Source organism: Homo sapiens, chromosome 9 (assembly GCF_000001405.40).
Source record: "Homo sapiens chromosome 9, GRCh38.p14 Primary Assembly".
NCBI lineage: Eukaryota > Metazoa > Chordata > Mammalia > Primates > Hominidae > Homo > Homo sapiens.
The window spans coordinates 30924596-30996684 of NC_000009.12; the positions used below are offsets into that span (position 1 = coordinate 30924596).

The 72089-nt window shown below is 35.2% G+C and overlaps 2 pseudogenes, besides 3 other annotated features; both read left to right on the plus strand.

Moving 5' to 3' along the window:
- Positions 9992-11410, plus strand: FTLP4 (ferritin light chain pseudogene 4; annotated as a pseudogene).
- Positions 18773-19313: an enhancer, noted in NCBI's record as "H3K4me1 hESC enhancer chr9:30943366-30943906 (GRCh37/hg19 assembly coordinates)". NCBI's record gives its function as "activates a minimal SCP1, AML or CMV promoter by ChIP-STARR-seq in naive H9 embryonic stem cells {active_cell/tissue: H9 hESC(naive)}" and the evidence as "EXISTENCE:reporter gene assay evidence [ECO:0000049][PMID:30033119]".
- Positions 19936-20230: a silencer, noted in NCBI's record as "tiled region #1939; K562 Repressive non-DNase unmatched - State 24:Quies". NCBI's record gives its function as "represses a minimal TATA promoter and a strong SV40 promoter by Sharpr-MPRA in K562 cells {active_cell/tissue: K562}" and the evidence as "EXISTENCE:reporter gene assay evidence [ECO:0000049][PMID:27701403]".
- Positions 37055-38254: an enhancer, noted in NCBI's record as "MED14-independent group 3 enhancer chr9:30961648-30962847 (GRCh37/hg19 assembly coordinates)". NCBI's record gives its function as "activates an origin of replication core promoter dependent on BRD2, BRD4, P300/CBP and CDK7 cofactors, and independent of MED14, by STARR-seq in HCT116 cells {active_cell/tissue: HCT116}" and the evidence as "EXISTENCE:reporter gene assay evidence [ECO:0000049][PMID:35650434]".
- Positions 63333-65637, plus strand: HSPA8P17 (heat shock protein family A (Hsp70) member 8 pseudogene 17; annotated as a pseudogene).

Below are 72089 nucleotides of genomic sequence, written 5' to 3' on the forward strand. Positions count from 1 at the left end.
CAACGTTCATTAGCTTATCTTCTCCTTCTGTTCTTTATTGTACCATATTTGCAATTTACTCTGTGAGATAAAGCATTTAAGAAACTGCCTTAGCGTTTCACTTTCATTCTCCAAGTTTTCAGACAGTAGTTAGCACTCCAATATTAAATAAGTAAGCATATAGAGAACAATTGATAGGCACCATATTGGCATATTTCTAACAAAGCTTTATGCTACTGGACTCTTTCTAACCAAGCCTTTTCAAAAGAGCTTCTGGTATCCACAGTAAATTCTTCAAAAATAAAACCAAAAACTTCCTAAAGTCCTGGGCATGTATTTTATGTAAATGATTCCTTCTCCATACATGTCACTAAACATTTCCCCGTTATAATTTTCCACTCTCCAATTAAAAGAAAAAATCTTCCTTTCTAATTACCTCTATTCATTATCTTTTCAGGAATTCAGTTATCTAATTTAGTATTTTTTAGTGATTTCCCTTCAGTGATAGGTGTTGTGTTAGTCCATTCTCGCACTGCTATAAAGAATACCTGAGACTGAGTAATTTATAAAGAAAAGAGGTTTAATTGACTCACAGTTCCACAGGCTGTATAGGAGGCACGGCTGGGGAGGTCTCAGGAAACTTACAGTCATGGTGGAGGTGAAGGAGAAGCAAGCACATCTTCATGGCGGGAGCAGGAGGAAGGGAGAGTGAAGGGGGAGGTGCTATACACTTTCAAACGAGCAGATCTCCTGAGAAGTTCATCATGAGACAGCACTAGTGGAATAGTGCTAACCCATTAGAAACCACCCACAGGATCCAATCACTTCCCACCAGGCCACACCGCCAACACTGGGAGTTAAAATTCAACATGAGATTTGGATGGGGACACAGCCAAACTGTATCAGGTGTCTTTTAACTTCTTATGACAGTCGAATAGTCTGAGTGATTTGCAATTTTTATATAACTCCTTTCCAAGCTGCTTTTAAGGATTGTGCTTCATATTTGTTCATAAAAATATGTGCATTTTGATGCTGTGGTACTCAGGTATATTTGTCCATTTTTGTATTGCTCTAAAGGAATATCTGAGACTGGGTCATTGATAAAGAAAAGAGGTTTAATTGGAAGGCTGTACAAGAAGCATGTGCTGGCATGTCTTTGGCTTCTGGTGATGCCTTAGGGCATTTTTACTCATGGCAGAAGGTGAAGCAGGAGCAGGCAAGTCACATGGCTAATGAGAAAGCGAAAGAAATGGAGGCGCTACACTCTTTTAAACATCAAGATCTTACAAAAACTGAAAGCAAAAACTCACTCTCAGTGCAAGGACAGCACCAAGCTATTCATGAGGAATCTGCCCCCATGATCCAAACACCTCCCACCATGCCCTACCTCCAATATTAGGGATTACATTTCCACATGAGCTCTGGAGGGGTTGAAACATCTAAACTATATCACAAAGCCTGAAAGCAAACTCTTATGTGGGCTTTTCTAAAAAAAATCACTTATTTTCTACCTGTTTGTCTTTTCATCTCAGCTAATTAATGACATCTCAGAAATATTTAAATGAACTGAGTATTAGATATTAAAAATTATTATAAATTTTATGTGTCTGTGGTATCACAATTATGTTGGAGAATTTTTCTTATTATTCAGATGTGTTATGAATTTTTAGGGATGAATTGTCAGGACCTATACTTTAAAATGTCTTAGCACTATTATTAATAAATATTTGGATACATATATAGAGATTTTAATTAAACATAGCAAAATGCTAGCAATTAGCAAAAATAAATATTGAGTAAATAGGTGTTAATTGTATTATTTCTTTTTACTTTTTTATATTTAAAACTTTTCCAAAAATGTTGCACAAAAATAAAGAAACATAAGACAAAGTAATAAGAAGACTGTGTTTGAATCCTACTGCAAAAAACAAATGTATAACTATTTTGCGAACAATTAGTAACATTTGAAAATATATTGAGTCTTAACTGAAATTAAGGAGGCACTAATTTATTAGGCATGATAATTGTACAGTATTGGGGATGTCCTTAATTTAAAAGATACATACTAATGTGTTTGGGGGATGAAATGATGTGATTTTGTAGTTTAATTTTAAATACTGATGAGCAAAATAATTCAGTATATTAGTAATTAATAATCACTTGTATTCTTAATTGGTTACTTTTCTCAGTAATTAATATTAACATTTGTGAAAGGTATATAGTGGTTCATTGTTTTCTGAATTTTAAAAATTCACACATTCCTACTAAAAAAATAGAGTACCCTTTCTCCACCTAAATTTCAAAGATTAAGAACAGAGATTTCCAATTATTGTTTAATTGTCTCAAGATATTTGGCTGGTCCCTTCAGATGCATTTAGTTTTGTATAAAAAATGAAATTTCTGAAAATATGTCATTAATTATATCTCCAGATAAGAAAATTGATGTTTAAAGGGGTTAAGTAATGAGTTAAAGGTTACACAGCTGCTATGCAGGAGAACTAGCAAGTGGGTCAACTACACCTTTGTTTCCTGCTATCTATCTGGAATTTACAGTATTTTAGCATCACTTATCTAGGACATTTCGTTGGTCTTAGGGCAGTGGATAAAGAAACATGACACACCCCCAGCTACTCTGAAAACTTCTGCTCAGAAAAGACATGATTCCTATTATTCACGCACACACTTTATTGGAAAAGTTATATAGCCAAGAGTGTCGTTAAACAGGAGAAGATAATATAATGCTCGTACAGAAAATAACATGTCAGGTAGGGAATCAGGACTATTTGGTGAATTAGTACTGCTACATATCACAAGCTTATATGAAAATTATTGAGCATAATCATAACAAACATTATTGCTAACTTATACAAAACACATATGGTATTAGAGAATAACAAGAAATATTAAACGAGTCACATCTACAGTGCTGTGCACTCTACTGAAGTAGGAATTATTGTTTTATCATTTATTACATCAATTTTTGTACATTGGTTTCCTGCCAAAATTTGGCATTTAGGAGAAAAGGGATTACAGGTTTTACAAATTTAAAAAATCATTTTCTTTACATAAAATCCCTTGAATCCACCCTACTTTGTATAAAATATTATTAAAATTTGCATGTACTGTAAATGTCTTTTGCTGAGGTAAGGAATACATACTATTCCAAATAAATGCTAAGATGGAATATAATTATTACTTTTGTATAAATCTTATGGATTACAGAGTAAAAGATTGAATTCCAGAAAACCAATTGGTGGTTCATATTTTTTAAATGTTTTTCATATATTTATCAAGAAAATGAATATTTTGTGTATATAATAATACATTTAATAGATGAAAATAAAGTGTATTATAAATTGAAACACTTTTTGTATAATTTTGACTACAGATGAAATAAATTATGTTTGCAATTTAATTAAGTTAAAAATTTTTGGAAGAATTATTGTTTAAAACCATTCATATTCACATATGTGTTAGAAACAGAAAAAATAATATTAGAAATAAAAACGTATGCACACATTTATTTATTGAGCCCATGCCATAGGTCACACTGTGTTTAGATTCTGGAAATAAAATAGTACGTAAGACACAGGCTTGTTCTCTATTAGATGGTACTGTATAAGGAAGAACACAAGATTGTGGTTAGTTTCAATAGTGTGTGATAAATGGTATGTTATAGACTACTCTGAAAACGTGGATAAGCAGAAGCTGATGCAATCTTGGGTCATTTACTGAGAATGCTGAATTAGATTATATCCAATAAGAAATATAAAAAGTGAACAAAAATCATTTCTGTGAAAATTAGGGAAAGATTGGGTAATGCTGTTTAAGTCACGGTAAATAGATTTTGCAAAGTTATCAAGTTAAAATAGGTACTTTCTGAGACTTCAAATCATTCCCTATGGCTAGATGTTTAATTCAGAAACTAGGCTAAGGAAAAAGGGGGGAAACTGAGTTAAAGAACCAACGACTAGCAATGTCAAAATTGGGAATACAAGGAGCTATTAAAAGACTTTAAACTAGCGTGATGGATTATCATATTTGAATAAATATTAGAATGCTTCCTTTCTATATTCAGTTTACTTAGAGAAATCTCAGATGTGATAAAGTAGTCAGAACTACTAGAACTAGGTGTAAAATGGCATTTCTGACCACAATGAGGATTGCAAAAAAAAATGCTTGCATGTAGTCATTAAAATGATTTTTTACCTTTTCATAATCTTGATAACTGAATAGAAAAATTAGCTGTTTTTTAAAAATAATTGTTTCATATTTCATAAGAATGCATCTGTTTAAGACACTTCAGAACAGTGTATGATATTTTGCTCAGGGCTATCATTTACAATGTTACTCTGAGAAACTTTCCAAAGACTTGCATGCATTCTAATTATTTGCTTCTTTATACATTTTTATATTTTCACTTTATTCTCATCATTGTGTGTTAACTTTTGCTTTCTTTAAAGTTAGATGAGAAGAAATATTTCATATTGTTTCAAGAAAACAAATTTCAAAATTGAAATGGGATCATAATAATGCTACATTAAATTCATTTAGCACTACAGGGAAATAATATGCTTTTCAATAACCTATTTTCCTGATAGAGTAAATGACATAAAGACCATTTACATATAAAAGGTTTTTAGTATTTTTCCAAGTATGTAAAATTGTATATAAAATTTACTATCTCTTTAATAGCCTGTAATCTATAATATATTAAAAATAAAATATTAATAATTGGGCCAGGTGCGGTGGCTCACACCTGTAATCCCAGCACTTTGGGAGGCCATGGTGGGTGGATCACTTGAGGTCAGGAGTTCAAGAACAGCCTTGCCAACATGATGAAACCCCGTCTCCACTAAAGATACAAAAATTAGCCTGGTGTGGTGGTGCATGCCTGTAATCACAGCTACTCAGGAGGCTGAGGCAGGAAAATTGTTTGAACCTGGGAGGCGAAGGTTTCAGTGAGCTGAGAAAATGCCATTGCACTCCAGCCTGGGCAACAGTGAGAAGCCATCTCAAAAAAAAAAAAATTGTTATTTTAAAATAATCATTTTATTACTGATTTCATTATTGATAGCTAGGAGTCATCATGGATACTGAATATTAATTCTATCATGATATCAAGTATTTCATTATGTATAATTGAGATTTATAAGGTATTTCTTCCTTTTGTTTATGCTGAGAGTTTTGTTCTTCTTTCCTACTCTAGTTTTTTCTTCTTTCTTTCTTACCTTATTTTTAATATTTGGAATGAGGCTTCATTGATCTCAGGCCCTAGTATTGTTGTCAGGTTCTTAGCATATCCTTTTTTGTTGACATCATTGCATGCCCTTCTGTGGGTTCCTGTTATCAATTTAATTGTGTCACTCAAAAATAAATAAATAAATAAATAAATAAATACGTTGAAGTCCTAAGCCCAGTACCCTAAAATGTGACTTTATTTGGAAATAGGATCTTCACATAGTGTCTTACACTATGTGGGCAGCTATAATAAAATACCAAAAACTGAGTAGCTAATAAACAGCAACGATTTATTTTTCACAGTTATGCAGGCTGGGAAGCCCAAGATCAAGGCACCAGTGGCATCTAGTGAAAACCAGTTTCCTCAAAGATAGAACTTCTAGCTGTGTCCCCACTTAGGGGAGGGGGCTAGCTAGTTCTCTGGGGTCTCTTCTATAAAGGTATTAACCCCAATAATGAGGGTGGTACCTCATGATCTAATCATATTCCCAGGGCCCCACCTCCTAATACCATCACATTCAAGATTAGGATTTAATACATGAATGTGAGGAGGACACAAACATTTAGATTTTAGCACAGAGGAAATGTAGTTAAAATGATGTGATTAAGGTGGGACTTAATATTATATGACTGGTGTCCTCATGAAAGAGGTAAATTTGAACACAAAGCAGACATGCACAAAGGGAAGATGATGTGAAGATGGCCATGTAATGATGGAGCGGACATTGGACTGATGCAGCTGCAAGCCAAGTAATGCCAATCATTGATAGCCACCACCAGAGCTAGGAAAAGGCCAGGAAGAATTCTATCTGGAGTCTCACAGAGAGCCTGGTCGTGCTGATACCTTGATTGTGGCCTTTAAGACTCCAGAATTGTAAGACAATACATTTCTGTTGTTTTAGGCCATAACATTTGTGGGATTTTGTTATGGTGGTCCTAGCAAACTAAGATTTTCTTTTGTATGTTTACATGAAGTTGCATACTGAAAACTAGACTTTTTTTTTTAAAGGGCTTTTTAGGATTCTTTGTAAAACATTGGTAAATGGGTTTCAAGTAAATTTAAAGAGTGTTCTTACAATTTATTTTTTATAATACAATTTATGTAGTCATATTTATTAAATTTACGTAATGCTAGTTTCAGAAAGGATAAAATTCAGACAAATAGAATTTAATGAGTTCATATAGAGGTCATTTTTGTGATCATACACCAAGGAGGGTTAATTATGAAAAGAGAAAAATTTGTGCAAACGTCAGTTATGCTTTTTGAAATAACCTGTTTAATGTAAAACAAAAGTCAACGATATGGAATGTGAGAGTTTTCACAACAATTACTTAAAACATGCTGTTTGACCAGTACTTTAATAAGAGAGAATTATGTTAAGTTATGTTATATAATTAAATATGTTAAATAAAAATTTAATATAACATTTTAGAGGTTAAAAAAATTTTGTAGTGATATCTTAATGAAATAGAATTCTAAGGTTTGATTTAACATAGATTATCATATACAAGATTAAATAATATTGAACATATTGTCTTTATTCCTGGAAGAAAATAAAAGAAAAAGTAATTATACAGAGTATCAGTAACTTAAAAAGAGAATTCAAAATAATAATTTAGATTGAACAAACTCATTGAAAAACATTGTCTAGTTACTAGTTTCCCTCTGGCACTCTTACACATGTGCTCTACATTTGTAAATATTCAAGTTCATCTATTCTTTTATATGTGCAATTATATATAAAACTTATCTAATTGAATGCAATTTCATTAGATAATATTTTCCATTTCTGCTATAAAGTAATGACTCCTAGGTAATTCATATTGCATTATTAAAATAAATTAAATTAAAATAACATGTTAAAATACCATAATAGAAATACAAATATTTTTCAATTAAATATGTTTTAAAATTCATCAACAATTGAAAATGATTTTATATTTCAACATGGTATTATAACTTTAATAGTATAAACATTTCCTGACTATAAAGATCATTGCTATGAAATTTTTTTGAGTTCCTGCTGTGGCAGAAGTTCATAAGCTTGACTTAGTGGTCATTTTAAAAGTCTTCCCTTCTTTAGCTGCTGTGATCTCTGAATTTCAGAAGCATATAATGTCACAAAGAACGAATGATTTGCTAATGCTCAGTTCAAAGGGACAGCATTTGAGGAAAACTGACATGGATAGAAAAGAAACACATTAGATGTTCATAAAGTTTTGCCCCTAATGGGATAGTCTCAATTCCATTTCTTAAGTATATAAAATATTAATATTTATATGATGAAAAACCCTATAAAATGAAATTGTTATTGCATTTGAAAAACAAACAATGTATTTTCGATAGTTGGTGGATCTATGACAAATCTGTATGGAAAATTAAGCAAAATCTCTTCCATAAGAAAATATGGGCCAGGCACAGTGGCTCACACTGGTAATCCCAGTACTTTGTGGGAGGTAAAAGAATCCTTTGAGTCCAGGAGTTGAGACCATCCTAAGCAATACAGTGAGATCTCATCTCTACAAAACATTAAAAAATTTGCTAAGCATTGTGGCATGCACCTGCAATCTCAGTTTCCTAGGAGGCTGATGTGGGAGGATGACTTGAGCCTGGAAGGCACTGGCTGCAGTGAGTCAGGATAGCGTCACTGCCCTCCAGCCTGGGTGACAGAGCAAGACTCCAAAAAAAAAAAAAAAAAAAAAAAAAGGCAGGAAGGATGGAAGGAAAGAAGGAAGGAAGGAAGATGAACCCTGACACATGTCAATCTACATTAAAGTTTTGATCCCCATTAAGAGCGATATTATAATGAAAGTTGGATCATTCTGATGATAGTTTCTCAAAGAAAGAAATGTCACAGGATTTCCCTCTGTGAAGGACATCTGTTAATTTTTATTACCCATCATCTATTCTGCTTTAAGATAACAAACTGTGATATTTCAATAGGAAACATCTCTCCCTGAATCATAGCACATTTGGTGTGGGTATATTTAACTTCTTTCACACATTCAACATTCAACATTGAAAATATTATCTTACTAATCAGAGCATTGTATCTCCCTGGTCACAGTGGTTGCTCAAAGATGACATATAATCTAATCTATGATGATATGCCTCCAAATAGGACTTTTATGAAATTATTGTAGTGAGTCTTTCTTCTAAGATTATTCATGATAAAAGTGGTGAAATCTTGATCGTGCTGTGACTCCCATGTATGGCTTGAGATAATGAAAATAAAAATGAAACAATTGCCAGAGATGAAACTAGATCCTGTGGATGAACATCGTTACTGCCTTTGGATCCATCTGGAAAATTTCACCTATTCTATTGTCATAGATATCCAATATCACATTTACTAATACGCACTGGTATCCTAATGTCTTTATGAATAGCCAGGTTTGAAAGTAGGTGGCTGGAAGGGATGAGAGACCTGGGAAATTGACCTTAGATTCCTCCATGCAGGAAGCACTAGGAATGTGCTACAGCCCTTTTCTATTTGTTTTCCCTATTTTGATTATTCTGTGCTTTGGAAGAATCCAGGACCTGTTTTTGAGGTTTCCTATAACTCCAGCCAGCCCACTTTCAGGCATGGCCGAAAACCATTCCTGAAAGTATTAGGAACACTACTACACATAATTAAAGGCAAATAGGGTCTCCATAATAGTTGACAGAGGTCGGTAGGGTCTAATGACACCCATAAAATAGTAAGGAGAGCTTTTCAAACTGGGTCTTCAAGCCATCAGGTAGCATTAATTGGAGTTTTCTTTTTGTTGACTTTCAAGGGCAGGGTTTCCTGGCCTTTATCTCAGAGATGCTAATGATACATATCGTTTACTATATGAGTATGTTTACTACATTGTCAACCAAATCATCTTGGAGAGAATCATGAAATAATGTAACCAGATTTTCTTACAAGAAAACTCCAGTAAAAGTAGAAATCTAATTAAGCATAATTTATGTTTGTTAATAATGTTTCACTAATTTAGAAATGCATTTCATTCTTTTTTCCTATATTGTCTTTAGTGCGTATTAGTTAATTGGGCTCTGAGAAATCTACAGTAAAAGGCAAAATTGTATAAATATGTTCAAAGGTTAGACAACTTAATGTATTTGACCAGGAAACATTTTTTTTCTACAAACACTATCTTTAAGAAGGGTATTCCTTTATCTAAAAATTGGGAATTAACTCACCTGAAGATCCAACAAATACCATTATAACTGTCTTTTCACATGTGCATTTCCTGACCTGTTTTGCCCAACTGAAATGTACCAGACCATTAACTTGTTTTTACCAATTTCACAACATGTATTTCTCCACCCCTCACTTTTAGGATTACAGAAAAAAATGTCACCTTAAATTTCCATTGTGCCATATGAAGTAAGATAATATTTTTACTGCTATATTTGATCCCTAAAACAAACTAATTTCATGCACCCCAGGAGATAGGTACAAAAATTTATCAGACTATAAGAAGAAAAACATTAGAATTTATATTTTTATGTATTTTTATCTTTATTTTGCTTAAATTGTCTAATGTTCTTAATAGATTAGCACAGTAGTACATGGACATAAAATACATACACTTACGGTGAGGTTGTGTACACAGCTTTTTTACCAACAGGATAGATGGCGTACAGTTTGGATAATATTTCCATAAAAAAGCAAAATCATTTTCCTTTAATCAGAATAATATTTCCCTTTTCATTTCATTACACAATTATTCAATAAATATTTAAAACCCACTATGTACCAATAATACACTATATGATTGTATGTATACCATATATGATAAAACAGAACAAAACGAAACTAAAACATCACAAATCTCTAGCTTCAGCAGCATTCTGAGAGGTTCCACAGATGTGTTTCTTGCTTTAACAGTATTTTGACAGAGCATACCTGGGGACTCCCTCTCTTCCAGCCTTTGACCAACCTCCAATCTCCTCTCCACTTGCAAACTCCAAGACTATCTTCTCAGCCATCTCCTGCTTCTGAGACCAGCCAACACTGCTTTGCGGCCTTCTTGATGACCAACCATGAGACAATGAGCTCCCAGATTCATGAGAATTATTCAACCCAGGGAGTGTAAATTAGTTCAGCTGCTATGGAAAGCATATTGGCGATTTCTCAAAGAACTTAAAACAGAACTACGATTTAACCCGGAAATCCCATTACTGGATTTGTACCCAAAGGAAAATAGATATGTACCCAAAGGAAAAAGACACATGTCCTTGTATGTACATCTCTGTGCTATTCACAATATCAAAGACATAGAATCAACCCAGGGCCCCATCAACGATAGATTGGGTATAGAAAATGTGATATGTATATATCATGAGATACTACACAGCCATAAAAAGAATCAAGTCATGTCCTTTGCAGCAACATGGATGCAGCTGGAGGCCATTATCCTAAGCAAATTAATGAAGGAACAGAAAACCAAATATAGCATGTTTTCACTTATAAGTGGGAGCTAAACATTGAGCACACATGCACATAATCATGGGAACAACAGAGACTGCACACTACTAGGGGGCATAGAGAGGGCAGAGGGTGTGAGTTGAAAAACCACCTATTGGATACTATGCTCAGTACTTGGGTGCAACATACTCGTGAAAGGAACGTGCACATGTAATCCTTGTCTAAAACATAAATTGAAATAAAAGAAAATATTCCACCAAGGTGGAAGCAGCCATCAACCACCTGATCAATTTGCATCTGCAGCCCTCCAGCACGTACCTTTCTCAGAACTTCTTTTCAACCATAACAATGTGCCTCTGGAAGGCATGGGCCACTTTATCTGTGAATTGACCAAGGAGAGGTGTGAGGGTTCAGAACAACTCTTGAAGGTGCAAAACCAGCTTGGGGGCCATGCTCTCTTTCAGGATGTTCAGAAGCAATCTCAAAATGAGTGGGGTAAAACCATGCATGTCTTGGAAGGTGCCATAGCCCTGGAGAAGGACATGAACCAGGACCTTTTGGATCTTCATGCACTGGGTTTGGCCACACAGATTTTCATCTCTGTGACTCCCTGGAGAGGCACTTTCTAGCTGAGGAAGTGAAACTCATCAAGAAGATGAGTGGCCAACCTCCACAGGCTAGTCAGGCCCCAGGCCTGGCTGGGAAGGCATCTCTTGCAAAGGCTCACCTTTAGCATGACTAGGAGCCTACTGAACCTAGGTAGGTCCTAGGTCTCAAGGTCCTCTCTTAGAGTATCAGGGCTTCTGCTTAAGACTGCCTCCAGCAACTAGGCACCTTTTTAAGCACCTTGGAGCCCTTTCCCAAGCTTTGAAGCAAATGGAAATAAAGCATTTAGCAGAAAAAAAAAAAAAAAGACTATAGCTTTATGGGGCTTATAGGTCTGGGATTTTACTTGGCAAACTCCTAAAATGAGTTGAGATTGGAAATATCTGCCTACTTGCCTTTCTTCCTCACTGAAATATTAGCTTCTACAGGGCAGGGATTATAAATGTCTTATGATTATTTCATGCTCAGTGCTTAGTGTAGTATTTGCCATTTGATAAATATTTAATAAATGTTTTTTGACTTATATTGAATAAAACCTTTTGCCTCATTGCCATTGAAAATCTTGATTTTCTAGTCAGTTATCGTTAAATGTTTAGATGATTTTTGGGAGGGTGTTTCCCCCTGTGACTTATTAGGCTTGGTGATATTCCTTTATGAACATTCCCTCAGCTATTAATAATTTCTCCAATTTCATCTGATCCTAGTAGATGCTTTTTTTTCTTGCCAAAGACTATTTTTTCATTTTACTACTTATGGGAATGCACACTTTTACATCGACTATAATTGCTATCTGGACCCTATTTGCTTCTCATCTTGTTAACCTGTTTAGAGACTTTAAAATGTGACTATGTTTACATTTTACTTCACAAACAATAGGCTTCATTTTGGTTATCCTCTCTGCAAAATTACTTTGGATGATTGGAATTCTATCACATTGTTCTCCCCTAATTACTTATAGTGAATTTTGTACCTATAATTGCGTAGTTACTTAATTTAACAGACAAATGTTAGTGAACTGTTCTGGACTCCTTAAGAATAATTTGTTCCTAATTAAAAAGAATGGATCTTGAGCAAAAAAAGGAAAGAGAGAAAACTGCCTTTTATTTAGCCCTCTACTATATTTCAGATTGTGTGTATTTTTTTCTCAATTTAACCTAGTCTAAAAATAATACTTGTAATTCCTGCGTCTTCAATGAAGAAGCTTTTCTCAGATCTCTTATTTCTGTAATGACTCTGAAGTCCCCATTTATAACTCTATCCCGCAGCATCATACCAATCAAATTTACAGTTAAGAGACTGAATTTCACACAAGTGGCCATGACTTTTAGTCGATTGATTTCACTTTAACACATCCTCTCTTTATTCATCTTGAATTGCACCACACAACAGACTTCCGCTCATCTCCTTAATTGAAAAGTTGGGTCGGAATGATTGCTTAATTTCTGTGTCCTGTGAGAACAAAGTGCTCACTGGTGATTGCAGGACTGTGGTTTCATTAAATTTATGCCTTATGAATTTAACAACATTTGGCTATTTTTGTAATCTCACTAGCAATGTCAGGGACTGATCGGCCTGGCTGCCTAATGTCAGGAGCCTGAATCAAAATTTGGGCATTCTGAATTGCCATTGACATCAATTCTGCCTTCTTTCCTTAGGAGTTATACATCAGTAGTCACAGCCCTTACTCTGTGTAAATAGAAAAAGGTATCAGGCAGTGCTGTTACTGAATACATCTGACTAGAATCATAAGTAATACAGGACTTGCTGCAATGATTTCATTTTTACAAAGTATATATTTAGTTTCTTTCTCTCCTGATTTATTCATACAAGTATATCACACGCAAATAACTAATTTATGTGTTTTTAGCAGAGGGAAGGAAAAATTAACCAATAATAAAATATACACAATTGGACAAGCTATGTTAGAACAGAGATTGTAAATATAAAAATCAGATATTCTTACATTGCTATACAAATAAATACAAATATTTAAACTAAGCTGTGAAGGAGAAATAATATATTACATGCTATTTTCATAGTTATTTTTATTAAAAAATGAGAGTTATTTGATGATGTGTATGTAATGTAGAAATTATACATTAATTGCAAATTAAAATTTAGTGCAAAATGAGGTATCTGGATTAAGAGGTATGGCTGTTACCATTGAACCATATGGCAATTAGGCTTTGGAAAATTAAGTAATTCAACTAATAAACCTATTTCTAAATTAAGTGTTATTTATTGGGGAAAATATAAAACACCAAAATAATACATATCAATAGTATTAAGATTTTTATTACCATAGCATTTGCTACACATGAAAATGAAATTATTTCAAACTTTTGTTTGTCTTACACAGCACGGCCTCCATGGAGACTCATTTAATTCCCAAAGGAAAAGCAATTATTAATCCTTTCTTCAATCCAATGCATTATAACCTGAGTGACTGAATACCGATTACATGTTGTCTTTCTTTGTTCAAGCGTCTCCTTTCCTACCCTGGAACAAGAGCTTTCTAAGGGCAAGAACTGGGTTCCATCCAGCAAGAAAATCCCAGGATGTGGCATTGTAAACATGGAAAAACACCATGGTTTCTACAGTGAGATAAAGGAAGACACATCAACATACATTACAACTGCAGAGCATTCTTGGTAACATGGAATTGAAGAAGCTTTGTAACTCTCTGATAACATGTGAACTTCCATACTAACATCTGTAGCTAATAGCTTCAAGGTCTTATAATTTTCTCATATTTGTTTAATCCCTTTTTTCTACCTCCCATGTCCTTTTGTCACAGTTCTGTCAGTCAGAACACAAGGGAGACCACAACTTTCTTACTTGATTCGTTATTCCAGATGCTGGAATGCAGCTTGAGCCAATAAAACATTATGACAGACATCCCTGTTCGAAACCAGCCTATTTGACACACTTAAATATACACTTTCCTCCATCAAGTACTGTTTTGCTCATTTTGCACTGTTCGAAAATCTCAGTACCTTTCTAGAGGCAAAAGGGAAAAAGATTTTGCAAAAACAAAGCATCTACATAAAGTCATGGATAAAAGATTGTGTTCTCCATGTTCCCAGTTGCTTACAGAGAGGTGTCTTGTTCCCACAATAGATCGTGGTGTGTATTACAGTGGGGAGTTTTTGACTTTTCCTTCATATAAATCCTTTCTGCAATGTCGGCATACAAGCCATGTATTTTCCTAACCTGCATGAATTTATTTCACTGACTTTATAATAAACTATGTCTGATTCATTTTCACACACTGAGAGCTTAATGCCATTCAGGTCAATTGGTGCAGCAATATTTTCTCTCTTTTTTTAACCTTCCATTTTTTGGGGGAGATATTTCAAAAGGGAATAAAAATAGATAAGTCTTGCACGCAATATGTTAGCTCTTCAAAAACATTAATGGAGTGGTTTTGATGGTGTATTGTATTGTAGCTGAAATATTTTTCACTTCAGATAATCCAGATTTAATTCTAAGGCATTATTATTTGGCTGACCAACTTGTATCATTTTTTTCATCTTGTCTTCATACTTCCTGGACACTTGTTATATAAAATAACTTACAGGTTTTTACTTTAAGTGAAATGAGAAGCTATTGCAAAATTTAGAGTAGGGGAGTGGCATGATCTCTTTTAAAAACATCACTTTAGCTGCTAATTAGAAATGGATTTGGGGAAGCGGAAGTACACATAGAAAATAAAACCTGCATGGAGATTACTCAGGTAGATCAGGTGAACTAGGGTTGAGGGATCGGGAGGAAAGAGAAGCAGATCAACTAAAGAGATATTTTGAGTATAGAAGCAAGCCGTTTTAGATAGACAAATATTCTTTGAGGACAGAATGTTCTTTCATCTCTTTTTCCGGCTAAATAACACTTTTTTCCCCCAAGTCTACATCTCCAGGAAGCCTTCCTTGTCCTGCCCTTGCTGTATAATGGTCTTCTGAATGATTCCTTAGTACTGTCTTTATCTAACAAGAGCAAATCTCTAAGCATTACTTTCTTCGTCATTCTCATCAAACATTGAAGTGTTTAGAATCAAGGCCAACATCTTTCCCTTCTATAACTCTTACACCGAACAAAAATTTTGACCCACACTATATTTATTACGAAGAATGTATTTGATTGCATAAAATAGAACGATTTAATTTTGATGGCTTAAATACATACGTTTATATAAAGAGATATAGACATAAGTGTGCATATAAGTTCATTTAGTTGTCCAAAAATGTTAGGATTGGCATATCAGTGATTATTGTTCCTTTCCTTCACTATTGCAAGATAGCGTCTCATCACCAAGTATCATATGTGTGTGTGTGTATATATATGTATATATGTGTGTATATATAATATGCATATATGTATGTATATATGTATATATGTGTATATGTGTGTGTGTGTATATATATACATATATATATATATACACACACACACACACACACATATATATCCATCCACAGCAATAAGAACCTGGAAAAAACTACATCTTGTTCTTATATCTGGAAAAGGAAAACACCTTCAGGAAGCTTTCAACAGACTGACATTTATGTTGGATTGGCCACAATTGTATGGTCATGAGCTACTTAATGACTGGGGAAATATTCGGAAAGATATATTATTAGGCGATTTCAACATTGTGGGAACATTATAGAGTACTTCCACAAACTTAAATGGTATAGCCTAGTACGCAGCTACGCTATGTGGTATAGCCTATTGCTCCTAGGCTATAAACCTGTACAGCATGTTACGGTATTGAATATTATAGGCAGAGTGGTAAATATTTTTGTGTCTAAATATAGAAAAGGTACAGTAAAAATGTGGTGTAAAAGATTACAAAGAGTATGCTTGCATAGAACACTTATCATTAGTGGAGCTTGCAGGACTAGAAGTTGCTTTGGGTGAGTCAATGAGTGGTGAGTGAATATGAATCATTAGGAAATTATTGTATACCACTGTAGATTTTATAAACACTGTACACTTAGGCTACACCAAATTTATAAAAATAATTTTTCTTTCTTCAATAATTAACAATGTAAATTTTTTACTTTATAAATTTTATTTTTTTTAACTTTTTGACTCTTGTAGTACCTCTCAGCATAAAATACAAACATATTGGACAGTTACACAATTTTTTTCTTCATATTATTATTCTATAAGCTTTGTTCTGTTTTTTTTTTATTTTTAAAACTTTTTTTGTTAAAAACCAAGACATAAACACACACATTAGCCTAGGCCTACACAGGCTTAGGATCATCAATATCACTATCTTCCATCTTTACATCTTGTCACTGGAAAGTCTTAAAGGGCAATAATACACATGGAACTTCATCTCCTATGATAACAATATCTTCTTCTGGAATACCTCTTGAAGGCACCTGAGGCTGTTTTACAGATAACTTTTTTAATAAATAGAAGGATTACACTGTAAAGTAACAATGAAAAGTAAAGTATAGTAAATATTTAAAGCAATAACAGTCATTTATTATCATTGTAAGTATCATAAACTGTACATAATTGTGTGTACTATACTGTATTCGACTGTCAGTGCAGTGGGTTTTTTACACCAGTCTCACCACAAACATGTGAATAATGTGTTATATTATGAAGTTATAAAGTTTGACAGCGATGGCTTCACTAAGGGATACAAATTTTTCATCTCCATTTTAATCTTATGGGACCAACATCTTATATGCGATCCTTTGTTGAGTGAAATGTCATTGTGTAGTAATGACTGTATAACATTTCTATCTTCTTCATATTCTCTTATGGAGAGGATAAGAGAATAAAGCATTCAAAAATTTTAATAGCTAAGTGAGACTATCACAATTGCTTCATCATATACTCAAAAACATATTTTAATAAATTATATATATATACAAATCACTGCTCAAAGAAATCTGAGATGACACAAACAAAAAATACCATGCTCATGGATAAGAAGAATCAATATTGTGAAAATGGCTATATTGTCCAAAGCAATTTATAGATTCAATGCTATTCCCATTAAACTATCATTGACATTATTCACAGAATTAAAAACAAACTACTTTAACATTCATATGGAACCAAAAATGAGCCTGAATAGCCAAGGCAATCCTAAGCAAAAAGAACAAAGCTGGAGGCATCACACTACCCAGCTTCAAACTATACCATCAGGCTACAGTAACCAACACAGCATGGTACTGGTACAAAAACAGACATATAGACCAATGGAACAGAAAAGAGAACCAGAAACAGGGCCACACACCTACAACCATCTAATCTTCAACAAACCCGACAAAAACAAGCTATGGGGAAAGGATTCCCTATTTAATAAATTGTGCTGGGAGAACTGTCTAGACATATGCAGAAAACTGAAACTGGAACCCCTTCCTTATACCATATACAAAAATCAACTCAAGATGGATTAAATACTTAAATGTAAAACCCCAAACTATAAAAACCCTAGAAGAAAACCTAGGCAATACCATTCAGGACATAGGCACAGGCAAAGATTCATGACAAAGATGCCAAAAGCAATTGCAACAAAAGCAAAAATTTACAAATTAGATCTAATTAAACTGAAGAGCTTCTGCACAGCAAAGGAAAGCATCAACAAAGTAAACAGACAGCTTACAGAATGGGAAAAATTGTTGTGGTATATCCATCTGACAAAGGTCTAATATCCAGCATCTATAAGGAACCTAAATTTATAAGAGAAAACTAACGACTCCATTTAAAAGTAAGCAAAGGACATGAACGGACAATTCTCAAAAGAAGACATATATGTGGCCATAAAACATGAGAAAAAGCTCAATATCACTGATCATTAGAGAAATGCAAATCAAAACCACAATAAGCTGCCATCTCACACCAGTCAGAACGTTTAGAAAGTCAAAAAACAGGAGATGCTGGTAAGGTTGTGGAGAAAAAGGCACACTTTTACACTGTGGGTGAGAATGAAAATTAGTTCAACCATAGTGAAAGACAGTGTGGCAATTTCTTAAAGAACTAGAGGCAGAAATATCACTTGACCCAGCAATCCCATTACTGGGTATATATCCAAAGAATACAAATTATTCTATTATAAAGACACATGTATGCGTATGGTCACTGCAGCACTATTCACAATAGCAAAGACATGGCATCAACCTAAATGCCCACCAAAGATACACTGGATAAAGAAAATGTGGTACATATACATCATGGAATACTATGCAACCATATAAAAGGAACAAAATATTGTCCTTTGCAGGAACATGGATGTAGGTGGAAGCCATTATCCTTAGCAAACTAACCCAGAAACAGAAAACAAAATACAGCATGTTCTCACTTATAAGTGGGAGCTAAATATTGAGAACACATGGACACACGGTGGGAGCAATACACACTGGGGCCTGTCAGAGGGCAGAGTGTGGGAAGAGGGAGAGGATCAAGGACAGATTGCGGATGCTGGGATTAATACCTTGGTGATGAGATAATCTGTGCAGCAAACGTTTACCTATGTAACAAACCTGCACATCCTCCACATGTACCCCTGTACTTAAAATAAATGTTGGAAATTGAAACAAAAATAGTAATTTTGCTAAATCCATTTTTCAGGTTTTGATGAAACATGCTTATGATAGCGAATAAAAAAATCATTCATTGCCTTACAAATATCACAAAGATATTCTTCTATATTATCGATGGTAGCAGTGGCCCATCTGGAGCAGCCCCTGTGAAGACCTTGGCTGCAGCGGTGGGGGTGCGGCTGGGGCTGTGCACTCCATAAAGCAGATGGGAGCTGGGAACAGGCAGGAGCCCCGCCCCTTTCTGAGTTGGTGCGGCAGGAGCCCTGCATTCCCAGATGCAGCTGTAGCTGCCCAGCCGTGGCTCTGGACCCTGGCATCCCTGCACTCTCAGAGGCCTAGGAAACTGCCCCTGCCCCTGCTAGCTCAGAAGTACCTGCTTCCGCTTTCTGGCCTCTCCCATTCTCGGCACCCACTCCGATTTCAGAGCAAAGCTGAAGCCAAGCCTGGGCGCTGTCACAACTCGGTTGGGTGTGCACACTCTCAGGGTGAAGCTGACGTGCCAGCCCCCAGCAACCTCAGGCTGCTCTGAAACTTTGGGCACAGACGAGGTCAGGAAGGGAGTGTAGGGTGGGCGGGCTGAGGGCAGCTTGACACAGGCCTGCACGTGCCCATCAGCATGAACAGCCTGGGGCCACGGATGACATGTTTTTGGCAGCAGGAGGCAGATGGGCTCCTGGGCAGAAAAGGGCGGGTCCTCAGGGAAATCCCACCTTCAAGTCCGAGAAGGCCTGAAGCCTGGGGACCAGGCTGCCAGTTCCCTGGGGAGTCCGCATCCCAGAGTGAGAACCTATGGTGCTTTTTCCAGGCCGATCTTTGTCTGCCCATGGACCAGTCAGGATGGCACTTTCTCTCTTCTGAGCTCTTATAAACCCCAGACTAAGCCAGACTCAGACAGACGTTGGGACTACCAGCTGCGGGCAGGAGCTACCCACTTTGGGTCTTTTCTACTTTTCAGGACAACTCGCCTGCAGAAAGGAGCTACCCACGACAGGTCTCCACTCCACTGATAGCTGGACACTCACTGGGACAACCTGCCTGCAGAAGGAGCTACGCACCACGAGTCTCCTCTCCACTGAGAGCTGGACACTCACTGGGGCAACCTGCCTGGGGAAAGGAGCCCCAGGCTCTTTTCCACTTTTCATCATGGGTCTCTTCTCCACTAAGAACTGGACACTTGTTGGGATGAACTGCCTGCAGAAAGGAGCTACCAACTTCGTGTCTCCTGAGAGCCATTCTGTCACTCAATGAAACTCCTCTCTGCTTTGCTCACCATCCAGTTGTCCTCATACCTTATTCCCCCGCGACGTGGGACAAGAACTTGGGACCTGCCAAATGGCGGGACTGAAAGAGCTGCAACACAAACAGGGCTGAAACACGCCCCTCGTTCATCAAGTTGTAGGCAAGGAGAAGGAAAGAAGAGCTAGAGCCCTTCGGGGATCCCAGACTTAGGGGATCCCCGAGCCAGGGCTGTGACACTCTCTTTGGGGCTCTGTGGTTCCTGGTGTCTCCAAGCTTCCACGTGACACTGCGGTCCCTAGTGTCTGCAGTAGAAGCTGCTTGTGGTATGCCTGTTCCAGCCATAGCCTCTCATGGAGCCGGAGCCTGTATGGGCACCTAGAGCTACCCACCCTGCCACAGGCTGGCAGTGTGCAGTGGCCGGACCCAGTGCTTGCTCACACACCCCTGGCTGCTCCGCCTCTAGCCCACCCTTGACAGCCATGGAATCCAGTCTGGTAGGGGGCTGAAGCAAAATTCCGGCAAAGGCACCACCAGCTGCAAAGTTTTCCGGATGGAAAAGTGACACCCTGTGACATCTTCTAGAAGCTTTTCAGATGTAGAATTTGTATTTAGGCCTATGTGCTATATTAACTGAATTTTTGCTTGTCATGTAGAGTATGGATCATATATATATATATGTATACAGATATATAATTTGTGAAAAAGTTTATATATTGTTGATATTAGATTAATACTGACTTTCTAAAAAATGGGAAGTATTTCTTTTCAATATTCTGGAATAGTTTTCTAGAACTGATATGAATTCTTCTTTAAAATGTCATAGAAGTCATCAGTTACCTACCTGGGCCTGTTTTTTCAACCATAATCTAATTTATTTTATAAGTATTATACAAGTATATATTTATAAGTATTATACACTTGTATACTTATAATTTATACAAATATAATACTTATATTCATATTTATAAGTATATTTTATATGCTTATATATTATATATACTTATATTAAATATAATACTTATATAAGTAAATATAAATAACTTATAAATTTAATGAGTATATATGCTTATTATATATTATACATATATACATAATTAGCTATTCTGTTTCCTCTTGAATAGGCTTTGCATTTGTCATTTTTTAAAAAATTGTCCATTTTATATAATTATGAAATGTATTGACATGAATTTGTTGATAATATTCCATTTTTATCCATTTGATATCAGTAGGATCTCCACTAAAGTTACCTCTTTCATTCCTCATATTAGAATTGTGTTTCCTCTATCTTAATTTTCCTACTCTGGCTATATAGAATTATCAATTTTTTTTTTCTTGAAAGATAAGACTTATTGTTTCTATGATTAACACTATATTTTTCTGTTTTTTATTTTATTGATTTTATATGAACCTTTATTATCTACTTTCTGTTGCTTACATAAAGTTTCATTGACTCTTTTTTAAAAACAAACAACTCAAATGTTAAATTGGAAGGTCACAAATTTGAGGCCATTCTCTTTTATAATAAAAACATTCAATGCTATACATCTCCTTCAAAGTAATGCTTTACCAGTATTCCACAAATTTAGAGAGGTTGCATTTTTATTTTTCTTCAGTTATATATACTTTCTAATAACAATTTTGATTGTCTTTTGGGGTCTAAAAGAATACTATTTAGTTTCTAAATATTTGCAGATTTTTCCAATTCATTCATTTATAACTATTTCCTTGTTCTAAATTCATTTATAACTATTCCCCTGTTCTAAAGAACATTTTTTCTATAATTTAATTTCACACAAATTTATTCACATTTGCCTTATGGCCCAGAAAAATTTTCATTACATTTTCTATTATACACTTGAAAACTATCTGTATTCTGTCATTAGGTAGCGTTTTATAAATATCAATGAGAAAAGACTCATTAAATATCGAAAGTTTAGTATTATTCTGTCCTTATTATGAATTAACACTTCCATTACTATTCATCACTGTCTTTATACCTGGAAATATTTTTTGCTATAAAATCTCTTTTTCTGATATTAATATTATCACTTAAAACTTATTTAATTAATATTAGCATAGTACATTTCTTCATCCTTTTACTTTTAACCTATTTGTGTTTTAATATTTCCAGTTGTTTTGTTATTGGGAGAACATAATTTGGTTTTATTTGGTAATCAATTGGATAAGCTCTGCCTTTTTATTGGTATCTTTGAATTGTGTTCTTTTAGTGTGAATACTGATATGAATATGTTCTCATATAATATTGCTGTTCATTTTCTAATTGTTCCATTTGTTTGTTCCTCTCTCCCTTTTTCTCCTTCTTTCAGATTTTTTTATGGTTTACTTGTATATTTTCTGTTGTCTTAATAGTTATTAATCTTTGTTTTTTTTGTTTCTTTAGGACTGGTATCAAGTATAAATTCAAAAGATATCACATCAAATTTTGTATGGTACAAGAATATTATGATGGTATACTTCCATTTCTCCCATGCTAGTCTTTATACTATAGTTGTCCTGCAATTTTCTTCTATATATAGAAGTAATGCATTCGTTCTAGTTTTGCATTAAAAGAATGACTTGTCTTTTCAAGAGATTTAAATAATGAGAAAAATATCTTCAGTGTTTGCCCACATAGTTCTTATATTGAGAAATTTTCATTTCTTGGTATAAACCAAGATTTCTAATTATGATTTTTCTTTTGGCTGAACTATTTCCTTGAATACTTGTAATCTTGGTCTGCTGGTGATGAAATTTTTCCAGTTGCATGTATCTGAACGTCATTGTTTTACCTTCATTTTTTGAAAGATCTATTTATTGGGTATAGAATTCTAGGTTGGCAGATATAGTAAGTTCAATAGTGACTCCCGAAATATATTTCCACCCACAACTTCAGAATGTGAATTTATTTGGAATAAGAATCTTTGCAGAGGTAGTTGAGGTAAGGAACTGAAGTAGAGATCATCCTGGGTTAGGATGGAAATTAAATCCAATGGCCAGTGTCTTGTAAGCAGCAGAAAAATAGAAGAAACAGAGAAGAAAGTCATGTGAAGGCAGAAGGCCATGTGAAGACAGAGATTGACTTATGAAAATCCAAGGCGAGGCATGTCAAGTGTCACTGGAAGCTACCTAAATTGGAGAGATATAAAATAATTTTGTTTCAGAGTTTCAGAAGGAGCCAGTACTGATAATTCTTTGAGTTTGGACTTCTGAATCCCAGAATACTGAGAGAAAAATTTGTGTTATTTTCAGTTGCCATGTTTGTAGTAGTTTCTTACAGCAGCTTTAGAAAACTAAAATGGCAAGTTCTTTTCATTTTTTTTTCCTGGCGGGGATATGTTTTTCTAGTATTTTAAGTATATTTCTATACTGTCTTCTGTCTTACATTGTTTTAGGCAAGAAATCTACTGTCATGCTTAATGTTGGTGCCCTATTTGTAATATACTTTTTTCCTTGGGCTGATTTAATATTTGGATTTTTATCATGTTTTAAGCAATCTGATTATGATATATCTTGCTGTAATTTTCTTTTATCTTCCTTGTGACTGAGTTTGTCAGTTTTCTTGGTTCTATAGGTTCAGAATTCTCATCAAATTTAGAAAAATTTTGGCCATTATTTCTTTAATGTATTTTTTCTATCCCTCCTCCCAGGTCCTCTTCTTCCTGGAATCCAGGGAATCCAATTACCTGTATATTTGGCCACTTAAATTTGTCCCACAATTTACTGACATTCTGGTTATTGTTTTAATTTGTATGATTTTTGTTTTTTTCCATGTTTTATTTTGCATATTTTCTATTTTGTATCTTTATGGTTACCAATTATTTTCCCTACAGTGTCTAATATGTGTTTAATTGCATTTAGAGTATTTTTCATCTCAGACATTACATTTTCATTTCTAAAAATAGTTTTGTCTGTTTTTTTAAATATCTATATCTCCATTTAACATGCTTATTTTTTTTCTGTGTTTTCTGGGTGTTTACTGCTTAGTCACAATAATTCTTATTGTCCTGTCTACAAATTTTTTCAACTATGAGTTTTCTGGATTAGTTCTGATGCATTTATTTTCCTCTTCCTTATGAAACATAGTTATCCACTTCTTTAGATGCCTATTTTGATTGGATATTAAACACTGTGATATTTATTTTGTTCATTGCTGCCTAATTTTTATTATAATAAATATTTATGTGTTCTTCTCTAAAACATTGTTACGTTACTTTGAGACAGTATGATTCTTCGAAGTTTTGTTCTGTTATGCAAGACCAAGGAAGTGTCTAGTGTAGACCTAATTTCTGCCCACTCTTAAGGCACTACATTTGTAAATACTCTACCTAATGGCCCTGACAGGAAGATAAGCCATTCTCAGCCAAGTGTAATTTCTAGGATGACTCCCTATTCTCCTTTTTGTTGTTTCTTTGCCTAGTCTTGATTAGTTTCTTCAAACATACATTCATGCCATATTCAACTGAAAACTTTTTGGTGAGGGCAGTGAGGATAAAGGGGGCCAGTAGGCAATGCTGTGCAAATCTCCAAAGCTCTGCCTTTATGCAGCTCTCTCCTTTTTTCTACTCTATTCTCTGAACTCTAGCTGCGTTAGCCTCTGGAACTCACAGTTTTGTCTCATCAACTCAGAGAGACAGCTTTCTCTTTCAATGGTTTGGAACTCTATCCAGGCAGTAAGCTTGAACACTTAAATTCTCACTTTGTCTCCCATTTTTGTGGATCACTGTCCTTCACTGCCTAAATTCTAATGCCTTAAAGCCTTTTTAAAATTTTTTCACATATGTTGTCTGGTCATTTAGTTATTTCACTTGGAAAGATAAGCCAGTCCCTATTACTTTACCTTGTTCAGAAGTAGAAGTAGCACCTGTTTTTATTTGAAGTCAAATTTCATTGAATTTTAAATAATTATGATACCTTCTCTTAGTAATATGTCCATGTATTGTCTACCTCAATAATAATATATTAACACACATGCATTAAATTTACTCTAGAATTCTTCATTTTTCATTCTATTACCTACACAAAATTTGACAATTTAAAAATGGCTTTTCTATGCTCTAGCAGACACTATGCCTTACAAAATAAACATCAATCTATGCCTTACAAAATGAATATCAATCTAGTTGTGGTCTAATGAAAAGTGTTATGTGAAACTGCTTCCTGTAGGTTTTCTCAAAACTTCTTCCCTTTCTTCTTCTTACTATCTAGAAAGCAAAATATATGGGTGGAATTTATTCAGACATGCTAGTTTTCTTCTGTTCAAGGTGGTAGCTACTTACCACTTGTGGCCATTGAGTACTTGAAATGTGGAAAGTCCAAATTGAAATATATTCCATATCTCAAAGACTTAAGGGGGAAATAATAAAATAATCTCATTATTTTGTAAATAATTACATGTTGAAATCATAAATGTTTGCATAAAGTGTTAAATAAACTTTATTAATTTAATCAATTTTGTATTTCAAATATTACTTTTTAAATGTGGCTTCTAGAAAATTTAAAATTATGTATGTTCATATTATATTTCTATTAGATAACACTGTCTTAGATCATTAGTTAGAACTTCTTTTTTCTTTTTTTTGAAAAGGTCCAGATAGCAAATATGCTTGGCCTTTCTAGGCCTACATTCTGCCACAACTATGCAAAGTAGCCATACACAACACATAGATGAATGCTGTGTCAGTGCTCCAGACCAACTTCATATACAAAATTTTTGGACCCTGGATTTGGTCTGTAAGCCTTGGTTTGCTGACACCTTTTATGAAATAACCCTGAGAATTGAAGCCAAGCATTATATATAAGCAAGAAACAGAAAGAAAGAAACTTTAGCTTCTGATCACATTGAAGGCTACCACAGCAGCCTCTGATTGACATTGTTTTAGATATAACAGAAATAAGCTTCTATCTCATTTAAGCCTCTGTCATTTATTTTTTAATATATGTAGCTAAATCTTATTCCAACTTTGTTCATATGCCATAATCCATTATATATTTTGCTATCTTAAAATTTGTAATTCCTCTGTTTATCCTCAGGGCAAATTTGGCTACTTCCATGTACAATATCACTTTAACATCTAATTTGCCTATTGAATTAAAGGGTCCTTCTAGAGAAACTACTGTGGCTTATCTTTCTGTATCATCAACCAATATATGGTAGATTTTCAATGCATTCAGCTAGCATTTAATAAGTGTTAGTTGAGTATACAATGATCAATATCATGTGCAAGAAAGCATCTATCACTGAAGTTTCTCCATATAAGAAATCAACTACAGTAAGCAAAGAAAATGGAAATTTTAATTACTAAAAAAAGAACACCCAAGAAGATTATTATTCCATCCCTTCTAAAATAATTTTCTTCATAGTTATGATCCTTAATAAAAATTACTGCTATTAAAATGACATTTTGAAGTAAGTCATGAGTTGTTGCCTTGTTTCATATTCTGGTAAATGTTTACTGACCATATTTTTAACCTCAAATTATAATACAAATTATAAATTGTAACTCATACAAATTATACAGCTTTTCTTTTTTTTCTTCCTTTATAAAATTTTGTTTATTTATTTATTTATTTTTTAATTTTATTATTATTATACTTTAAGTTTTAGGGTACATGTGCACAATGTGCAGGTTAGTTACATATGAATACATGTGCCATGCTGGTGTGCTGCACCCATTAACTCGTCATTTAGCATTAGGTATATCTCCTAATGCTATCCCTCCCGGCTCCCCCCACCCCACAACAGTCCCCAGAGTATGATGTTCCCCTTCCTGTGTCCATGTGTTCTCACTGTTCAATTCCCACCTATGAGTGAGAACATGCGGTGTTTGGTTTTTTATCCTTGCAATAGTGTACTGAGAATGATGATTTCCAATTTCATCCATGTCCCTACAAAGGACATGAACTCATCATTTTTTATGGCTGCATACTATTCCATGGTGTATATGTGCCACATTTTCTTAATCCAGTCTATCATTGTTGGACATTTGGGTTGGTTCCAAGTCTTTGCTATTGTGAATAGTGCCGCAATAAACATACGTGTGCATGTGTCTTTATAGCAGCATGATTTATAGTCCTTTGGGTATATACCCAGTAATGGGATGGCTGGGTCAAATGGTATTTCTAGTTCTAGATCCCTGAGGAATCGCCACACTGACTTCCACAATGGTTGAACTAGTTTACAGTCCCACCAACAGTATAAAAGTGTTCCTATTTCTCCTCTCCAGCACCTGTTGTTTCCTGACATTTTAATGATCGCCATTCTAACTGGTGTGAGATGGTATCTCATTGTGGTTTCGATTTGCATTTCTCTGATGGCCAGTGATGGTGAGCATTTTTTCATGTGTTTTTTGGCTGCATAAATGTCTTCTTTTGAGAAGTGTCTGTTGATGTCCTTCGCCCACGTTTTGATGGGGTTGTTTGTTTTTTTCTTGTAAATTTGTTGGAGTTCATTGTAGATTCTGGATATTAGCCCTTTGTCAGATGAGTAGGTTGCGAAAATTTTCTCCCATTCTGTAGGTTGCCTGTTCACTCTGATGGTAGTTTCTTTTTCTGTGCAGAAGCTCTTTAGTTTAATTAGATCCCATTTGTCAATTTTGGCTTTTGTTGCCATTGCTTTTGGTGTTTTAGACATGAAGTCCTTGCCCATGCCTAAGTCCTGAATGGTAATGCCTAGGTTTTCTTCTAGGGTTTTTATGGTTTTAGGTCTATTTAATTTAGATTATATGCCCCCAAACATTGAGATAATTATATGCCCCCCAGCCCCCAAGATGATGTGGCAGTTCTGGCCAGCTCAATGGTAGTTGAGTGGAGCCAGGTTCATTATTTTCTAAATGGTATAGCAGGAAATCTATAATGTGAGACTATTGTGTAGCCAAGACAACTTTGTTTCATTAAGACTCAGAGTATCACTACAACATGCCACATCATATCCTGTGGGAATAATGTCTACATGAAGAGGGAGACAAATGACTAAACAGCCACAGACTCCACTTATTGTACCACTCTTTCCTAAGCTCATTTTTCAATTCTCATCACATCTTTCATCCTAGATATTTTCATCCCATTTAACAGATAAAGAATCAGGTATACTGGAAAGATGAAGTAACACCTTTAATGTTGTTGAAGTACACAGATTTAAATTCAAGTCTGGCTGAAATGAAAACTGATACCTTGACAACACAGTCTGAGACAGGATATGATAGATATGCCTTTCTGTGAATTATAATCTCTCATAGAAAAAGGAATTACTTCCAGACACAGATGAGAAAATAATGAATTGTCCAGTTGTCACTGCTTGTATGAAAGTGGTGTCAGTGAACTTATATAAGAAAAAATGCCCAATGGATTTTCTACGTTGCTCGAGATCAGAACAAATAGAAATATGACATCTATAATGCTTAGCCCAATTTTTTTCTTGTCATGGAATTTTTGATGATAGTTTCAAATATTTCAAGCGTATATCTGGTTTAAATTTGTTTCATAACTCCAGAAACAAATCTGAAATTACCTCTTTATTAAAACCTCAATTTCATTCAAATGGCTCCATGCCTCTTCTTTCCTGGTTGATTACCAAACCCTCTATATTTTTTTGGACATACCGACTTTCACATATTTAAAGAACTCCAGCTCTTTTCAAATGACCAAAATAAGTGAACTGATAACTCAAAATACATACCATTAAGTCCTGAGGAAAATGTACAGCCATAATCACTAACAGTTGAGATACCAGAAATGCCCTATCACGTAACTGCTCTTAATTCACACACATCTGCACATACATGTGCGTGCACACACGCATACACCCACAGAGATCAGTTCAGGATGGATTCTGGAAACAGCCATAGTCTTTTTTTGTTAATTCACTTCCCTATGACACTTAGGTCCTAATGCTAAATCCAACTCACTCCCAGGACTTCACCATTTCTTATAACATGCTGAGCTTTCTCTTAGAAAATCCCACTGCCATTTCCCTCAATGGACATCAATCAGCATTACACACAGTGCTCACCTGTCTATGGCCATAGCAAAAGTTTTTATTATTTTTATAAATATGTTTTAACCTTAACTGGCTAAGAATTAAATGCCTCCAAATATTAAATGACTTGGCAATTCTGGCCAGCTCAACTGTGGTTAAATGGACCGAGGTTCATCATTTGAAAGGATATAGCAGGAGTAGTTCCGAGCTCTTCTACATAAATTAACGAATTCATATGTATATATATACACATATATATATATGTGCGTGTATGTGTGTGTGTATATATATGTGAATACATACATATGCATGTGTATTTATATATATGTACATATGCAGGGAAAACATTTTCTGGTTGTACAAATTTGCTTTAACAGACTTTCTGATTTAAATAATTTAATTGTGAGAAGGGTGATTCTAACTTAGCACACCAACAAAAATAAAATCCTCATCCCTCTGCTCAGCCGAAGTATTCTGTTCAGAGCATGTATGTAAACATGAATGCACACCACCCACATGACAATATCAAATTTTTATTTAAACTAATTATTTTTTTTTTACTTTTTTGCATAGTAGTAATGCTTTCTGGCATGAAAAAAAAGTACAGGAAGACAAAATTGTTTAAATGTTGTATTTCCTGCAAGTCAGTATGAAACACATATTAAGGCAATAGGTTGGGGGCCAGAACTTGATGAAGTTAACGCTCAGAAAGGAGATCTGAATATCAGCTGGAATAAAGAGCTATAAGTATGTCACAATTGTACCAAACTTTAGTGAAACTTGAGTGGGGTGCAGTATATCTGAGAGGGTTAGTACACTACTTAACAGACTGAGGAAGTTGTTGAATCCCCTGGAAGAGAACTACATCAAAGGCAATATAACCAGATTTATATAAGGCTTTTAAAGGTTCACCAAGTGGGATTTCCTATCAGGAGAGTTTGGCAGTTTTATTCTCTTTTTTCAGTGGATTTTATATTTTGCCTGAGAATGAAAAGCATACTTTTAGTTTTGTACATTAGGTAAAGCAGAGCAACCTCCAAAATCATGCAGCCAGTACAAAGCTTGATGAAGAGACATCTTATGCCAAAAATGACCGTGGCATTTCAAAGCTGGAAGTTTCTTATGATATAATGATTGACCATTCATATGATTTGTTTATAATGTTGGTAACTAGTTTCCCAGTGCTAATACAAGCAGAAGTTCTTAAAAAGACATTTGATTACTTTGAAGCACAGGCACTTGTCTACTCTAAATAGAATAGAAAGATGGGAATGGAAACTAAAAAGTTAAAAGACAAATTAGATAACAACAATAAATATTTACTACTCTGGATGGGAGTGCATGGAAGAACTTTCAAATATTTGGCCTTCTCTAAGCACTACTTGACCTTGCTACTTCAAACCACCACTTTGGTATTTAATGAGTGGCCCTGTGAAACAAAATATTTAACTAGATAGTAAAAATTTTTGGGACTTTGATAGATTTTTCTGGTACCTGAGAGCTTTATCTATCTATCAAACACTGTGCAGGGTAAAGCTAGGCTTTGAAATACATACAACTCATTCACAATATCTAATTACAGATGCATATAAATTAATTTCTAAAATTATTTCCTATTACTAGAAGTAAATAGAATTATATTTATTTATAAAACTTATGTGTTCTATTATGGGGACAATGTGTGTTAAGTGATATTTTTATATAAAATTTTTCTAAGAAAACAGATGGAATATAAGAAGAAATTGAATCATAGTGACTGAGATCTTTCGAACCTTAAGGACAAATACCAAATTACAGGTCCAAAAAACTCAGAGAATGCTACGCAGGATGAATATGAAAAAAATATACCTAGGAATATCATATTAAAACTGTAGAAAACCTAACACAAAGATAAAATATTAAAATAAGGCAGAAGAAGAAATACATTGTTATATAGAGTAACAGATATAAGAATTGAATCAAACTTCTTTTTAGAAGCCAAGCAAGTAAGAAGGGAGTAGAACGTAATATTTAAAGTGTTAAAAATTGTAATATAGTGAACATTTTTATCCAAATATTCATTATCTAAAATTGTGAGGCAAAAACAATTATAACATCAACATATTCACTAACAGTCTGGGCACTCATTATATTAATTCCTGTTATGGACCGAGTTAGGTTCCCCCAAAATTCATAAGCTGAAGCCCTATCTCCCAATGTGACTGTATTTTGCAATAGAGCTTTTAAGAGGTAATGAAGGTTAAATGAGGTCATAGGGTAAGGTCCTAATCTTTTAGTACTGGCATCCCTATCAGAAAAGGAGGAGACACCAGATTTCTCTCTCTCTCTCTCTCTCTCTCTCTCTGCACATATACAGTCCTTGTGAGCATACACTGAGAGGGTGGCCATCTGCAACCCGGAAAGAGAGACCTCACTAGAAACAAATTCAGCTGGAACCTTGATCTTGGACTTCTAGCCTCCAGAACTGTGAGGAAATAAATTTCTGTTGTTTAAACTGTACAGTCTGTGGTGTTATGTGGCATCCTAAGCAGATGAAAATAGGCAACTAGGATTGACTTGAGGCATCATGCTACCTGACTTCAAACTATACTACAAGGCTACAGTAACCAAAACAGCATGGTACTGGTACCAAAACAGAGATATAGACCAATGGAACAGAACAGAGCCCTCAGAAATAACACCGCATATCTACAACTATCGAATCTTTGACAAACCTGATAAAAACAAGCAATGGGGAAAGGATTCCCTATTTAATAAATGGCGCTAGGAAAACTGGCTAGCCATATGTAGAAAGCTGAAAGTGGATCCCTTCCTTACACCTTATACAAAAGTTAATTCAAGATGGATTAAAGACTTAAACGTTAGACCTAAAACCATAAAAACCCTAGAAGAAAACCTAGGCATTACCATTCAGGACTTAGGCATGGGCAAGGACTTCATGTCTAAAACACCAAAAGCAATGGCAACAAAAGCCAAAATTGACAAATGGGATCTAATTAAACTAAAGAGCTTCTGCACAGAAAAAGAAACTACCATCAGAGTGAACAGGCAACCTACAGAATGGGAGAAAATTTTCACAACCTACTCATCTGACAAAGGGCTAATATCCAGAATCTACAATGAACTCCAACAAATTTACAAGAAAAAAACAAACAACCCCATCAAAACGTGGGCGAAGGACATCAACAGACACTTCTCAAAAGAAGACATTTATGCAGCCAAAAAACACATGAAAAAATGCTCACCATCACTGGCTATCAGAGAAATGCAAATCAAAACCACAATCAGATACCATCTCACACCAGTTAGAATGGTGATCATTAAAGTCAGGAAACAACAGGTGCTGGAGAGGATGTGGAGAAATAGGAACACTTTTACACCGTTGGTGGGACTGTAAACTAGTTCAACCATTGTGGAAGTCAGTGTGGCGATTCCTCAGGGATCTAGAACTAGAAATACCATTTGACCCAGCCATCCCATTACTGGGTATATACCCAAAGGACTATAAATCATGCTGCTATAAAGACACATGCACACGTATGTTTATTGCGGCACTATTCACAATAGCAAAGACTTGGAACCAACCCAAATGTCCAACAATGATAGACTGGATTAAGAAAATGTGGCACATATACACCATGGAATCCTATGCAGCCATAAAAAATGATGAGTTCATGTCCTTTGTAGGGACATGGATGAAACTGGAAATCAACATTCTCAGTAAACTATCGCAAGGACAAAAAACCAAACACTGCATATTCTCAGTCATAGGTGGGAATTGAACAATGAGAACACATGGACACAGGAAGGGGAACATCACACTCTGGGGACAGTTGTGGTGTGGGGGGATGGGGGAGGGATAGCTTTAGGAGATATACCTAATGCTAAATGACGAGTTAATGGGTGCAGCACACCAGCATGGCACATGTATACATATGTAACTAACCTGCACATTGTGCACATGTACCCTAAAACTTAAAGTATAATAATAATAAAATTAAATTAAAAAAGAAAATAGGCACCTAAAAATTAGCCATCTCTATTTTATAATAATGTCTATGATATGGTTAGGCTTTGTGTCCCTACCCAAATCTCATCTTTTTATTTATTTATTTGTTTATTATTCATTTATATAATTATACAATATTATATATAATAATATAATTATGTTATAATATATTCATATACATACAATATAATCATATACAATATATTATAATATAATTATATATATTTATATTATATTTATATTTCAGGTCTTAGGTTTGAGTCCTTGATCCATCTTGAGCTGATTTTTGTATAAGGTGAGAGATGAGGATCCAGTTTCATTCTCCTACATGTGGCTAGCCAATTATCTCAGCACCATTTGTTGAAAAGGGTGTCCTTTCCCCACTTTATGTTTTGTTTGCTTTGTTGAACATCAGTTGACTGTTAAGTATTTGGGTTTATTTCTGGGTTCTCTATTCTATTCCATTTGTCTATGTGCCTACTTTTATGCCAGTATCATGCTGTTTTGGTGACTATGACCGTATAGTATAGTTTTAAATCAGGTAATATGATGCCTCTAGATTTGTTCTTTTTGAATTTTAGAATTGTTTTTTCTAATTCCGTGAAGAATGATGGTGGTATTTTGACAAGAATTGCATTGAATTTGTAGATTGCTTTTGGCAGTATGATCATTTTCAGAATATTTATTCTACCTATCAGTGAGCATGGGATGTGTTTCCATTTGTTTGTGTCATCTATGATTTCTTTCAGCAGTGTTTTGTAGTTTTCCTTGTAGAGGTCTTTCACTTCCTTGGTTAGGTATATTCCTAAGTATTTTTTTTTTTTTTTTTTTGCAGCTATTGTAAAGGGGGTTGAATTCTTGATTTGATTCTCAGCTTGGTCGCTGTTGGTATATAGAAGAGCTACTGATTTGTGTACATTAATTTTGTATCCGGAAACTTTCCTGAATTATTTTATGAGTTCTAGGAGCTTTCTGGATGTGTCTTTAGGGTTTTCTAGGTAAACAATCATATCATCAACAGACAGTCACTTTACCAATTTGGATGCACTTTACTTCTTTATCTTGTCTGAAAGCTCTGGCTAGGACTTCAAGTACTATATAGAAGAGGAGTGGTGATAGTGGGCATCCCTGTCTTGCTCAAGTTCTCAGAGGGAATGCTTTCAACTTTCCCCCATTCAGTATTATGTTGGCTGTGGGTTTGCCATAGATGGCTTTTATTACATTGAGGTATGTCTGTTGTATAGTGATACTGCTGAGTTTTAATCATAAAGGGATGCTGGATTTTGCTAATGTTTTTTCTGCATCTATTGAGGTGATCATGTAATTTTTGTTTAAGATTCTTTTTATGTAGTATATCACATTTATTAACTTGTGTATGTTAAACCATCCCTGAATCCCTGGTATGAAAACAACTTGATCATTGTGGATTTTGTTTTTGATATGTTCTTGGATTTGGTTAGCTAGTATTTTGTAAAGGATTTTAGCATCTATGTTCATCAGGGATATTGGTCTGTAGTTTTCTTTTTTGATTATGTCCTTTCCTGGTTTTGGTATTAGGGTGAAACTGGCTTCATAGAATGATTTAGGGAGGGTTCCCTCTTTCTCTAACTTGTGGAATAGTGTCAATAGGATTGGTACCAATTATTTGAATATCTTGTAGAATTCTACAGTGAATCCATCTGGTCCTGGAGGTTTTCTTTGTTAATATTTTTTATTAGCATTTCAATCTTGCTGATCATTATTGGTCTGTTCAAAGTATCTAATTCTTCCTGATTTAAGCTAGGAAGGTTGTATCTTTCCAGGAATTTATCCATCTCCTCTAGGTGTTCTAATTTACATGTGTAAAGGTGTTCATAGTAGCCTTGAATGATCTTTTGTATTTCTGTGGTGTCAGCTGTAATATTTCCCATATCATTTCTAACTGATCTTATTTGGATTTTCTCTCTTCTTTCCTTGATTAGTCTTCCTAGTGATCCATCAATTTTATTTATCTTTTCAAAGAACCAGCTTTTTGTTTCATTTATCTTTTGTGTTGGTTTTTTGTTCATTTGTTTTTTCAATTTCATTTAGTTCTGCTTTGATCTTGGTTATTTCCTTTCTTCTGCTGGGTTTGGGTTTGGTTGGTTCTCATTTCTCTAGTTCCTTGAGATGTGATCTTAGATTGTCTGTTTGTGCTCCTTCAGACTCTCTGATGTAGATTTTAGGGTTATAAACTTTCCTCTTAGCACCTGCCTTTGCTGTATCCCAGAGGTTTTGATAGGTAGTGTCACTGTTGTCATTCAGTTTGAATAATTATTTAATTTTCCTCTTGAGTTCATTTTTGACCCAATGATTGTTCAGGAGCAGATCATTTGATTTCCATATATTTTCATGGTTTTGAAGGTTTTTTTTTTTTTTTGAGTTAATTTCCAGTTTTAGTCCACTGTGGTCTAAGAGAGTGCTTGATATAATTTCAATTGTCTTGAATTTATTGAGGCTCGTTTTGTGGCCTATCATATGGTCTATTTTGGAGAAAGTTCCATGTGCTGTTGAAAAGAATGTATATTCTGCAGTTGTTGGGTAGAATGTTCTGTAAAATCTGTTAAGTCTGTTTGTTCCAGGGTATGGTTTAAATCTATTTTTTATTTGTTGACTTTCTGTCTTGATGACCTGTCTATTGCTATCAGTGGAGTATTGAAGTCCCCCACTATTATTGTGTTGCTGTGTATCTAATTTCTTAGTTCTATTGGTAATTGTTTTATAAATTTGGGAGCTCCAGTGTTAGGTGCATATATATGTAGGATTATGATACCTTCTTTTTGGACAAGGCCTTTTATCATCATATAATGACTCTCTTTGTCTTTTTTAACTACTGTTGCTTTAGAGTTTGTTTTGTCTGATATAAGAATAGCTACTCCTGCCTGTTTTCAGTGTCCATTTGCATGGAGTATCTTTTTCCATCCCTTTACCTTAAGTCAACATGAGTTCTTATGTGTTAGGTGTTTCTCTGGAAGGCAGCAGATAGTTGGTTGGTGAATTCTTATCCATTCTGCAATTCTGTATCTTTTAAATGGAGCATTTAGGCCATTTACATTCAACATTAGTATTGAGGTGTGAAGTAACATTCCATTCATCATGCTATTTGCGGCTTGTATTCCTTTAATTTTTGTTTTTTTAATTGTATTTTTGTTTTGTATGTCCTGTGATATTTGTGCTTTAAAGAGGTTCTGCTTTGATGTGTTTCCAGGATTTGTTTCAAGATTTAGAGCTCCTTGGAGCGGTTCTTGTATTACTGGTTTTGTAGTGGTGAATTATCTCATTTTTTGTTTGTCTAAAAAAGACTATATCTTTCCTTCACTTACGCAGCTATGCAGCTTATTTTCACTGCATCCAAAATTCTTGGCTGATAATTGTTTTGTTTTGGGAGGCTGAAGATAGGGCCCCAATCCCTTCTATCTTCTAGGGTGTCTGCTGAGGAAGCTGCTGTTAATCTGATAGGTTTTCCTTTATAGGTTACCTAGTGTTTGGCCTCACAGCCTGTAAGTTTCTTTCCTTCATCTTAACTTTAGATAACCTGATGACAATGTGCCTAGGCAATGATCTTTTTGTGATGAATTTCCTAGATGTTCTTTGAGTTTCTTACATTTGGATGTCTGCTTCTTTAGCAAGGCTGGGAAATTTGTCCTTGATTATTTCCCCAAATATATTTTACAAACTTTTAGATTTCTCTTCTTCCTGAGGAATGCCAATTATTCGTAGGTTTGGTTGTTTAACATAATCCCAGACTTCTAGGAAGATTTGTTTATATTTTCTTATTCTTTTTTTCTTTGTCTTTGTTGGATTGGGTTAATTAGAAACCTTGTCTCTGAGCTCTGAAGTTCTTTCTTCTGCTTATTCAATTCTATTGCTGAGACTTTCCAGAGAATTTTGCATTTCTGTAAGTGCGTCCATTGTTTCCTGAAGTTTGATTGTTTTTTATTTATGCTATCTATTTAGCTGAATATTTCTCCCTTCACTTTTTGTATCTTTTTTTTTTTTTAATTTCCTTACATTGGGCTTCACCTTTCTCTGGTGCCTCCCTGATTAGCTTAATAACTAACCTTCTGAATTCTTTTTCAGGTAGATCCAGGACTTCTTGATTTGGATCCATTGCTGGTAAGCTAGTGTGATTTTTTTGGAGGGTGTTAATGAAACTTCTTTTGTCATATTAGCAGAGTTGGATTTCTGGTTCCTTCTTATTTGGGTAGGCTCTGTCAGAGGGAAGGTCTAGAGCTCAAGGCTGTGGTTCAATTCCTTTTGTCCCATGGGGTGTTTCCTTGATGTGGTACTCTCCCCCTTTTCCTAGGGATGTGGCTTCCTGAGAGCCGAGCTGTAGTGATTGTTATCTCTCTTCTGGATCTAGCCACCCAGCAAAACTATCAGGCTCTAGGCTGGTACTGGGAGTTGTCTGCACAGAGTCCTGTGATGTGAACCCTCTGTGTGTCTCTCAGCCATGGATACTTGCGCCTGCTCCAGTGGAGGTGGCAGGGGGAGTCTGAGAGTCCTTAGTTTTGGTTGTTTTATGTACTATTTTTGTGCTGGTTCGCCTCCTGCTAGGAAGTGGTGCTTCAAGAGAGCATCAGCTGTGATAGCACGGGGGGAAACAGGTGGTGGGTGAGGCCCTAGAACTCTCAAGAGTATATGCCCTTTTTCTTCAGTTACCAGGGTGGATAGGGAAGGACCATTAGGTGGGGGCAGGCCTAGGCATGTCTGAGCTCAGACGATACTTGAACAGTTCTTGTGCGGGCAGTGGGTGAGCGGGGCTGAGAACTTGCCCAGGCTACCTGCCTCCCAGCTGCGAAATTAGGGCTTTCTTTCTTTCTCCATTTGTGGCGTCTGCGCACCAGACTCACGCTCTCCCCGAGAGACTTCTCAATTGGTTCAAATTGTTACAAAGTTCAGCTGGGGGTTTCCATCTCCTTGCGGCTTTTTCCCATTGACTCTGGGAGCCCTCCTCTAGAAGCCAGTGAGGCAAGGCAGAAATGTCGTGCTAGGGAACCCAGTGAGGCCACAGGGATTTTCCTGCTGCTTCCTCTACCCCTGTATTTCGCTTGGCTCTCTAAATTGACTCAGCTCCAGGTAAGGTCACAATCTTCTCCCATAATCTAGACCTTCAGGTTCCCCAGTGGGGAAGTGTGTTCAGTGGTAGATGAGCTCCCATTCCCACATCCACAGTTTGGGCACTCACAGTATTTGGGGTATCTCCCAGTTCTATCCTGTAGGAGCAATAGACTTTCTTCAGAAGGTCTGTGGATTCTCTTGGCTTTCCTACTACATTCCTGCAGTCGTTCTGGAGCAAAAGGTCACAATGAGAGCCTCCACACACCTGCAGCAAACTTTTGCCTAGACATTCAGGCATTTCCATATATCCTCTGAAATCTAGGCACAGGTTCCCAGACCTCAATTCTTGACGTATGTGCACCCATCTCATGTAAGCTGCCAAGACTTGGGGCTTCACCCTTTGAAGCAATGGCCTGAGCTGTACCTTGGGCCCTTTTAGTCATGGATGTAGCTGAAGCAGCTGGGACTCAGGCACCATGTCCCAAGACTGCATAGAGTAGGGGGGCCCTGGGCCCAGCCCACAGAACTATTTTTCCTTCCTAGGCCTCCAGGCCTGTGATGGGAGGGGATGCCATGCAGGTCTCTGACATGCCCTAGAGACAATTTTCCTATTTTCTCATTGATTAACGTTCAGCTTCTTGTTATTTACGCAAATTTCTGCTGCAGGCTTGAATTTCTCCACAGAAAATGAGTTTTTTTTCTTTTATCACATCTACAGGCTGCAAATTTTCCAAAGTTTTATGCTCTGTTTCCTCTTGAATGCTTTGCTGCTTAGAAATTTCTTCTGCCAGATATCCTAAGTCATCTCTCTCAAGTTCAAAGTTTCACAGACCTCTAGAGCAGGAGCAAAATGCCACCAGTCTCTTTGTTAAAGCATAGGAAGAGTCACCTCTATTTTATGATAATGAGCTAATCTAACCCTCCTAAACTTCACATCAACCAACTCCTAAAAAGAGTTATTATGTCCATACCAATGATGATGCCTTAGCTATTGTTAAAAATCTCATAGTATGATGTAAAGTGAGAGTATAATATAATTTTATTGCTAGGCCATCTTTGATTTTATACAGAAACACACACCAACTTTTCTGTTAGCAAGGGTAATATCAAAGCAAACACCAGAAGGAGAGTTATATGCGGGATTTGTTTTCTCAAAACCATGGAGGTAATCAACATTCAAACAAAAGACAAATGATGAATATTTCTTCAGAAAATATGAAGTCCTTCCTATTATTTTATCAAAGATTTTCAATATTCTGACCATTTTTATTTATGCAATTGAGTTCTGTTTTAGCTGAAATTAATTTTGTTTTCATTGTTCTAAATGAACACCTTCTCCCTTGAGTCTTTATTGTTCTAAAAATTGTACAGAGATGTGGAAAAATATTTTCCTTTTTTTTGATTGTGCTAGTGATATGTGAAAAGGTATATACAGATGGTACATAAGAACAGGAAAATATGTGTAATAATATTAGTCATAAAGAATTTGCAAACTGAGGCCACAATGATTTTTCACCATATACCTACCAGAATGACTAAAATAAAAGTAATAAAACAGCAAATTCTGATTAGCATGAACAAAAACTGGATCTTTCATACATTGCTGGTGGGAATGTAAAATTGTACAGCCATGCTGAAAAAGAGTATAGTATATTCTTAAGAAAGTAAAAAAAAGTTTATCATATGACCCAACAATTGTTATTGGGCATTTATACCAGATAAATAAAATGTAGGTTCACATAATAACCTGTATATGAGTGTCTGCAGCAACTTCATTTGCAACAGTCAAAAGTTGAAAACAGTTCAAATATATTTCAATGGGTGAATTGTTAAGCTGTGGTATATCCATACTGTGGAATACTACACAGCAATAACAAAATAAGAAATTTATTGATGCATGTAAAAATGTAAATAGCATTTTAGGAAATTATGCTGGGTTTTTAAAAAGCCATTTATATAGCATTCTTGAAATGAAAAAAATATATAGGATAAGGAACAGAATTGTAGTGCCAGATATTAGGTGTTTTGTGGCTGGGCAGGGTTCATGGTAGTGCTATAAAATGGGAGAAGGAGGGATCCCTGTGGTTGAACTATTCTATGTCTTGATTGTGATAATGGTCACACAAATCTATAAATGTGATAAAACTGCATAGAACACACACACACACACACACACACACATCTGCAAAACTAGTGAAACCCGATTGAGGATAAGATGGGTGTAATTTGTCTAGTGCTTTTCCTGGTAGTGACATTGTACTATATTTACAAAAAATGTTACTATTGGAGGGAAAATTAGTGATGGATATATGGGATCTCTCTCTATTATATTTTACAGTCTATCTCAAAATAGCCCAACAAAGGCAGATGGTTCATTTGGATTGCCATATCTGAACAGGAGCTCTCAGGACTAGTCTGTGTTGTAGTTATATGGAATGAAAACTAGATAGAAACAAACAGGCTCTGCTGCAATTGATTTTTTAAAAAGAAGACATCCAAATATATTTAATTCTTCTGCAAGTTTAAGAAGACAATGTGCTTTCTTCTTTAAAATAATTTAAATCGTTACATAGTATTTATTTATTAGTTTGACTCATTTGCTATTGATATTATAGGAAGGGCAGTACTAAAATTTAGATCATATATCTAAGTAGTTTGAACATTTTTATTAATATGTATTATTATGAATATAATTATATCAAGAATAATCAACTTTCTTATGTTAAAATTATATGATTATATAAACTATATGTATATATATATAACAAGTACATATTAAAATATGTCTATAATAACAATTTTAAATAAGAGAATTGTATGAGACATAATACTCCTTATTTGGAACAACATTTTAGCTAGGTTTAATTTACATAAATATAATTTTATGTATATGTACACTGGCATATAAACTACAGAAGGACAGAGACTTTTCCTGTGATTATAGTACCATTCCCTGCATTCAAGGATACCAGTTTCTCAATAGCTCTCTGGTGGACCCACTCACTTGAAATGGAAGCACTTTTTTTGTCCACCTCCATGAGTAGAAATGATATCTCAACATAATAAAAACTACTTACCAAAGAGATTTTTGCTAACAACCTCTCTCACTTCTATATTAATTGTAAACCTTTTGAAAAATATTTTTAGATGCATGATTGAGTAATCCTAATGTAATGAATTTTGTTTGCAAGTTAGAAACATCCTAAATTGTCTGAAACTCACTTTATAATGTAGGAATCTTTTCTCCTTAACTTGAGGGTCTCATCCAAAACATTAAGCCCACACCACTCCCAATAAAATAGTCTATTAAAATACATATATTGGACATAAGTTGTTCTTATTTGGGAAGATAGTAAATTAATATGTTTCCCTATTTAGTGTATTTACTGTAGTAATATCTTCTTTTTCATGTGACTATTTCTGTAAGCTATTAATTTTCATAAAAACTTTTAAAACCAATTTTTATTTGACTTTCAGTTCTAGATAGAGTATTTCACTGATTATAAAGTTTTCTTTGTGATCTACTCAATTTTATTTGATGTACAATTCTACCACTGATATAATAATTAGAAATAATGTTGCTATTCTGAAAGAGGTTAAATATTATGTCTACTTTTCTCCCAAATTTAAATAGTTACAACAGGCAACTATTTAATTTTTCTTCAAATAGTTTTTTAAAATAAAAACTTATAAAATATTTCTAACATCCCTTAAGGATTTGTAGTGTTATGTTTTCCATAAGACATGTTTTCTGTATAGTCAGTTTTTCTGGTAGACTGTCTCTGGATCTTTATGACAATTCTATAATGTTCCGTTATTGTAGGTTAATAATAGTATATGCTATCTTAAAACCATCTGTAAAATTACAAAGGAATACTTTATCAACACTACATAATTCTAAATTAAAATGTTTCCAGCATTCATTTATCTTTGGGAACACTGAAAATGGACTGAACGCGCTGAAAATGCCGTTATAAATAAGACAATTGAACAACATGCTTAAGTAGGTTGAAGAAAATGATAAGCTTTATCTTAATGTCCTTTGAAAATTAAAACTGAATTTTCTAACATGTACAAAATTTTATTTTAAAGTAAAATGTTAAAAGGAATATATGTATATGTGCATATAAATGTATTCAAATTAGTATATACATAAATACATCTTAAACTTACTTATAAGTTTAAAATTTAATGAAATACACTCTACTTTTTAAATACCATTTTTACTGAAATCTAAAACACAAAAAAATGCTATGGACTGAATGTGCGTGCCCCCCCCACAAAATTCATATAAGTTTAATGCTCAATATAATGCTATTTGGGTGTGAGGTCTTTGGAAGGTATTTAATTCTTCAGAATAGAGCCTTCATGAATGGGATTTATGACCTTATAGCAAGAGACAGGGGAGAGATTGTTTCCTTTCTCTCTCGGCCATGTATGGACACAAGAATATGAATTTTCACAAAAGACAGCCCTCATCAGACACCAGATCTGTTGATGGCTGCATCTTGAATTTCCCATGTTAGAACTGTAGGAAGTAATTCTCTGTTGTTTAAGTCACATAGTATATGATAATTTGCTCTAGCAGCCTTGACTGACCAAGATAGAAAAACTTCCCCTTCTGGTCATGGTAGAGTAATAGTAACCATATTTACTCTCCTGTGTGAAAGGAATTTTTAGAGAAACAGTTTAAGACAATGGACATCAGGCAACCAAAACAGAGGTCAGGAAACAAAAGAGGATAGCACTAACACTGCCCAAGCTTACTGTGGTGAGAGAGTGTTTCCAGGCTCTGTGAAAAGACTGGAGGAGCAGGGTGAGATGGAAAAGGGGGCTTCAGATCTAACCTCATGGCCTCCTTCAGTTGAGCAGATAAAGCTGAGTCTGTGAAGACCAGGCACTTAGAGTTAAGACAAAATATCAGAGAGAAGATAAAGATTCCTGAATATGGAGTGCCCTCCTCTGGTATTAATCAGAGAGTGGTCAGTGCATTCTTGTGAGGAAATGACCTGAAGCCAAGAAATGAATGATCAGGAAGTACTAAAGAGCACAGTGCGTAGTTCTCACACAGAGAAGAGGATAGTGCCTATTACCACCAAAATAATGGAAAAACTCATAATTCTTGTGACATTAGATGGGATTCTCAAGAAGGTCTTACCTTAGTAGCGAGGAATCATTATTCCTAGACTATTAGTCTTACCTAACAAATCATGAAGGCATGACCCAAAAAGATCAACCTGTTTCCACGTAACTTATCTGTATCACAGAATGAAGTTTAATAATATTTCTAAATAAATAAGGATCACCATTATTCAACAACATAGAGTTCACAATGTCTGGCATCCACATGAAGATTACCTAGCATGCAAAAAAGCAGGAATATATGCTCCATAATGAAGAGGCTATTAATCAATTGATACAAATCCAGAACTGACTCAGATGTTAGATTTGTAAACAAGGATATTATAACATTTGTGAGAACTGTATTCCGTATGTTTTTCAAAAAATTAATTAATGCTGTTGAAGTACAAAAAAGACCCAAATTAAATGTCCAGAAGTAAAACTATGATCTCTGAAATAACTACATTGGTTGGAATTAATGGCAGATTAGACATTGCAGAAGAAAAAAAACTTCAACTGAAGAAGGAAATGCAAAGTATATAAAATGAAACACAGAAAGAAATTAAAAATTCAACAAGTATAGTAAGCTGCAGAGCAACTTCATGTGACCTAATATGAGTAACTGGAGTCTTTAATGGAAAGGAGGAAGGCTTGTTCTATGGCAGTGATAAAGGTCATGAAAGAGAGGAAAGAAGCTGTTGTGGGGAAAAAAAGCTGAACTTGACACTAGACAGTTGTGGAAGAAGACTTTGATGCTTAATTATAATCTAATCAGTAGAAATATTATGACCTCAAGCATATTCCAGATTTAAGTTAAATCAGAGAAAGGGAAAATCCAGCATCTAATCATTTAAACAACTAAAAGGATTGTGGGATTAGAAGTTCATATGGACATTGTCTGGATCTTCAGAGTTCAATTATTTCAGTCTCTCAGTAATTCAGAATGATTTATTTGCAAATCAAACTGTTTAAATTTATGATAAAATGACCCAGACAAAATACAACATCATTTGGAAAACAATTATTCCCAGGGATATTAAGATTGTATTCTCCCATTATTGACTTAACTTCTGATTGCTACTCTAATTTTCACATCTGGCTATATGCACCTGAATATTACTAATCACGGCCAGAAAGATTTAAATTTATCAAATATGATTTTTTTTTCAGATATTATCCCCAAATTATCTGTTATAGTTACATAGTCTTTCTTTAAATATTTATAATTTCATCAGAAAAATAAGAAAGAATCACAGGTAACAGCCCAAATTGCAAAAACTCACATCTGTTTTTAGTTGAAGAAAGATAGAAGGTAAATTCACTTGTACAATATTATAGATTTGTCTAAGAAGTATATTTTCTATACATAGTGAACATCATGACTATACATTCTAAGGGAAATAATAATACCTACAATTTGCTGAGTACCAGGCTCCTTGATAAATGTCTAATATGTAGTTATCATAACAAAAACACTGGTAGAAAATATTTTTCTAAATTAATATAGATAAGTTAGAAAATGGCTGAGTATATTTTCAATGTATACATAACTTCAAGTATTGTTTATTTTATAAAATAGTGCTGCTATAATGTGCATCTGTATCTGAAACTCCACTTTAAAAACATGAATATAATTGTTTTATGTTTATATTAATAACCTTATAATTATAAATTTATCTTAGAATTTTGGTGAATTATTATAAATTCAATGTATATTTCTTGAGTTTTTATGAGTGATCCTGAAAAAACCTAGAAGTTCTAACCATAATTCCTTGACTAATCAATCTTTACTAGTTTCATTTCTCAAGAATTTTCTCTGTCTCCACTCTGTCACACACACACACACACACACACACACACACACACACACACACATACGCATATATATTTACAAAAAAAAATTAAGACTTTAAATGTCTATCATGGAAATATCTTCTAGGTTAGAAATTTTGAATGCATCATTACTTTTAATAATTATGCACTACTTCTTATATTACCATATCATGATTTATTTAGTCGTCTCCCAATGGTTGGATATTTAAATATCCTTGTATTTCAGTATTATAAATAGCTCTGAGATGAACATAACATACCACAGATACTTTTCACCAATTCTGCTGTTCATCTGGTATGTATGTCACTGTTATCTACATTCAGGTCCAATTTCTTTTTTATTGATAGTCTGATAGCCTTTCAGAAATCTAGTTTGATGTTCACTCCCATCAACAGGGAGAGTACAATTAGACATATGGTTTGGAAGGGTGATCTTCAACAACTTGGAAGTTGGTTTAAAGTGAGGAAAGTGTAGAAAAGTGTTAATTTCAAAATAATCCTTAAAAGAGATGATAACACATATTAAAGCAGTGACCACAATATGGATAGGAGCAAAGAATTAGGCATTTTCTGACATGGAAAAAAGTCTCTCTAGATTAAAATCTTCTTGAAGACGGGGACTATAGCTCGCCCTTCTCCATTCCAAGTGCTTATTGTAGTTACTGGCACATAGTATGGGATAAACAAAGAAGCAAAACAAAATATAATGGAATGAATGAAAACAGTATTTATAGAAATGAATGCCTATGTTGTGTGGATACTGAATGAGAGTAAGAAAACAAAGATGACTGTCTTTTTTTCTTTCTTTGTCTCTGTTGTGAAAATAAATGCCATGCTCAGCTTTTATTTCCACTTTGATTGGCATTAAAAATTATAGAATTTATGCATGGCAACCCCTCCTAAGAATTCTCTTCTATTCTTCAAATCATCACCCCAGGGGAACATTAATTTATTCTCTTCTAAATAATCATAAACCTGTACTGTTAATTTGTATTCTATGTTATGACTTATTTTATTTCCTCTGCTTGATGGTGATGTACTTGACAAGTAAAATGTTTTGTTCAAATGTAAGTCTTCTATATTGCCTAATGTAATATTTGCATACTATAAATATGTTTAAATGTATAAATGAAGATAATTTTGTGTAACTGTATTCTGTATACGAGCAGAGTTATTACCGATTTTTGTCATTTTTGAAGAAATGAATATTGTTTACTTTCATTTTCATCCTATTATATTTTGTGCATCAGGGAATTGTGTTTCCTGAACATCCACCTGCTGTTTGATTTATGGCATACTGAGTCACCTTAAGACTTTTCACAATCTGTGCTCAGACACCCCTGTAATCAACTAACCAATCAGTCTTATTTAGAAGGTAGACTAGTAATAATAGAGTGTGTGAGAGCAATGACAGGGAATAAAAATGCATAAAAGGAAAAACATTCTGTGTGCTTCCAACATGTTTCTTGTTACTAAACATTCATTTCTCAATTTAGCCACAGATATCTTAGTGAAGATTTTGTGCATTTCACTCCGGAAGTAAAGCAGAATAATACTTTCCCTAATAGAATTAGAAGTCTATATGCTAACTTTGCAGGCTAGCACAGAACTTCTCATACAAATAATTTACATCTTCTTAAAATCATGTAAAATTTATCTTGTTAACTTTGACCTTTGAGAATTATTTTAGATCCAAGTGAAATACAGTATTAAAATAATTTTCATCTTATCAATGAAGTGTTTTATAAAAAGAGCCAAAAATCTTGATCTTTGGTTGGAACTATGAATTCTGTAATCACCAGCTCTGTTATTTTACTAAGCATAGGGCCATGGACAAGTTATTTAGCCTCCTTTTGAAGCAGTTTTCACAATTCTATTAATAGATAAATTAATAGTGATGAAGAGTGCAGTTATAAGATTTAAAAGGAATAAAATAGGTGATGTTCTGACACTGTCTGTCACATAGTAATAAATACATATAAGCTTTTGCATTTATTAGTATTACTGGGTTAAGGATTCTTGAAACAGTCTCCATCCACTTCAGATTATATAGATACATAACTTCTCTGTACTCTCCCACTACTTGTCATATTGGGAAATCTGTTCATCTTAGAGCAATTGCACCCCAAATGTGGACTTTATTACATAAATTGCAATAATTAACTATAGCTCTTATCCGAGAATGTCTTAATAGCATATAGGAAACAAATAATTAAACCATTGCAGATTCTTCTCAGGGAGATAACTATCTTGTTTAGAAAAATGTCTGCTGGATATGGGTGAATATAGAAACAGCATCCTCTAGGTGTGGTTTGAATGCGCTGGAATGAGCAGTGAGTCTGGAAGAAGGGAGTAGCAGCAAAAGAGAAAAGCAAGCTCACAGGAATCTTCTGTGGAAATAGATGACCGAGGAATTTTTTAAGAATGGAGAACATACTATAGGTTTTCTTTTTTATTGATAAACTATAGCTTGTATTTTCTCTCAAATCTGAAATTATACTAAAAGAACTTTGCTCAGTATTTTTAATCTTGAAAGTGGAGATGTAATTTTATATTTGTGTAAACACGAAGCATAGAGAAGGCTGTAGGCATTATTGGAAGTGCAATCATTAACACAATGGGAACAAGAAATTGCAAAGAGGGGATTTTAAAAATAAAAATAAAATGTGGCTGGGTCTGGAGGCTCATGCCTGTAATCCCAGAATTCTGGGAAGCCTAGGCGGCCACATTATTTAAGCCCAGGAGATGAAGACCAACTGAACCCCGTCTCTACAAAAAATACAAAAATACCCTGACCTGGTAGCATGTACCTGTACTCCCAACTACTTGAGAAGCTGAGGTTGGAGGATCACTTGAGCCTAGGAGGTCAAGGCTGCAGTGAGCTGTGATCACACCACTGCACTCCAGCCTGGGCAGCAGAAGGAGACCCCGCCTCAAAAATAAAAAATGAAATAAGTAAATAATGTAAGCCACTAGTAGACATTCTGTATCATGTATTAGATTTTTCACAGGATATAGATAGGAATTCAAGCCAATTTTATTTAAGTTGAATGTCAGGGTGATACCAGACCATATGTCTTCTTAACAGCATATTAATTTAGAGAATATTGTATTATACATAAGTATTGTTTTTTATTTTCTATTGATTTATTGATTTAATATTTGTTATTTTAATACTTATTGATTTAATATTTATTATTTTAATACTTATTGATTTAATATTTGAAATTGACCTAATATTTTGGAATTTATTTAATATTATTTTGTTATTGATTTAATTATTAGTATTCTAGTTGACAGAGAGTATTGTAATACATATATTGCATATCTTTCTGAGAAGGCTGAGAATGTTGCATTGCTGCTCATTTTCCCTTCTGGGATATGTATTTTATATCTTCTTGGTGATAATCATACAATTTGAAAGATTTTTTTCCCCCAGAGGCAATATAATCTGTAGAATAGTGAACTGGATGATATAGCAGATACTTTATTTTAGGGGTTACTCTTTCCCCAGTTCAATTGTATAGCTGTACTATGAAGAGTCATATTTGGAAAACTAGCATGTTCCCTCGTTACAGTTGTTCCACAGGAGTAGGTACTATCAAGAGCTGAGCTGAACTGAGAGAGCTGAGCTGCCAGGTGTTGGGGTAGGCAATTGAAACAATGAGCCACAATAAAAGTAACTATCAAGGCTTAATCACTTACTGTGAGAGTGTAACTAAGGGGCTAACCCTAGAGGAAGCACCAGCTCCTTGACGGTTCCATTTTTCGCATAGAATATCACTGGGTAGAGGTCAAATGGATGAGCACAGATGAGGGAGGCCTCTTACTGCAGAGGGAGCTGCAAGTAAAATATTTTTGTCATTTGATGGACCCAGGAAATGGTGGTAGAGAGAGGGAGAAGGGCTAAGAGTGGAAAAATATTTAGTATTGAGTCTAAGTGGAAAAAAGCGTCTCAAGAATCTTCCATAAAGAAAACCTCCCAATTGAGGCCCCTTCGGTAGGGATACATACAGATGTGCAAAACAGCATGGCCAGCAAAAGGGACCTGAGTCCCTGCCTGTAAATCTTTTCAGACATTGCAATGCCTTAGCTGTGCATCATGTTCGGTGCAGATCATATTTTTCCTGTGAAACATAGCCAGGTAAAACCTTTGTGGTTGCCATAGGCCAGGAGCTAGAATCCTCAGACATAATCCAGACTGGGTCTGTTACCTACCCTTACCCAGATCCCAAACGTCTGTCCACAGTCAATGGGTCCATAGCAGGATACTTGCTCTCATGAGAAGATAAATTCTATCTAGTCTGAAGTGGTAAACAGAATCATTAGATGTGGAGCTTTTGAAAAAAATGCCTATTTCCCCCATACACAGATTAAATAAGCAAAAGTAGATGCTTACCAATAATAAAGAAAATAAAGCAAATGCAGTAAAGTGGCAAGGAGTGAAAAATGAAAAGAGCTCCAATGTCATATGAGAGCTTGGATCTAATTAATTCTTGAGGTCCAGATGGACTTCTGTGCTTCAATCTCCATATATATTTCTTGTTATTATCCTCTACTTTGTTTGAATTAGCTAAACTGCTTCTGTTATTTTAAACCAAGAGTGGCAGAAAACACAAATGGCCAGATAGAGAACCAAAACAGAAATACGCTGTTTGAAATTTTTGAAACATACGCAGTGACTTCTGGTTAATTTTCTCTAACAGAGGCTTATTACTTGGCAAAGCAATTTATTATACATATCAATTGAATCAATAGATTTTTTAAAACTCATATTTGTCTTCTGAAATGTTTGTCCTGTATAGCTTCATTCGGTCCTCTGAATGGAGGTAAAATCAAATAACAAGGTTTCTATATTGAGACTGATTAATAATCTTAAAAAATTAGGTTTAATAAGCTTTTGTCAATTTACTTGAGATCCTTAATATGATAGCATATCAAGTCAGTAAATAAATATTTTAATTTTGGTTCTCTCTCCTTCCAACTCCAACCTTTGACATATTTTAGAAATACTGCATGATAATTAATTGAGCATAATATTTGCAGAACAGTAGCAGGCAAATTAATATGAATTGGAAGTCTGTTAGAAAGAAAGGTCTGCCCATAAAGATGACGGTAGAATTGCATGCAGATAGTGGGAAGTCTCTTTAACTGAATGGGTGAGTAATAATTTCATCAGTGGAGAAAGAGTGGATGAAAAGATATTTTGTATAGATTTGTATAGAGAATATTTTAAAATAACAGAACCCTAGTTTGATTAATGAGCTGGTAGATATTGTTCTGTGAAGGGCAGAATGCTACAAATGCTCTTGATTTTATGATTCTGGAGTGCCAGACACTTTGGAAATTTTCCATGTATGAGAAGTACAGCATGATTTGGCAATCCAATGTAGGACAATTTTTTAGCTGAGTCCTACAGAATTAATTATTTTGTAAAAAACTTGAGAAACTGCAACCTACCAACACAACAGAGGAAAAATATTGCCTCTTGAGTCTATATAATATAAATTTTCAAAAATAATACCCAATAGTGGTGATAAGCAACAGCAGCAATATATTGATTGGATCTAACTCTTTTATCCATTGTGTGTGGAATCTAGGTAGATGCTCTCCTTGAGATCTGTATGGCTCCTTGAGAAGTCAGAGGACAGTAGAAGTCATCAAAGGTAGATTTCCTTTTGTTGTTTTTTTTTCTTACCTTTTAATCTTGAAATATTTATAAACACACAAGAAATTTCAAATATAGGACATAGAGTACTCTGTGCCTTTTGCCCAAATTTCCTCAGTAGTGATAATTTATGTAGCTGTAGAACAAAATTAATTCCAGAAAACTGGTTTCAGTACATAACTGTTAACTAGATTATAGATCTTGCTTTCTTTTCCATTTTTATTTATTTATTTATTACCATTTTAACATGTATTCTTGTGACTGTATTTGTGCATACGGGTACACAGTTCTATGCAATTCATCTATCAGTCTGTCATCTAACAAGTACACATTTGTTAGATGTGTACACATTTTTACAACAAAAAATAAAAGTACTGAACTCTTCCATCATCACGAGTGACCTCCCTCATGTTATGCCTTTCTATTCACAAGCCCATGCCTACCTGCCTCTTGAGAACCACATATCTGTTATCAACCACTATCCTATAGTTTCAACAATGCCGTATCATGCTTTGTAAATAAAACAATACAGAACTTAAACTTCAGAAATTGACCTCTTTCACGAATAATAATTATATAGAAATCCACCTAGGTAGTTGCATGTGTCAATATTTGCTTCCTTTTCTTGTTGAGTAAAATGCATGACATAGATGTAACATAGATGTACATCTGTTAGATATAACATAGATATACATAGATGTAACACAGATGTAACACTTACCCAATGAAAGACATTTGGATACTTCCAAGTTTTGACTATTACCAAAAAAAAAAAAAAAAGAAAAATGGCTGCTATGGACATTGATGTACAGGTTTTAATATGAATGTTGTTTTCACTTAGTTGCCTACGAGTGTGATTACTAAATTGTATGTTTGGATATGTATAATTTTATAAAAAACTGCAAAATTACTTTTCAGAGTGGCTGTACCATTTTATATTCCCACCAGCAATGTATGAAAGGTCTAGTTTCTTCACAGTCTCAGAAGCATTTGGTTTTGTCACTATTTTTTTTAATTTTAGCTGTTCTAATGTCTGTAGTGGTATCTCATTGTAGCATTAATTTGTATATTCTTAATAGTGAGTGATATTGAACAAATTTTTATATGCTTATTTCCTAACATATCTCTTCTTTGGTGAAATGTTGATATGTATTTTGCTGATTTTCTAATTGAATTTTTGTTGCCTCTTGACTTTTTGAGAGTTCTTTATAGATTCTATATGTAAGAGTTTAATCAGGTATGTGATTTACAAATGTTTTGCCCTTGTCCATAGTCATATTTTTGTCTTCTCTTTAATGCCTCTAACAATGGTATTTCCTTTAATAAAGCAGAGTTTTGTTTGAATAATTAATAGAAAAAAAGAAAACAGATATGGCTATATTTGCATGCTGAGTTTGTGGAGCTATTTAGATAAGTAACATAATCATTACTCAATGTATTATAGTGATGAAAAATACATTCCAATTTTCAAATAATTGATTTAGACAACACTATTTAGAATACAACCTACACGTTAAGTAGGAGGCTTGCATTTAAGTGAACTAAATTGGAACAAAAACTGTGATTTCTTTTTTTTCCTAAGCACAAATATTTTGACTTTCTTTCACTCTTTGAATCAATAAAAATGAAAAGAAGTTAATGCCCAAACACCTTTCCATATATATTTTTTTCTGAGCCAATATTTTGACATTTGTATGTAATATTCAACTAGAAATATCTCAAAACTTCTAGTGAAATTAAAATCCAATAATATTGTTGATTTCCTTGTAAGAAATACTTAATTTTTTTTTCCATTTTAATTTAGTTTTAATGACAGTGCATTTCTTAGTTTCTAATAATGAAAAACTGGCATATTCACCTAAGATAATTTAGAAATATAAGATATTACCTGATATGGTTTGGCTGTGTCACCCAAATATCATCTTGAAATGTAGCTCCCACAGTTCCCATGTATTGTGGGAGGGAACGGGTGGGAGATAATTGAATCATGAGAATGATCTCCATACTGTTCTCATGGTAGTGAATAAGTCTCATGAGATCTGATGGTTTTATAAGGGGTTTCCCCTTTTGCTTGGCTCTCATTCTCTCTTGTCTGCTGCCATTTAAGACATGCCTTTCGCTTTTCACCATAATTGTAAGGTCCCCCCAGCCACACGGAATTCTGAGTCCATTGAACCTCTCTTTCTTTATAAATTACCCAGACTTGGGTATGTCTTTATAAAGAGTGTGAAAATGGACTAATATAGTAAATTGGTACTGGGAGAGGGGCACTGCTGTAAAGGTACCTGAAAATGTGGAAATGACTTTGGAACTGGGTAACAGGCAGAGGTTAGAACAGTTTGGAGGGCTCAGAAGAAGACAGGAAAATGTGGGAAAGTTTGGAACTTCCTAGAGACTTGTTGAATGGCTTTAACCAAAATGCTGATAATTATATGGACAAGGAAATCCAGGCTGAGGTTGTCTCAGACAGAGATGAGGAACTTGCTGGGAACTGAAGCAAAAGCGACTTTTGTTATGTTTTGAGCAAAGAGACTGGCAGCATTTTGCCTCTGCCCTAGAGATTTGTGGAACTTTGAACTTGAGGGAGATGATTTAGGGTATGTGGCAGAAGAAATTTCTCAGTAGCAAAACATTGAAGAGGTGACTTGGGTGCAGTTAAAAGCATTCAGTTTTAAAAGGTTAACAGATCATAAAAGTTGGTAAAATTTACAGCCTGACAATTCAATAGAAAAGAAAAACTCACTTTCTGAGGAGCAATTCAAGCCAGCTGCAGAAATTTGCATAAGTAACCAGTATCCAAATGTTAATGACCAAGACAATGAGGAAAATGTCTCCAGGGCATGTCAGAGAACTTTGTGGCAGCCACTCCCATCACAGGCCCAGAGGCCTATGAGGAAAAGATGGTTTTGTGTGCTGCCCCCCTGCTTTGTGCAGCCTAGGGACTTGGTGCCCTGCATCCCAACCACTCTAGCCATGACTAAAAGAGGCGATGGCTTCAGAGGGTTCAAGCCCCAAGCCTTGGTAGCTTCCCTGTGGTGTTGATACTGAAGGTGTATAGATGTCAAGACTTGAGATTTGGGAACTTTCACCTAGATTTCATAGGTTGTATGGAAATGCCTGGATGTCCAGGCAGATTGCTGCAGGTATGGGGCCCATATGGAGAACCTCTGCTAGGGCAGTGAGGAAGAGAAATGTGGGGTTGAATCCCCCACACAGAGTCCCTACTTGAGCACTGCCTAGGGGAGCTGTGAGAAGAGGGCCACCATCCTCTAGACCCCAAAATGATCCACCAACATCTTACACTGTGTGCCTGGAAACACCGCATACACTCAATGCCAGACCATGAAAGTAGTCAGGAGGGAGGCTACCCTGCAAAGCCACAGGGGAAGGGCTGCCCAAGGCTGTGGAAGCCCACCTCTTCCATCAGTGTGACCTGGATGTGAGACATGGAATCAAAGGAGATTATTTTGGATTTTTAATATTTGACTGCCATACTGGATTTAGACTTTCATGGGGCCTGGAGCCCCTTTGTTTTGGCCAGTTTCTTCCATTTGGAATGGCATATTTATCCAATGCCTGTACCCTCATAGTATTTAGGAAGTAACTAACTTGCTTTTGATTTTACAGGCTCATAGCTTGAAGGGACTTGTCTCAGATGTGACTTTGGGCTGTGGACTTTTGAATTAACGCTGAAATGAATTAAGCCTTTGGGGGCCTGTTGGGAAGGCATGATTGGTTTTGAAATGTGAGGACATGAGATTTGGAAGGGGCCAGGGGCGGAATGATAGGATTTGGTTGTGCCCCCACCAAAATCTCATCTTGAATTGTAGAGCCCATAATCCCCACATGTTGTGGGAGAGACCCAGTGGGAGCTAATTAAATCATGGGGTGGTTTCCTCTATACTATTCTCATAGTAGTGAATAAGTCTCACAATCACTTGGCTCTCATTCTTTCTTGTCTGCCACGATGTAAGATGTGCCTTTTGCCTTCTGCCATGATTGTAAAGCCCTCCCAGCCACATGGAACTGTCATTCCATTAAATCTTTTTTCTTTATAAATTACCCAGTCTTAGGCATGTCTTTATCAGCAGATTGAAAACAGACTAATACATTACCCCTAATATTATCAACCATTGACCTTTTGTTGTTCTCAAAAGAAAATATTACAGATTACATTTTATGTTTACATTTGATTCTTCTGTAAACACTTTAATTATGTCATTAAAAATGTTCTGATTTTTTTTTTAACATTTTGTAATGTTACAGTACCTTAGATAAAAGGACAATGATACTTACATAATACATGATAATTTTTGATGCTGTACATTATTTGACAAATTTTAGTTATAGAAAATAAAGTAATGATGCTGAATTGGTAGAAACCCTTGTTTATTAAATCCATCTAATTACTGTCATCATTTCACAAACAGCTTTAAAAATGTTCTCACCACATTTAACATATATATATATTGATTGAGAAATGTGTTAGAATAAAGAGTGAGCATGTAGTAATGACAACTGTTTTCATTGTGATGAGATGGAAACTATGAATAATTTACTATTATTTAATTAGTTTAATTAAACTAATTAAATTTAAGTTTAATGTTTTACTGGTGTTCTGTTCTCTGTTTAGTAGATGATAGATATTTTGAACACTCAAGGTTAAAATCTTATCTCTGACTTAAGGCATGTCAGATTTGAGGGAAGACAATTTGCATATGAGTTAATTAATCATTTCATATTTCTTCCTAATAAAATGTTAAATTTTGATTGCCAGATAAAAGTGTTAAAATAGTTTTGAGAAGACACAAATTAGATGAACTAATGGAAAAAAATGAGCTAAAGCTGGGTTGTATTGGATTAGAATTTAGATTGGCAGATCTTGGCGTAAGTATCACAAATATATGTAAGGTGATACAAATGAGGTAGTTAGAGAAGAAGTCATAGCAAGGATGTTCCTTTCTTTACAAATATTAATTTTGTTGTGACACTAAATAACAGTACAATTCTATTTGTTTTCTCTTTATGTATCAATATATTTATATTTTTTAAAGGGAAACATGAATATATACCAAACATCATCAGAAAGAAAATACATGATAAACATAAACTTATCTTAGCATCAGATAAAAATGTCTAAGTAGTATATGCTTATTGGAACAAAATATTATACTTTACGTTAGTCTAAAAATGAAGACTGGGGACATGATAGGGTGAGGGGGTGGTCTAGATGGCGGACTAGAAGCAGCCAGTGTGTATGGCTTATATGGAAAGGAATGGAAGAAGTGATGAAATACAACACCTTCAACTGAAACATCCAGGTACTCACGTTGGGACTAATCAAATAAACAAATTGAGCCATGGAAAACAAAGAAAAGCAACACACAACAGCCAACCTGGGAGTAACACAGAGTCAGGGGAACCTCCATTGACCTACACCCCAGATCCTGCATCTCTCTGGGGTGCGGGTCAAGCAAATGACCCTTGGCCATAACCACTACTAAGATCCCTTCCTCTGCTGCTTCCAGGTTGGGGAAGGAGCATAAACACTGAGATCTCCACAGAGCTGCAGTGGGTAGTCCAGGAGTGCCAAGTCATGACCTACACATACACTCACTACCCAGGGAAGTGGTGAGTGAATGTGTGGTCCCAGAAAACCATGCTCATCCTATGGATCTTTGCAACCCTTGGGTCAGGAGATCTTGTGAACCTACTCCATCATGGCCTTCACCTTTAGCCTGACAGACAGAGTTATGTGGAATCTTGGCAGAGGCACCACTCAGGCATGCGTGGAGACCCTATAGTCTTAGATACTCAGACTTTCCTGCAAAAGTAGCTGCTGCTGTCCTGCAAACTGGGAGGTTAGACCGCCCTTAAGAAAGAGGCTGATTCCAGGGGGCTGAGCAGTGACAGCCTACAAGCCCCACTTTCATGGCAACTCACCAGATAAGACCCACTGGCTTTGAATTCCAGCCAGCCACTGGTAGTGACATTGCACACCTTAAGAAGGAGCTCTCTGTGGGAGGGACAGGCCACCATCTTTGCTGTTTGGGAACCTTAGCTATTCCCACCTTCAGGATTTACAGAGTCTAAGCCCACCTGGGGCAGAAGGAATCCCCCCAGCACAGCACAGCTACTCTATCAAAACATGGTCAGATTGCTGCTTTAATTGGGTACCCGATCCCATTCCTCTTCACTTGGTGGGATCGCCCAACTGGGGCCTCCAGTCACCCCTGTTGGCATTCTCCGGCTGACAAAATTTTCTAACCTACCTGGGACAGAGCTCCCAGAGGGAGAGGAGGGACACCATCTTTGCTGTTTGGGCAACTCAGCCATTCCAGCCTTTGGGCTTTGGAGTATCTGAGGTGACTGAGGGCTGAGGCGGACCCCTAGCACAACACAGCTGCTCTACCAATATGTGACCAGACTGCTTTTTAAAGCAGGTCTCTGATCCCATTCCTCCTCACTGGAAGGGACTTTCCAAATGGGGTCTCCAACCATGTCCTACAGGTACCTTTGGATTGGCAACAAACCTGTACTTCCCAGGGACAAAGCTCCCAGAAGGAGGGAAAGGCTGCCATCTTTGCTGTTTTGCAATCTTCATTGGTGATACCCCCAGGTAATGGAAAACCCAAGATGACAAGTGACTAGAGTGGGCCAGAAGTATACCACAGCATCCCTATGGAAAAGTGACCAGACTTTTATGTGGCTACCCATTCCCATATCTCCTCACCAAGTTGGTCCTCTAGGTCTGGGCCTCCAGCCACCTGCTGCCAAAGTTATAGAGCCAGCAGCAACTCGGCAACTCCCTGGAGAGAGCCTCCAGGGTTAAATAAAAGCCTCTCTGTTACTGCCTCTGCAGTGGAACTGCCCTTGACACCTTCAGAGTAACAAAGAAACAAAATGCTTGGGTGCCTCATCTACACCTCCAACAAGCTGCAGTCAACCCAAGGAGAGGAGGTCAGTCTGTCTCCCAAGAGTCCCACATACTCCCCACTGCTCATCACTAGACAGAGAACTCTTGTCTTTGGCTCACAGCACAGACACTCTATCCTGGGTTGATTGCACTGAGTAATTGCTGACCTGCATCTCTCTGGGGTGCAGGTCAAGCAAATGACCCTCAGCCAAAACCACTGCTAAGATCGTTTCCTCTGCTGCCTCCAAGTTGGGGAAGAAACATAAACACTGAGATTGCTCATAAACACTGAGATTGCTCCAAAGCTGCCACGGGAATCCCAGGAGTGCCAAGTCACAACGTACAGCCAGCACTCAAGGGGGAGAGGAACCTATGCTTTCAGAATACTGAGAGGGAACATTGCTGCAACTGTTGGGAAACATAGATGTATTAGTCCATTCTCATGCAGCTATGAAAAAATATCCTAAACTGGGTAATTTACAAAGAAAAAAGGGTTAATTGACTCATAGTTCCTTATGGCTTGGGAGGCCTCAGGAAGCTTACAATTATGATAGAAGGCACCTCTTCACAGGGCATCAGGAGAGATAATGAGAGCTGAGAAAAGTGGAGGAGCCCCTCATAAAGCCACCAGGTCTCATGAGAACTCAGTATCACAAGAAAAGCATGGAGGAAACTGCCCCCATGCTTCAATTATCTCCACCTACTACCACACTTGCCACATGGAGATCAGTATAATTTAAGGTGAGATTTGGGTAGGGACACAGAGCCAAACCATATCACTAGCGGAGTCACAAAACCGAGCAAGAGTCTTAACAACTAACCAAAGATCCTAAATGCCATCTGCTAGATCACATCCCAAAGCTTCAACACCAAAATTACCTCACTAACATAACCCCCTCTGAAAATAGAGACAAGACGTCAGCTTCAAATGGAGACCCTGCACAAAGCCTCAGCCTTTTGAAAACATTCAGAAAAGTAGTTTATTGACTGTACTTAATCTATACTGCAGTTAAGGAACACCCACACTCAGAGATGATAAAAATTAATGCAAGAACTTTGTTAACTCAAACAGCCAGAGCATCATATGTCCTCCAAACGACTGCACCAGTTCTCCAACAAGAGTTCTTAACCAAGATTAACTGTCTGGAGTGACAGAAATGTAATTTAGAATATGGATAGGAACAAAGATCATTGAATTTCAGGATGGTGGCAAAACCCAATCCAAGGAAAATAAGAATCATAATAAAGCAATAGAGGAGCTGAAGGACAAAATAGCCCATACAAAAAAGGACCTAATGTGTCAGACAGAACTGAATAACACAATACAATAATTTCACAATGCAATCAAAAGTATTAATAGCAAAATAAACCAAGCTGAGGAAAGAATCTCAGAACTTAAAGACTAGTTCTATCAAATAAGTCAGGCAAAAATGAAGAAAAAAGAATGAAAAGTAATAAATAAATACCTGAGAAGTATGGGATTATGTAAAGAGGCCAAATCTATGAATCATTAGCATCCCTGAAAAGGAGGGGGGAAAGCAAACAACTTGGAAAATATATTTCAGAATATTATCCAAGAAAACTTCCCCAACATTGCTACAGAGGCCAACGGTCAAATTCAGGAAATACAGAGAACTCCTGCAAGATTCTACACAAGAAGATTATTGCAAGACTCATAATTGTCAGATTTTCTCAGGCTGAAAAGTAGAGTAAGAATGTTTAGTAAAGGCAGCTAGAGAGAAAGGGCAGGTCACCTACAAAGTGAACCCCATCAAACTAAGAGTGGACCTCCCAGCTGAACCCCGACATACCAGAAGAGACTGGGGGCTTATATTCAACATTCTCAAAGAAAAAATAAATCAACTGATAATTTTACATCCAGTCATACTAAACTTTCTAAGTGAAGGAGACATAAGATTCTTTTCAGATACGCAAATGATGAGGGAATTAATTACCATCAGACCTACTTTTCAAGAGATCTTAAAAGAAGCACTAAATATAGAAAGGGAAGAAAGACCACTACCAGCTAATATAAAAACACACTTAAACAGAGACATACCAGTGTCACTGTAAAGCAACCACACAAACAAGCTAACATAATAGCCAGCTAACAGCACAATGACAGGAACAAATCCGCACATATCAATACTAACCAGGCTAAATGCCCCATTTAAAAGTTACAGAGTGGCAAGCTGGATAAAAAAGCAAGAACCAAGGCTGTGCTGTTTTCAAGAGACCCATCTCATGGGTAATCACACTCATAGGCTCAAAATAAAGTGATGAAGGAAAATCTACCAAGCAAATGAAAAACAGGAAAAAAAGCAGGGGTTGCAATCCTAATTTCAGACAAAACATATTTCAAACCAACAAAGATAAAAAAATGCAAAGAAGGACATTACCTAATGGTAAAGAGTTCAATTCAACAAGAAGACCTAATTACCCTAAATATATATGTACCCAACACAGGAGTGCTCATAGTCATGAAGCTTGCACTTAGAGACTTACAAAGAGACATACGCTACCAAATAATAATAGTGGGAGACTTCAACACTCCACTAAGTATCCAAAACAGTGTGGTACTGGTACAAAAACAGGCACATAGAACAATGGAACAGAATAGAGGGCCCAGAAATAAAGCTGCACATCTACAACTGTCCGATCTTCAACAAAGATGACAAAAAGAAGCCATGGGGAAAACACTCCCTATTCATTACATGTTCTGGGGTAACTGGCTAGCCATTTGTGAAAGATTAAAGCTAGACCCCTTCCTTATACCTTATGCAAAAATCAACTCAAGATGGATTAAAAACTTAAATGTAAAACCCAAACCTATGAAAACCCTAGAATACAACCTAGACAATAGCATCCTGCACATAGAAACAGGCAACGATTTCATGACAAAGGCCCCTAAATTAATCTCAGCAAAAGCAAAAATTGACAAGTGGGATCTAATTAAACTTAAGAGATTCTTCACAGTAAAAGGACTTACCAACAGAATAAACAACCTACAGATTGGGAAAAAAATCTTTTTGCAAACTATGTATATGACAAAGGTTTAATATCCAGTATCTATAAGGAACTTAAAAAAATTTACAAGAGAAAACCAACCAACCCCATTAAAAGTGGACAGAGGACACGAACAGATGCTTCGCAAAAGAAGACATACATGTGGCCAAAAAGCATATGAAAAATATTTCAACATCACTGATAATTAGAAAAATGAAAATCAAAACCACAATGAGATAACACCTCACACTGGCAAGAATGGCTATTATTAAAAGTAAAAAAATTATAGATTCTGGCAAATCTGTAGAGAAGTGGGAACACTTATACACTACTGGTGCAAGTGTAAATAATTTCAACCCTTGTGTAATGTAGTATGGTGATTCCTGAAAGAGCTAAAAGCAAAATACCATTCAACCCAGCAATCTCATTTCTGGGTATATTTCCAGAGAAATAGAAATCATTCTATCATAAAGACACATGCACATGAATGTTTACTGCAGCACTGTTCACAATAGCAAAGACATGGAATCAACCTAAATGTCCATCAGTTATAGACTGGATAAAGAAAATATGGTACATACACATCATGGAATACCATGCAGCCATTAAAAAGCCACAATGTTGTCTTTTGCAGGAACACGGATAGAATTGAAAGCTATCATCCTTAGCAAACTAATTCAGGAACAGAAAACCAAATGCCTCATGTTCTCACTTATAAGTGGGAGTGAAATGATAAGAAGTTATGAACAGAAAGAAGGAAACAACAGATACTGGTGTCTACTTGAGGGTAGAGGGTGGGAGGAGGGAGGAGGAGCAGAAAGGATAACTATTGGGTACTGGGCTTAATACTGGGTGATGAAATAATATGTACAACAAACCCCCATGACACATGTTTACCTATGTGACAAATCTTCACATGTGCCCCCAAACCTAGGATGAAAGTTAAAAAAAAAAAGAATTTTTTTTAATGAAGACAAATACTGAAAATTTAAATTAAATGAGTACTTTTAATTTCTAATTGGTAGTTGAGTTCACTGGAAGCAAATGCTATGCAGAAAATAAAACCTAAATAACATAAGTGAGAGAAGCTTACTGCCTTTAATGTTCAAACATACTTTTAAATGAATTGTCAATCAGCCTAGGCTAGGTTATGTTGCATTAAAAGCAATCTTGGCTGGGCATGATGACTCATGCCTGTAATACCAGGACTTTGGGAGGCTGAGGCGGGTGGATGACTTGAGGTCAGGAGTTTGAGACCAGCCTGGTCAACATGGTGAAATCCCATCTCTACTAAAAGTACAAAAATTAGCTGGGCATGGTGGCAGGCACCTGTAATCCCAGCTTCTCGGGAGGCTGAGGCAGGAGAGTCGCTTGAAACTGGGAGGTGGTGGTTGTAGTGACCCGACAATCCTGCCACTGCATTCCAGCCTGGGTGACAGAGTAAGACTTTGTCTCAAAAAAATAAATATTGAAAAAAAATAAAAAATATATACAAAAACATAATCTCAAACATTTCAGTAGTTTACAACATCAGATAATTATGTTACGTTGCAAGTCAGCAGAAGAAGTCTCTCTAGAACAAAGCGCCCCTGCAGCAGAGAGATAAAGAGCAATAGTGGGACTACCAATGGCTCTGAGTTTCTGCTCAACAGCATCACCTATCTTGTCCACTCCCACTTCATGGTCAAAGCAAATTACATGATCAAGCCCAATATGAGATGTGTGGGTAAAAAATAATCTTGTGGGGGGTAAAGGGAGCAATTAAATAACTGAAAATATCATGTCAGTCAACTACATATTAATTACAAAAACTTCATCACCCAACTAGAAAAATATGCAAAGTATGTAAATATGAGTTTCACAAAAGAGAGCATTCAAATGACCAAAATAATGTGAAAGGTGGTTCAAAATATAATAAGATATATTTTTTCAATTATCACTTTGTGAAAGTTTAAAGTGTTTAACCATAGTCAAATGTTGAGATATCATGGAAAGTCTTTATGATCTATTCATTGGAATGTTATCAGAAATAAATAATTTGTTGGGGGAGTTATTTTGGAAATTATTCTCGAAATATAAAATATAATTTGATCTAGTAATAGGACCTTGAAGAGTTAATAAAATAATTACAAAAATGTAAAGAGATACATGAACTGTATTTTATTACTGTTTACTGTAGACAAAAATTAGAAATATAAAAAGTCTGTCAATGAGAGTCAGATTAAACAGTTTACACATAAAATGCAATCTTTACTATGTAGACATTTAAATTGAGAAAGAATTTATTTCTCTCCGCAATCCACCTATCTCCATATTATACTTTTGTATAATAAAACTTTTAAACAGCACAGATGTCATGTGTTTATATGTGCGCCATTACATTTATTTTTTACTTACATTAATTTATCCGGAGGTATATTGCAAGGAATGTTGCCAACAAATCTAACTTGAATGTTTTTAAGATCCTGGTAATTTGAATAATTTGTTAGAGTATTTGTTTTAAAATAAACAAGTCCCATCTTTACTCTCTGAATAAAGTAATATGTACGTTCTCTTTTTTAAAAAATTAGGCTCTTATAGAACATAGCATCAGCTCCAGTCACTACTTTCTTCAATGAACTGAGTTAGATGTACACTCAAGAATACGTGGCTGAGCTATCTATAATTGCCAGGGATATTAGCACCACTTTTGTAGGTCTCTTCCAGCCTCTGAAATTGGAGATAATTGTCAATGATTAGGTGGAGCACCTAAACCCGTGTTATGTTTATTAATATTTCATCATTAATTTATGGTGTTTCAAAGAATCAGACCATGTTTGTCTGATGTAGCTTTGATAATGCTGTTTTCCCATCTGATATGAAGCATTGGTCCTTCTTGGTGGGCAAATGATGCAAAAGGCCCACGGTCCAGATGGACTGCAAGGAAGAGTCCAAAAACTTTTGTTCAAGAGAGTTATCTTCTACAGTTCTAGCAAAGATGAAGAAATCACTGGTGCCTACCTTGGGGAGACTATTACAAATGCTCTTGTCATAATGTTAGCTTACTATAATTGTCAACATCAAACTTCCAGATGCTAGACCTATTGTCGGTCTCAGTATTCTGAGAATTATCAAAAAGTCATTGACTGTTGCTGTTGTTTATGGTTTTAAACAAGACGTTGGTGGTAAAATAAATAGGTCAAACTAATTTACACTCACAGCAACAATGTATAAGCATTTCTATTTCTCCACAACATTACCAGCAACTGTTAGGACTTTTTAATAATAGCCATTCTCTCTGGTATTTGATGGTATCTCATTGTGGTTTTGATTTGCATTTCTCTGATGATCAGTGGTGTTGAGCTATTTTTCATATGCTTGTTGGCCACATGTATGCCTTTTGTTTGAAAAGTGTCTGTTCATATTCTTTGCCCACTTTTTATGGGGTTGTTTGTTTCTTTTCTTGTAAATTTGTTTAAGTTCCTTGGAGACACTGAATATTAGACCTTTTGTGGATGCATAGTTTTGAAAAGTTTTCTCCCATTCTGTAGGTTGTCTGTTTATCTGTTGATAATTTCTTTTGCTGTGCAGACAGTGTTTAGTTTAATTAGATTCCATTTGTCAATTTTTGCTTTTGTTGCAATTGCTCAACCTAAAGACAGAAATTCCATTCAGGTCAGTGATTCCATTACTGGGTATATACCCAAAGGAATATAAATCATTATATTATAAAGATACGTGAATATGTCTGTTCATTGCAGCAGTATTCACAATAGCAAAGACATGGAATCAAACTAAATGTTCATCAGTAGTAGACTGTATAAAGAAAATATGGTAAATATACACCATGGAATACCATACAGCCATAAAATACCAAGACCATTTCCTTTGAAAGGACATGGATGTAGCGGAAGGCCATTATCCTTAGCAAACTAACACAGGAACAGAAAACCAAATACTGCATGTTCTCATCATGTAGCTAAATGATGAGAACACATGGACACATAGAGGCGACCAACACACACTGGGACCTTTCAGAAGGTGGAGGGCAGGAGGAGAGAGAGGATGAGGAAAAATAACTAATGGGTATTAGGCTTAATACCTGGGTGATAAAATAATCTGTACAACAAACCCTTGTGACACACATTTACCTATGTTACACATCTGCTCTTGCATCCCTGAACTTAAAATAAAAATAAAATGATTATATCATAAAAAATAGGTTCATCTTTAACTTAAAAAGTGTTGTTTTTTTTTTAATGTGTAAGTCCTCACTATTGAGTATTAATACTTTTGGTCAAATCTAAAGACTAACACTTAGTAAGAGAAGATTTTCACAGACAAAAGGTCTAACATTTTGTTTCTTATTTCAAGTCCAAGTATAAGAAAGACATCAATGAGAACAAGAGAATTAACTCTCATGTCTGTTCTACTTGTAAATATGCTGAATGTACTTTCTGTTCAAAACTCAGGTCAATATTGATACTGATTTTCTTTAAGATGAGGCTGACTCCTATACCTCCATCATCTGTTCCAGTTCAAACAAGGAAATGCTCATCTGTATTGTAGCCTTCTGAATCTTTGGAGAAAGCCCTTCCCTATGCAAAGCTAGACAAGTCACAGATGAGTGTCCCCATCCTGATGGATGATTATGCGTATAACCTGAATATTCACAAATTTTTACAGGACTTGTTCAATGTAGAAAATTTGACAGGAACATCTGCCCCTGTGAGGCTGTTGTCTGTGGTGCAGCTGTTCAGGCAGGAATCTCATCTGGGTACAAATCTGACAATGTTCAACATGTGCTGCTCTTGTATATCAGCAATTTTTCCATTGGTCTTGAACTCAAAATGGTTCATATTGAACACAATATCAGCATGCCCAAAAAACAGACACAGGCCTTCACTGCTTACTCAGATAACCAGTTTAATATGCTCATTCTAGTTTGTGAAGGTAGATGTTCCATAGCAACCTGCTTGGGAAGTTGTAACACACAGGCATACTACTGTATCCATGGTGAGTCTCAAATCAAAGTGACAAGGGCCGTTTGCTCAAAGATGACAATGAGTGTTCAATTTAAGAGGCTAAGAAACACAAAGTTGAAATGAGAAGAAGAGACAAGGTGTTCTAAGAGTTCTGTTAAATCCCACAACTTGAACAGGAAAGCCATAGTTGAAGGTAAGACATAGCAACGCAGTGTCAAAGATGAGGACAAACATTCTTGACAAATGTAATGAAATCATGAACAAGTTTGTTGAGAATAACATTGCAAGGAAAGATAAATTTGGATATCAGCAAAAAGAGATGGAGAAAGTCTGCAACCTCAGCATTGTCAAGCTGTAGCAGAGTATAGAAACATACCAGAAATACTAAAACAATAATGACAACACAACAGAAAACAGCAAAAGAAAACTAACATATACAACAATTCACATTTAACAATCATAGTTCAAACTGTAAGTCATGATTGCTAAATTAAAAAAAAAATCACCACTTTCCAAACGTACAGGGAATTGGTTAACATGGCTATTTGCTGTTACCTGTTTATAAGTTCCACAGTGAAAAATAAAGAACATATAGAGGAAGAAGACACAAACAAAAATAAATCAAGAAAAGGAGTAAAAAGATCGTTTAAATAATTACCATAATTTCTATTTTTCTATTAGTAATTTCCCCTTTTTAAACCCAACTTAGCTAATTGGTACCAAAAAAATAAAGTGAGTATTTATTATCTTTTTAATGTGGCATTTAGCTTACTAGATTTTCTTATTTCCCAGTACTAGTTTTTTTGATAAATAAATTAAATATAAGATATCATAAATTTAAAAACACAGAATATACTTACATGCATTTATCTCGTTTCTGGGTATGTTAATTCTGGGCATATTAGAAAACCAGGAACTGGGAAAATATGAAAATCAAATACTTGGCACTGGATACACACAATCTATCTGAAAATGGAATTTTAATTTGTTGTATTTTGAGATGTAAAATTTATCTCCTTTGTTGCCTTTGTCAGAAGGATTAATAAATAATGGTTTAATGGTAAGAAGGTTTTAGCAGTAAAGAAATTATGAGCTCTCTGTAGCTGAACTACAGCCAGACTATTTCTTATCCATTTTGGGTACTCATATTGGTTTCATCTGCTATAAGTACAAAAACAGAAGATTTATATGCACTGTTTTATTTACATATAACTCAAATATATGTTTATAAGCATATTTTAATTGGACAGAAACTGTACTACTAAAAGAGAATGTATATCAACACTATATATACTAGATATCAATTTAACACAAAGCATCAAAATAGATTAAAAGTTACTTTTTACCATATATCGAAAAGTTTTGTTCCACATATTAACCTAGATACAATTTTTCTTGAAAAACTCAAGTTGCATTTAAGTAGATAATCATAAGTTAGAAAGATTAAAGGGAGAGGAAGACCAATTAGTTAAAAAAGATATATTAGTGAAAAATAAATATAAGGTAGAGTAAAATATAAAAAACACAGACATCTGTAATGTTAAGATTTAAGATTAAAGGAGGTTACCCTTGGCCATTTAATAATGATCCATTCCATGAAACAAGAAGTCATGACAGAAATATCAATATTAATAGCTAAAATTTATTGAGTAGTTAAAACTTTCAGGCAGTATGCTCTCCATTCTATAGTTTTTATGTCATTTCTCTCACACACACACACTCATGAGAGAGCACTATGGTGTTTTTCTATGTTGCATATATAAATCATAATCCTCACACTTAAGGGACTCTCCCCTATTTTCTTGCCAAGCTTGAACTCCGGGAATTTTTCATGAGGCTGAGGATTTTACATTCTTGCTGATGCACACAGTCATTACTACCCAGGTCTGGTCATCTGCCTTTTGCACTGTCAAGAACCAGAAAAACAGTTCCTGTTGCTCCAATTGGTTCCTCATAGATAATCCGCTTTTTCTTTTTTTCCATCTTTGTGAGGAATATCCACATTTCTTTCTCTCCTACAGCTTTTCTCTGTCCCACAAAATAGTTTGTTTTCTTTTCTTTCTTCATAGTAGGTGGTCATGGCCTGTGTGCAGTGGGAAGATATTAGCATCCAACAATTTAGGGAGCAAAGAGAGGTTTGGTGTTCATTTAAAAACAAAAATGAAGATCTCTTCCAAAAGGAAAATAAATAAATAATATAATGAAAACAAAAAAGAAAACCTCTCAAACAATGCAATGTTCACATAGTTATCACACACAATCCGTGTTAGTTTGACACCAGAGCCAGAGTTCTTAATCACAGCAAACTGGATCTGGTATACATGTGTGTTACACCACAGACATAGAAAATAGACTGTCTAGATTCAGTTACCAGCTTTACCACATGCTTGCTCTATGGCTCTGCAAAAATTACTATGTCTCGACTTTCTTGTAAAAGGTTGATAATTATTTATAGTTATTTATTTGTTTGTTTGCTTTTTTATAGAGTCCGGGTCTCCATTCTGTCACCCAAGCTTGAGTGCAGTGCTGCAATCATAGCTCACTGCAGTCTCAAACTCCTGGGTTAAAGTGATCTTCCCACCTCAACCTTCCAAATAGCTGGGACTGCAGGCATGTGCCACCATGCCTGTTTTGTTTTGTTTGTTTTGTTTTGTTTTTGAGATGGAGTTTCACTCTTGTTGCCCAGGCTGGAGTGCAGTGGCGTGATCTTGGCTCACTGTAACCTCCGCCTCCCGGGTTCAAGCTATTCTCCTGCTTCAGCCTCCCAAGTAGCTGGGATTACAGGTGTCTGCCACCATGCTCAGCTAATTTTTTGTATTTTTAGTAGAGACAGGGTTTCACTATGTTGGCCAGGATGGTCTCGAACTCCTGACCTCAGGTGATTCACCTGCCTCGGCCTCCCAAAGTGCTGGGATTACAGGCGTGAACCACTGCACCCAGGCGGTTGTTTTTTTTTTTAATATTTTTTTCTTAGAGAGGGGGTCTCACTCTGTTGCTCAGTCTGCTCTCAAACTCCTGACCTCAAGTGATCCTTCTGCCTCAGCCTCCTGAATCACTGGGATTACAGGTGTGAGCCACCACACCCAGCGATAATTACTTTATTAATAGTACTTGTCTTCTTGGTTTGTTGTAATTATTAAATGAGATGATATATATTAAAACCATGCAGCAGGACCTGGTACAAAGTCAGTGCTCTAAAAAAGTTAATCTGTTGTTCTGGGGACAATATACATTTGCCCTGATTCTGTGCCTTCCCTCTTTCATGCTGATTTTGACCACTCACCTACCCTGACTTAAACGTCTGTGTTTGTCAGACTTTGCTTTGGGTAGGCAACACCAGAGAGTAGAGGCAGTACAGGTTTTGGAGAGCATTTGAAATCTGTGATTTTGGATGAGATGCTTACTCATTCATCATTACATTCTTCATCGGTCAAACTGAAAATTAGAATACTTAATAGTGTCTCTGTTGAGAATAATTGAGCCAAAAGAGTTAAGAACTTAGTTTTCAATACTATTACTACTACTGTTGCTAGTTATATTAACAATACAATAGCAACAGCAGCCACAATTTGGTGAGCACTATATATGTTCCATATCTTTTTGAGTAATTTTATAAAAACATTTTATTTTATCCTACAATTGATTTGGGAGGTTATTAATATTGACATTTTAAAATAAAATTGCTGAGCCTCAAAGAGTTGTTCTGATGTTTAAGTGACCTGTCCTAAGGACTACTTACCAGGATACAAAATCAACATGCAAAAAATCAGTAGGGTTTCTAAACATTAACAATGTATTATCTGAAAAAGAAATTAAGTAGACAATCTCCCTTTACAACAGCATCAAAAATAACAAAACATTTAGAAATAAAGTTTACCAAGAGTTGAAAAATCAGTATATTAAAAACTATAAGATATAGGTGAAAGAAATTGGAAAAAAGATATTAGCAAATGAAATGATATCCCATATTCTTGAATTGGAAGAATTAATACAGTTAAAACATTCATACCATCCAAAATGATCTACAGATTAAGCGCAACTCTATCAAAATTCCAACATTTTTCACTGAAAGGGGGAAAAATGATTCTAAAATTATTGCAGCACCACATAAGATCCTGAATAGCCAAAGCAATCTTAATAAAAAAAATTTAAAAATTAAAAAGCTGGAGTCACCACATTCCCTGATTTCAAACTATATTGCAAAGTTATAGTAATCAAAAAAGTATGCTATTAGCATAAAAACAGATATATAGACTAATGGAACAGAATAGAGAGCCAACACAAATCTGGTCAATTCATCTGTGACAATTCATCTGTGTATTCCCCAAAATACACAATGGGGAGAAAATAGTCTCTTAAATAAATGCTGAAGGGAAAACTGGATATCCACAAGCAAAAGAATGAAATTGGACCTTAATTTACATAATACTGACAATGATTTTTTGGACATGACTCCAAAAGCATAGGCAATAAAAGCCAAAATAGACAAGTAGGACTACATCGAACAAAATCTTCTCCACAGTAAAGGAAATAATCAATAAAATGAAAATGCAAATTACAGAATGGTGGAAAATGTTTGCAAATCATAGATGTGATAATAAAGGGTTAATGTCTAAAATATATAAGTAACTCATACAAGTCAAGGAATAACCCAGTTTAAAAATGAGCAAAGTACCTGAATAGACATTTCTTCAAAGAAACCATACAAATGGCCCACAGGTATATGAAAAGATGTTTAACATAACTAATCAGGAAAACACAAGTCAAAGCTACAATGAGCTGTCAGCTCATAACTGTTAGTGTGACGACTGTCAAAAAATACGAGAGATAATAAGTGTTGAACTAACTTGTGGAGAAAAGGGAACCCTTGTACACTGCTAATAGGAAGGTACATTGGTATATCCGATATGAAAAACAATATCAATTTTCCTCAAACAAAATATATTTTCAAAATCTACTTAGTTCTACTCAGATTTGTGCAATGCTGATTTTTGCATGTTATATTCCATTTTATAATTTGATTAGATGTTTAACTTTCCTGTTTATAAACACAGCTATGTCTGTCCCCATACTAATGTTAACTTCATTTCATTTCAACCTGTTTTACCAATCACATGAAGGGGGGTGATGATTTAACAAAGGTCCACAAGAATTGTTGATATTATCACAGATGATGAATACCATTCAAATGAGGGTGAATGAGCTTGCTCTTTCCAAGAAATGCAGTCTTTTATTATTTAAAATATTATTTTTAAGTAAATTTTCATTTATTATTTATTTGAGTGAGGATTCTGGGCAATGACAGCTGTTGCTTATATAGACCTTATAATAAAGGAATTCTCACACATCTCCCTTAACTGAAAGGGTTGGAATTTTTAATCCATGCACCCTGTAAAACTAATGCTTGTATGAAAAATGTGATTTAATTCTGGCAATGTTAATGCCTAGTTCAGGAGTATGTGTAGTTTATTTGAGCTGCAATCTCAAAAAGGCCCTAGGTGACCATGAGTGTGAACACATTCAAAACAAATTACCAATTTTTCAAACTGCTATATCCAGAAGGGCCAGATAAACAGGAAGTAATAAGTGTTTTCTTCACAAAGAAATTACTTAATTCATTAAGTCAGGAAGTACTAGAAAGACTGGGGAACCAGAAGCTTGAGGTCTATTAAACATTATGTTTCTGAATAAATCACTTATCAGCTCTATGTTTCAAAGAACTAGGGTTGGTTTTATTTGACACTCCAATTGCCCATGGGTGCTTGGTGAGAATGAATGAGATAGGATGAAAGACTGGTTTTGAATTTCTTGAAATAAATGTCCCATACATATTTTAGGAACTATTTCGAGAGATGGATTTCAGAAACTAGGATCTTAAATTGTTGGCTTTGTGACGTGCTGCAGCATAATGTCTTGGATTCTTCCCTTTGCCTTGGGGCAGCATTGCCCAATATTTTTTCAGGCTGTGACATAGTTATGAACTTCTGGGGGCACATTGTAAAAACAAATAGAACTTCTCAGTTACAGCTGCTTTGTCATTAAGGGAAATGGTATTTATAGACCCTCTACTACGTAAGAGCAATCACGTAAAAGTTGTTACATATATAATTACATTTAATATTTTCAACAATTCTATGGCATTATTTTGGAACAAATCAGAGAATATTTTTATAATCAAGCTGAATTTCACCTTTCCAATTATGTTATATTTATAAAAATATATTGTTTTATAATTGACTATTAAGGCTAAGTATACTTTGTTGGCTATCACAGTAATTCCTAAGTGTTTTCTCCCTTCACCCCTCAATGACTCATTTGTGTTCCCTGTCAAAGAGGCCAGTCTTCCCAGATTGAAAAATGTTCTTTAGTCAATATTTGTTTACAGTAAAGAATTGGCTAGAACTTCCAAACAAGGTCTCAAGGTCCATTTCTAAGAAACATATTAAATTTTGGTTTTCATATTTCC